The sequence below is a fragment of the Pieris rapae genome, chromosome 19 (genome assembly GCF_905147795.1).
Source record: "Pieris rapae chromosome 19, ilPieRapa1.1, whole genome shotgun sequence".
Lineage (NCBI taxonomy): Eukaryota > Metazoa > Arthropoda > Insecta > Lepidoptera > Pieridae > Pieris > Pieris rapae.
This window is the reverse complement of record NC_059527.1, coordinates 3,580,881-3,652,969: the sequence shown is the minus strand read 5'-3', so window position 1 is coordinate 3,652,969 and position 72,089 is coordinate 3,580,881. Positions and strand designations below refer to the sequence as shown.

Genomic DNA, 72,089 nt, shown 5'->3' with positions numbered 1-72,089 from the left:
GAAAATAAATAAATAAACAATAATTAATTAATTAATTAAAATATTTAAGCATCGATCATGATTTTCGCCGCACAAAATTCTTTAGGCTCACTGCTACGAATCCTGGTCTAGTCGTTAAAAAATTCAGACTAAATAATCGCTGACGTGTAAATGTAAACAAAACAATGACTCGCTAATACTCGCCTCCACCCCAATGAGGTCATTGAGGTGCGGTATCCAGAATAATCTGACAGCCATTGTCTTACGTCAAATTAGCATTTCCTTGGCAAGACTGTACAGGTTATAACTAAACAGGTTCTTTTTTTTGCTTATTTATTCATATTTTAAGTGTTTTGAGTCAAAGAATTACATAATATAATATGACGTTAACGTGTCAACCGAAAATATCTTAGAAATAAAAGCTTGAGGAAGTTTGAGGAAGACGCAAAACTATTCCTTGATTTTCGATAATGAACTGTATTGTATTTGAAAATGAAAATATGATTTGGTGTAAATAGATTTCGTTCTGTTGTAGTATAAATGAATGTTACGAAGTAAATTTAATGAAATCTGAAGCCAAATACAATACATAATTCATTGTAAACTAAAGTATGGTCAAATAAATATTTTTTTGTTTTATGTGTTATCTACTTTTTAATTAGTATATTTTATGACGTGATCAAAATGGTTTACATTATCAGAAATTCCTTCTGTAATTTTAATGCTTCGAAAATTTGAAATTCTGCTCACATATCCGTACAAGTAATTCAGTTGGTACGGAGTCCAATTAAAATTTCGCGTCGCCCAATTAATGTTACAATATGAAAATAAATTGCATGACTGAAATTACTGAAACGAAGCTACTGAAACGCTGCGCCACTTTGCCAATTATATGCAAAATAACTTTATTAAATGCTAATTCCTACCACTATTCATAAGTCACGTAAAAAGTTACTCCGACATCGTACTTGAATATTAAATCAAACTTAGTTCATAGGAATAGAATCGCTAATTGGTGAGAATCTCAGTGATATTCTTCTTGTCGTCGGAGGAAATAATACAGAGTATTTACCACATGTTACACTACTTACAGAGGAAACGTAATATGTAATGTTAATGTCCTATACCCCTAGGTGGGGCAGAGGGCGTCCACACCGACACCGCGTCTCCATCGCGTTCGGTCTTGAGCCTCGTATTTCACCTCGCTTTATGCTCTCTTCCGCTACTGTACGGCGCCAGGTTTGCTTGGGACGGCCACGCTTTCGCTTTCCTTAAGGGTTCCAATCAAGCGTCTGCTTGGGAATATGATTAGAATCCCTTCGAAGTCTATACCCTGAAGATCGGGGTTTCTTGACAGCTCTCCCAAAGTTGCTCTTTAGAGATTTTTCTGGCCAGTAGATGCTCAGAATACGGCGAAGACAGCGATTGACGAGGACTTGAAATCGGTGCGAGATGTCTTTGGTGACCTTCCACGTTTCACACCCATTGATCAGCACATACTTGACGTTGGATCCGAATATTTTAATCTTGATTCGACGCGTTAACATCCGTGACTGCCATACAGGCCGAAGTTATCCTCTTCTGTACCTCCAGTTTCAGACACGACGCTTCCGAATTAATTTTTATTAGTTATTTAGATAAAATATTTAAAATCATTTTATCTTCAGTCATAATTTATGCTGTCGCACCATGACAGGCATGTGCTGCGCGTATTATTATCGCGTAAACAATGGTTTCATTTGCAAAGTAGAACACAAACTGATTGCTCTTTTTAAAACTTGTAAGGATTTTATCATAATGAAAATAGTATAGATTCGGTAGTTAATGTTTTAAGAACTTTATTATTATAACCATTACAAAAAAAATATTATAAAAAATTAAATTATAATAATTTACATGAGAAACTTAATATTAATATGTATATATACGAGCGAGATACACGTCGCCAATCGCCATTAGCCGTCTCAATTTTAGTCGACTATGTTCACTCTAACATGCATCTTCACTGCCTTTTGAATTTACAAACACACCTATATTGCAAATTTCAGATGGTAATTGATTAAATAATTGCACACCCTCATACCTAATAGAATTCTTCAAATAATTAGTACAGCTTCGGAAAGATAAGCAAACTCGCTTACGACTCGCTCGTTAAGTAGTCATAAGTAGATAAGTTGATAGTAGTTTTAGAAGAAAAGTATCTTATTGTAAGAAATTTACACAAACGTATGTAAACTTAATATAGTTATGTTAGTTAGCTAAAAACATACTTTAAAAGAGACATAAATAAAATACGATATATTTTTATATATATTATAATCATAGTATTTCAATTTATTCAAAATCAAAAATCATTTATTCATATAGGTAACATAATGTACGATGTATCAACGTCTGAAAAAATAAATATACATAAAATGCTTCTAATTTTACATTTACTGCCAGTTCTCAAATCAAGGGCGTAGAACGGAAGAGAAGAACTGGCAATAAACTCGCCGCCACTATTTTTAATATCCAAGTTTTTTTCTTTTACACAACGTTTGTAAGGAGTTGCAACCATTACACCATGTTCCATATGACATCTTGAGTAATAAAGAATAGTAAAATAAATTAAAAACAAATATTTGTGCTCTATTTATGTATCTCTATATAGTATAGCAATAAACCGTAATTTGGAAACGCAAATCACACATACGTGCAACACCGCAGTTGTATAATATAAATGAACAATAAATTTAGACATTTGTTAACCCCCCACCTGCGGTGGTCACAGAGACCGGCTCGTAATTTAACGGAATTGCACCCGGAGGCAGAACAGTAAAAACCTTACGAAATTCATTATTTTCGTTTTATGTATGTTGTTAACGTGACGGCAGTTATTGGTAACGCATATGTTTTTTTAATTATTTGGTCATATTCGATTTCGATTCGTACATAAAATATAAAAGTATATATGAATTTTTCTGAAAGAAAAGAAATGAGTTGAGTTTATTGGGAAACCAATTAGATTAACAACATAAACATAACATAACATAAACATAACATTCATTAGTTACGTAACACATAAAATAATAATAATCCAATAAGAAAATAAACAATAAAATATGGAAAGAAAATATATAAGTAATAAGGTATATTATATAGTGTGTAGTGTGTGTGTGTTATGGTTGTTTCAGACGTGTTCGACAATTTTGCTCATTCTGCCGGAGGCCACAACTGTTAGTTTGTGGCTCAGACACAATAATGGAAAAATAATGTTATAATCATTGTAAAAACTAACAGTTTAAGACGTTTTGGAAGATTTGTGTAATTAAGGTTATATCATTGAATAAAATATATATAAAATATTTTACTTATTTTAGTGCCAACTATAATACAAGCTAATGTAATGGCTCTGCTATTTTTCATAAATTTTCATACAAATTTTTGTACACAACTGAAAATGCTGAATTTATCTTGTCTCAAGGACCTTGTATTCAGCGTGCATAATTAAAAGCTTTACCTCTGACTGATTTTCAAAAGAAAGCTTAATACAGTCTTCATTTAAAGGCTAAAGAATAAAAGATTGAATCCCAATTACAAATACACAAGCAAATCCCCTGTGTATGCCGTCTGTTTGGCCTCATATCAAATACCACATTTTAATTAATTAAATATACGTTAATGGAAAATACTCAGAAAGGTTGAAATGTTAGACTCACGTCGGCACTTGGGGTGTTAAATGTACTCGTTATACGATGCCATATCGTTTTCAATCGATATGGCTATTGCCTCGAAGAATTAATATCAATTTATTGTAAATACTGGAGCAAAGTCTATTTACGAACGTGACTATTTCTATTTTTTATGAATAATTAAAATAATAATAATAATTTTAAATATAGAATAACTGTTTGACGTCGTTCTGTAGTATTATTAAAAAATATAGAACTTATGTTTCTTTTTGAATTTCGAATTATGTTTAGTTTGGTAGACTTGATACGATATCCCTCTCACAAATACAAAGGAATTGTAGATTTTTGTTTATAAAAATAAGTTAATCAGGTTTCAAGTGTTCGAAACTTAACTTGTAATTGCGGTAGGTACTCCAATTTTGACAACTGTTATAAGTTTCACACATAAAAACCGACTATTGGAGAGTACCTTATATCGTTGATACGCACTAAAAATATACATACAATATTGTACGGTATTTTCTATAAGATTTTGATGTATGTGGCAACAAAAATATAGGACACTAAGAAAAGAAGAAAACACACGTCACTCAGAACAGACTTTTAAGACGAGTGAACATATATATTTTTCCCTTGAGCATTTCTATAAGAATATAAATTAATAACTGTTGTTTGTGAAGAATAAACCAATGAACAAAGATAAAAATGGGTTGTGATTTATAACAAGATAGAACCTAATATAACATCGCACCTTGTGTCTGAATAGCTGTACTTATACCATAAACTATAAAAAATATTGTAGTACAGATATATTATATTACTGTCTTTAATTTTTTTTAAATTTTAAATAAAATTTATTACTAAAAACCTCACAAGAATCGTTGATTGGTTCATATCAAATATTAACTGGCACTTAACAATTTAATCCTTAATTAGTAAGTTATAAAAATAAACTTTCGACACCTTAGGCTACTGGCCCATGTGATAGGTAATATTTATGGTGGGGAGATAAAGACGAAAACTTGTTCGGTTCTACATTATCCTTAATAAGTATGGATTAGTTAGGGCGAGGTTCCAACTCGGGTCATAAATTAGTTGTGGACTACCTTTTATAATGGGTCGTATCTCGTTTATGAACGAGGTTGCTTGTGTGCTCTCTGATAAGTATACTTTACAGATCCATATATTAACGAGCGTAATTGGAACTCCTTACTATAAACTTTTATTACGCAGTTTTAAGGGTCATGGTAATCATATTGACTACTCGTTTCTCGCGTTTTTAAACACTGGATACTTTGTAATTCCAGAATAAATAATTTGCAGTTCATTTGTTAGAACGTATGTTGTAACTTGAAGCTAGGTAAGTGATTTTTTTTTAAACGGGACAAACGCGCATCAGGTCCACTTATCTACTTGAGAATGAGAGGGCTCGGGAGTGCGTTACTGGCCTTTTAATAAACTTCTTTTCTTGAAGCATGTGAAGTCGAATTGGCTCGACAGACGACGAAATGATACGGTAGGTATGTGATAATGGACTTATTATTAAATTTGAGGATTCGTATTAAAGGGTAAGTAATTTTATTTCTCGGAGATTAAAAAAAAAACAAACGGAAATAATTATTATATTATTATTAAGTAAGACTATAGATATATAAATTTAAATTAAGAATAAAGATGTTCAAACTGGCTTAAAAATTTAAATTAACAGTCGGGATAAGATGCGATAATAAGATTTATTTATTGGTATCTAATGCCTTATAGGAAGTAAGTATTAATACTTTTTATTCTACAAAATAAGCATAACTAGCTTTGTAAAGCACCGGTGTAATCGCCTTGAAAATATCAGTTAATTAATCATAACGTTTCCTGTGTGAATAAAATTATACACATCAACTAGATAATTAAGCTTTTCTATGTTAGACTGGATTTCTTATTATATAGTCCAGTTTTATTACTAGGGTGATTAATTATGTTGTTTATCAATCGATTCTGTTATAGGAACATTATTAGACTTTAGTTCAGTATGATGGAATTCAAATGCATTTAGTTGTTTTGTTTAATAAAAATGACTGATTTATTCAATATAACTCCAAGCTGGTGTGAGATAAAGGTTGATGATGAACCGATACTACGAAGCATTAAAAGTCTCAAAAGACACAATAACTATCGAGTCATAGGAAGAAGCAAGTAAAATGTATAGGAGATTTTCACAGGCAATTTTACATACACCTCGTAAAAGCTAACATTCTAGAACGAATTCCTCTAATCAATATTTAAATTAGTGCCGTAACAGCGTTCTAATTTCCTTATTAGATAAGAATATGCATTGACTTCATTAACAAAGTCATGGTATTCATAGAAATTGGAAAGGAATCGATACGCGTGACTCGCCCCCTGATGTGATTGTCAGGTCTGATTAAGCGTATAAAAATAAATGGTACGCCCAAAAGGGGAAGTTACAAGGAAGGAAAATTCTCCTCATTTTCGTAATTGGCTTCTTACTCATAATAACTTCTCTGCTTTCACCCCTGACAAAAATTTTAAAAGAAGGTTTTATTAAACCGCTTTGACGTGGAAAAGAATCGCTGAAAGAACGCTAAGTTTTTCATAGGTCTTAGGACCAATTTGAAAAATACATACTAAACTGTTACTATATATATAATATTTATTAGTAGTTTGTCTCACATTCAATCAAGTTATTATTTCATTTTATGAGATTAAGGTTTGATAAACATCCGAACTGATATAATAAACCCACTGAACCGATGAAAGTAATTGAAATAATAATTAATCCTTGTTATTAATTGTTCCGTTTTAAGCTGAATAAAAGTAATTCTCCTAATAGAAAAACCATTTGATCGCATATCTTAATTTCTTGTGTGCGTGTGTATGTGACTGAACTCCTCCTAAACGACTGGACCGATTTAGACGAAATTTTTTGTGTGTGTTCAAGGGGATCTGGGAATGGTTTAGATTCACAATTTTGTCCGCTGGACAATGTTTTTTTAATTAATTTTCAATTTATTAGTTGTTGTTGATTTTGGAATGTTTTACATTGGATCCGACAGACGGCACTACCATCGCAGTGTCAAATTTTAAATAATATTCGAATTTTAATTTTAGTCTGTCCCGAAATTTAAAAAAAATTTTGTTATCATTGTGTTATATCGTGTGTGACCATGTGCTGGATCGTTAGATATTGTCATAACATTTGAATAATAATTTTCATCAAAATGGCTTATTAAAAATTGAAATTTTGAAATTAAAGACGTGTAGACAGGACAACGTCTGTCGGATCCGCTAGTAGCATTATATATATAGATTAAAATATATCAAATAGCTTTTTAATTATTTTAAAAACTGGTGTAAGTTAAAATCTTAAGATAGGCACAGTTGAACTGTCATTTTCATACAAAGTTGGCAAAGACAGATGGCTATTACGATCCGTTGATTGGTTATTGCCTCACTTTTATCAGTATTGGATTAAGATGTCTATCTCAGATGGTAAAAAATGGATAGATAGGTTATTGGGTTTGGGCGTAACACCACTTACATCAGATGAGCCAAAGGACTTTGTTCTATAAAAAACCATTCCCGGATATGGTATAAGTGATTGATGCATCTTACACTATCTATTTCAAATTCGTTATCAGCCTACAAACTAAAATGGATTAACAATACATGGTAAAGTTTAGAATTTATGGCCCCTGTGTGTCTGATATCAAACAATATGTCATACAGAACCGTGGATGTCTGATATTTGTCAAACGCGAACGCTAAGGGAAAACGACCCTTATATATAAAGCTTTAGGTTAGAAAGATGATTATGCCTAAAACTATTGTGTTAAAATGGTGTCGGAAACGTTGAAATTTATTGCCAAACTTATGTTTGCATATATTGAGCTTAGAAATTTTTTGAGTAAATGGGCGAGTATGATTGACGAGATATCCGAAGCATTGAACTATCACATTTTTTTGCGACAGATAGAATTTGGATTTTGTTAATTCCAATGAATTTAACTTTAACTTACATGACATAAAATAAAAAATATATAAATACAGACAGTTGTGAAAATTACATTTAAAAAAATCAGTGGCGCTACAACCTCTTTAGCCTCAAATATCTGAATCTGTTTCATGATCATTTTTAAATCTAATAGTCAAGTAGGTGATCAGCCTCCAGTGCCTGACACACGCCGTCGACTTTTTGGGTCTAATACATGTCGGTTTCCTTACGATGTTTTCCTTCACCGTTCGAGCAAATGTTAAATGCGCACATAGAAAGAAACTCCATTGGTGCACAGCCGGAAATCGAACCTACGACCTCAGGATGAGAGTCGCACGCTGAAGCCACTACTGCTCAAATTTCATTAAGCTAAATATAATGACTACTTTTTAAGTTATATAAAGAAATTAATAACAAAACATTATGATATTCCTTTACCTAGACAATATAAGTTATAAAAGTATCTAATGTATTACGATGATTAAAATACAATGAAATGTATTTATGAAGTCAATAAAAGGGTATATTCAATGTCAAACTTGCAAAAAACAAACTTACTTTCATCACATGGAAATAAGATGTAGCACTGAGCCAAGTGTCACCCGAAACCAATGACTTCGACTTACAAATAAATCGAATGCACCTTCAATCGCAATTGGATCACGTAGTCCGTTCATTTCCCGGTATCCTCATACCGTTTCAAAGTATCGGGAGTCTACCTGCGCCCCCTAGGGTGTCAGCATAATTTACGACCCTAGATAACGAGGCAGTGGTCTTATCGACTTCCCTACCATTTTTTCACCGCGTCTAGTGCCTTTTCTAGCGAATCGACTGTTACGAAGACAATCACACTCGAATGAAGTGCCTTGAAACTTTTTACATTTGCACAAGTGGTAACAGATGCGTCTCATGTGTACTTCATGTGCTCATTGAATACTTTGTTTAAATGTAAAATTTCAAGATATTCATGGTCATTGAAGACACCTGCCGAAGTTTTATAGCTACTTTTACTTTGGATGCTCGAATCGCGTAATTTTGACTCGCCCCAACGGTGGATCCCGTAATGTCGTAAAATTTCACGTCGGGCTTGGAAAGATTTTCTAGATTAACTACGAAAGCAAATCGTAAAACTTGTACTTTACTTGCTGATGCTAACGAAATTTTATGGACAGTGATTCCCCCATACTTTTAAATGATGACTGAATAAAAGCTTCATCGTATTGGGGTATTTCTAAACAAGTGGAGATGTGAATAAATGAAATGGGAGGCAATGAACGATCTACAAAAGCGACTCGAAAAATCTCTCTCAATGCATTATTTTTTAAATAACAATTTTTTTTCTCTTATAACGGGGGCAAACGGGCAGGAAGCTCATGCTCTTTTTTTGAAGAACCCTACGTCGAATTGGTGGGTATATGTATAATACTTCAGTGGGTAGATGATTCCACATAGTGGATGTGCGTGGCAAAAACTGCCCATTTGCGCCGTACTCAGTTGCAAGCGGTGGCCCTGAAGCACCGTCTTGCCATGCTTTTGGGAGACTAATTATATATAGGATTATGAATGTAATGTAAGCAATAATCAATTTATTTACACAGATTACTAATTGTCAGAAAATGGTCAAGTCCAATCGGACAAGTCATATTTGCTGTAGATCCAGATGAGTCTAAAGATGGTACATTCGTAAAAATACACAAAAAAATATTACAAGTACAATTTTTAAATTTTCCTCCGGTTATTAGGTCGGAAAATAAAAAAAAGCATGTAAGTATTGTTTATACTTCACAAAATAGGCAACAGAAGATAGAAATAATAAGTAAACATTTTTTATTTCACCTAGGTTATAAAAGGAATATGCTTTTGGTTAAACTTGAAACGATATTTATTCGCACACTAGTGAAGCGTACGAAATCGTAAAAGTTGCTTAAATTTCCAACCCCTGGAAAATGTTACCAGTTAACACGTCAGAAAAATCGCACTCATTTCCTCAACCATTTCCACGGTTCCGAACTAACTTTATTAGAATACACTACCATTATTTACCAAGAACTTTCAACGTTTATTTTACTCTTTTGGAAACTTCTTAAGACGCGGAAATAATATTAATTTTCCCCGCATATACTATCGCTATAGACCGTTTTATAATCGTAACAATATTATTTTTGTGTTAAATTCTTAATATTGGTAAAATGACGGTATATATTATAAAATGCGTCAGCACATACATTTCAGTAGCGAAAGCATTTTATCTTTTATGAATATCATTGTTTTATTAGGCTGTGGCTTATAGGAGACTTCTAGGCTTCTAGAAAGAGCTAGGCTGGATAAAGTCCGGGCTTTACTCAAAACGGACCAAATTTGAGTGTAGTTGCGGATAATAATAATAATAATTCATTGTTTTATTTCATACCCCGTAATCAGACATCTATCCGAAGTATTATTTGTTTGTAAGGTGATGAAAAAAAATCTTTATACTATATGTAAAGTTTCGGTGGGCGTGTTTGTAATTTAATACCTACTAAACAGTTGGACTAATTTTAATAATAGTTTTGTGTGTTTCAAGTGGATTCAAAAATGATTATAGTTTTTTTTGTTTTTAGCAGTTATGTGTAAATATAATAATTCGGTTTTCGTTCTAGCTTTCAGATAAGGTAAACAATTAATATAAAGTAATTAAGTTTAAAAGAAATAATAAATTAATTTAATGAGTCATAAAATTTGCCATATCGTCCTCAGAGCACACTTAACATTTTACACTTATTGATATTCAGGTGGGTTAAGCTGGGATTTATGCCCTGAGGATATAATTTAGACTTTATACACTTCGCTCGATCGAATTAATTTTTATACTTTTTAAAGTATGAATATATAATAACTGTAAATTTTTTAATGGGTTTTATTGGATTTTACCGTGTTGAAAAGTAATGTAATCTCGTATGGAATGACGTCGCATTTTGATTTTAATAGATATTAGAGAGATAGCGCTGTGTGCTATAGGTACTAAATTAAAAGCTTACATATAGCATGGCTAAAGTGACCATTCTTTGTCTCAAAATGGGACATTGGTTTAATTTAAGTCAAGCAATAAGTAGTCAAAGAAAAAGTTATTTATTTAGAAAAAGTTAGTTGACTTTTTTGTTATACAAATTTGCGTACCTATATTTTATATAGGTACGCAAAATGTCTTGTTTTATATATATTTATCAGAAGCCCAAATTTGTTTTCAAAAGCTGGTGACGATGTCAAATAAGAATTTGGCACGTTTTTTTATATTCAATTTCGCGCGGTTTCTGAAACGGGACAATTTTGCGTCCCACAGTTCATTCCGGGGACAACGGAACTGGTAATTGGAAAACGGGACAGTCACGTTCAAACGAGACGTCTGTCACGTTAGGCATGGTCTAAGTTTGACAGTCATAAGAGAAGGTTGTCCCCTTTGATGACGGTTTGGAGTAGTTCTATTTCTTTATTTCATACAATTTAGCCAGATATATGAAAGAATGAAATACATATTATATACAAAAAGGTTCAAACGGAAGAAATCAATAAAAAATATTAAATACGTAATTACCTCACTTTTATATACTTAGAGATTTTATTTTTACGTCATTATGTCTAAATCGAAAATAAATTCATTACCAGTAATTATTTACATGTATAATTAATAATCATACACTACCCCTTCAAAAGAATACTTTATGCTTAATATATTCCGCCGGTTCAAGTTGTACGAGAGTTTTAAATTATAGCCAAGTGCTGTGAACACTTTGAGTTCTAAATTATAAACATTAGGTATTCAGCAGATGTTGTGCTAAGTTTAAGTGATAAATAACTGAATAGTTCCTTGTTACTGTTAAAGTTTAGTTTATCTATGATAATAAGTTACATTTAGAGATAATATTTATAACTTAAAATTTAGGAATACTATTTATATCGGTATAATTTTTTTAATATGTAGACACTCCTTAAAAAAATCATCAGAGATGTTAGCTTTATAATGCCTACATGTAAACGGAAGTTCTCGGTCCGCGTCATGCTGTTTATAAGACCGCGATTAAATTATTGAACAGGTTTTATTCGGTATTAATAGATAGTGTGAATCCTGATAGAATTTTATGCACAATTTAATATTTCTGATTTTTTAAAGTCATCATCATTAGGCGCATGAAGGTAACAGTTTTAACGGAACTTCACGAGGACTTGTATTAATGCATATAATTGTAATATTTACACCTACTGTGCATTTATAGGAATATTCCGAGAATTACAATTACTTTAAAATTTCTTAAGAATTTTCACTCAGCACATTCATTGTTGGCGCCAACCTTTGTTCCTACGTATTAGTTGCCATATGTTCAGATTACATTTATGATATTACTTTACTGAAGGCGACTTCGCTAGTGAAATGTTTGTATTTGATATCCGTATAACTGAATTTATCTTTTTGTGAAAGTTTGGGAATGTTGTACTCTAAAGAGACAAAGATAGTTGATGCAAGTAGACATAATCATTATAGGAGAATAAATGGGGTAATCTGGAAGATGACTGTGAATAATGGCTATGACTTTGGCTTTGGCTTGTTCCTTCATATTAAATATATATTATAATCTATCAATTAATAAATCTTAGAACTGCGCTTTGTAAAACTGTGCTTTATGTTTCTGTTTCAATGTGTATTCCGTTTTGGTTTTTGTGTGTTATGTAATTGTTTGAATATTGTTTTGCAATTAGCTGTAGGAATACTTAAATAAAATAAATAAATAAAATAGCACGAAATTCATGCAATCAAAAAAAAAATTATCCCATCTGACTTTTATTTAGATAATTTTATTTTTAAAATTTCTCAAAGTGTATTAAGTGTAACGGTACATAACTTTAGTCAGAAAAGACGTGAGTCAATGAATAAACTCTGATTATGAATGTAACAAACTGCACGCGTGTATAAAACAAAATCCTCTTGTCTTGTTTGTCCGATAATTCAAAATCCAATTTACAGCAAATGAAATTACCGCCAAATAATCGGATAACACGTTTTGGGGTGGCTGTATTTGATAAAATAATTCTCGAACAAATAGTCGACTGGTTTAATGTATTTCGTTCCATTTAAATACAACCACTTGTACCGGAAATGTGTGATAAAGGTTTACAAAAGTAGATACCTATAGTTGTACAATGTGTTTGAATAATAATTTCTTCTCTAAAAACTTTAGATTTCGTGTTACACCTTAATACCTTGTGTACAACACATATTAGACATAGACGTATTTTAAATATTTTATCAAAACTTCTATTTAAGTGTGTTTAGAACCTCACTGTTTTAAAATCCATATAAATAAAAGTGAATCGCAAATATATGTGTATGCTAAACGTAAACCTATATTATGGCTGGATCAATTCGAGTCATTTCTTTATTTAGTCCTTTAACTCTGAGGAAGACAATTCAAAAAATAATAATTACAGAAAAACGAGCGTTTTCAAAAATTCAAAGTTTCAATGGAGTAACATAGCAAAATGTTCCTCCTTCCTAGCTAGTAAAAAGGTAGGCTACGTAAAAATATTAAGGCGAAAAGAATTTCGCGCGGGCATCTAATTTAAAATTATAAATATAACAATCGTAAATTTCTTTACTTATTTGATTGTTCTAAGTCGAAATTTGATGACGAATGATACCTGTTCTATGAAATATAAAAAGACAGAAGAGATTTTTTTAAGATTAACAATAAATAATAATATCAGTAGGTCCTATGTACAAATCGTTATATCACTGTTCGCATCAATCTAGCGCATTGATCAAACAAAATAAAATCGTGGGGTATGTGAAATCACTATCAATTCAAACCATATCATTAATACTATTTACATATTAACACAGGTTATTCAAGCAATCTTAGGCTTGAGTTGAATTGCTGGATTATTATAATACTTTTCAAAATTCATCAGCCGCAAGGATCAGTTAAACGTTTTTATTACAAGCATATTTCGACCGACTTAGCGAAATCGGGTTTCCGTCAAGGGTCGGCCATTTATCAATCATTCGCTCAGCTTTTATAAAATAATAAATTGCCAGAAATTCACGCCTCGTATGTTAATTCAATGCCATAAAGATGCGTATATGTTGCTAGACTAATTTCGTGTGGGCGCGTAAATGTGTTTTGAACTTAACTGACTTTTTATATCTTTTTTACAATTGGCAGTCGAGACTATGTTTATCGTAAAGTGTCTTTATGGTATGTAGGAAATGATATGATTAAATTGTATGACCTAAAAATTTATACCATACGCTTCACCAACACGTGATTGTCGATACAACTTCTTAATTAGCTTCGACATTCGACCACCACGACTAGTGAGAAGATTGAAAAGGATGAAACCATCTGAATTAGTGTTAGTGTAAGTGCAAGTTAGTGTTAAGTGTGAAAAAAGTTGAACACAAGAACAGAGTGTCTTCCCTTAAATAGAGACTGTAAGTAGTGCTAATGATCACTTTTTTATGTTAAATATCATTATTAGTTTAGACTTAGATTACCTATTAGTATTAGGTTAGGCTTACGCCCGAACCCAATAATTAAACCAAAATCTCAGATCAAAAACAATCTGAGATCAGACCGTGACAGAGGATCGAACTCCTATCTGCATCCCAATAACCAAACCCTACAAAGACAATCCATTTTTGGCGACGGATAAAATGCAGTCTCTTGGCTCTTAACACTCATATTTAACAATCAATTTGAAGTAAATAAAACCGAAATGTCTATGTTTAAAACATTTCAAATAGCTTTTTAAGTAATATGAATGTTACATAATTTTATGGAAACGAAAAACACGATTACTGTGAAAGTAAGTTATTGTTTTCGTAAGTCAGTAGACGTATTGGGACAGAAACAATTTTGAAACTGCATTCTTGATATTTACCGAAATCGAACCTTAACCGATTATATGTCATATATTACAATGATTAATAAACTATGTAAATGTTAATACAATACCTATTGTTACCAATGGAATTGGTAAGTATAAATAACAATGTTTTATGAAATTCAATTAGTCAGTATTTAGGTCGAAAATTGCTTTTGCGAGAGATATATTACGTAAATTATAGTCTACCGGGCTCTATAAATATGGATTCGATGCCTCCGGGAAGAATCATGTTCCTTTTCCAGCAAATTAATTTAACCTGAGGGAATATTGTGGAAGCTGTTTATCTCTATAGATTTGTAATGTTGAACAGTAGTCTTTGACAGGTTGAAATGTTTACTAAGTTTAATTATGATAATATTTTAACACTTGCTTGAAAACCTTTATAGATATACAAATAAATCGCTTTTCATTCGTTTGTACAACGAAAAAACAATCGAATCTAATTTTTAAATAAAAACTGTTTCTCACTGGGAAATATTGGATTTCTTGTTTGTTTTTAGAATAAAAATGTCACTTGGTGATATATTTATAGACGCTTTCAGAAATTTGTTTTTTATATGTATAATATGAGGTCCGATCTCTATGGTTCGTTTTAAAACATTTGGTGTTAAGTTTTGACAAAAATATATATAGGTGACAGGAAGTTCATTTGGTCGAGATACAATGGTTTGAAAATTTGTTAGTACAACATCTCAATTATTCTTAAAACTAACGATAGACAGTAAAATGTTTAGGCGACACTTGAACGAAAAACTAAAAGAAAAATTCATTTCGGCGCCAATGTAACCTTCTAGACTTTGTTAGAATAGCGAACTAAAAAAGAAAGAAAAGTATTGTATTAAAATATTTTAATTTCAACAATGACAGTCCCATAATAAATCGAATAAAAAAATATTTAAATTTTAATAATCAAATTAGGTAGAAACAAACAGTAATAATACAGATAGATGATACAAAGGATTTTGATGAAATACAAATATAAAAAATTAGAGATCACGAAAATATCCCATTATTTTAGAGGTATGAAGATAACAAATATATAATAGTTTAAAAAATTGGTACACAGAAACAAGCACAGTATTTAGAATGAATAGGCACATCGTTACACAGTGTTGATCTTCTTAATAATGAAAGAAAGCGGTGGCAGTTCAAAAATTGCTTTAAGAATATTTTTTACACAGTTATTATAAGATATGTCTATTTTCTTAACTAGTAAAAAAATAAGTTTTTCTATGCAATAGGAGGCAAACGAGCAGAAGGCTCATCTGATGTTAAGTGATACCGTCGCCCATGGACACTCACATTGCCAATAGACTCGCAAGTGCGGGGACCGTATGTAGTAATAGGTTCGGGAATACTTTGGGCTGGTTCTACATAGTGGTTGTTCGCGGCAAAAAATGTCTTCTTTTAAAAAGTATTATATAGGCATAATACTGTTTTTCCAAAAACGTTGCCGCTTCGTTCCTACAACCTATTCAAGCCACCCAACTAACGAATTTGTTATTTAGTAACCTACATTTTATGTACACAATATACAAGATTTAGAGCTACTTCTTACACTAATGCAAAACACGAAATATTCAAGGAAAAAGGAAAAGCGAAGGTAAAATTGCCGACACGAGTATTCTTCGGAGGCAATAAAGTTCTTACAGTCATCTAACTAATGTTCAACAGGATTTGAACGGTACAATATATTGTATGCCATTAATCGCGGCACATTGCAACAGCCGAAGAGGTCCCTCGAGAAGAATCAACCCGACTCACATATTTCGACGATTTTTCTTAGTCTCATTTGTTACCAACTTCTGAGCGTATGAAAAATTCCCGTTTTCATTGGATTCTTGTGAAATATGACAAATTTGGCACGTGGCAAGTCAGGTATATTAGATTCTTCCATGCTATAAATCAGATTTCAACATTTGAAATTTTATTGAAGGTGTTTTCAGACCGTCGCATCGAGAGATGCACACCTCACAGCCATATTAGGTATTACTTAGTTTAATTGTAAAAAATATTTTTTAATTTTTCAATAGTTTTTTTCCTTATGAACTATTTTATTTATCCTATAGTAAGAAATTAACAAATAAAATTACTAAAAATAACCAAATTAAATTACACGAAATTAACCACAAATTCAACAACAATAGTAACGTCCTATATCTAGTGCGAGCGTCGAAGAAGTGCGCCCGACCATACAGCGCGCCGTGCTTATATAGCCTGAAAACCAGTTTAGTCCAGTATACCCCACTGCTACACGTCACTTGACTTTTTACAGCTTATTCGGCCTCTCCTGACGACGGTGCGTCCTCGCCCGTGTGATGATAGGCAGGTTGGCATGTTGAAACTTGACCTGCTGATGACTCTTGTATCACGTGCGGTGGTTGTGGTGAAGGACTATCGTCATCATCAGCGCCACCTAAAAATTACATGATTTTTGTTATTATAACGTTAAATTAACATAACTTCATCGAAAGTAAGAGCGCATCCATTACTCTCGACACAACATTAGTTCATTTTTTTTTTTTTTTTTACATAGCAAGAGCGTCTCCATTGCTATCAACAGTAAGAGTGACTCCATTACTGTACATCACACTAAGCAAGAGCGACTCCATTGCTTTAACAGTAAGAGCGACTCCATTACTGTACATCACACTAAGCAAGAGCGAATCCATTGCCATTGATAGTAAGAGCGACTCCATTACTATCACACAAGACTCCCGCAGGTCTTTACCAAAATAGGTACTACCTATATGATAAGCAGTCCTAATAAAATTACAGTTCTCACAAACATTTATCAACATACATAAGTTTTGAAAAGGCAAGTAAAAATTACTTACTCTCAAAGAATGCGGCACACACATCAGGGGTCCATTCCCCGCGCCAGGGCAACATGTATTCCGCGGCAGCTTTACCATAAGAACCAGCGACTAATTTTAGTTCATATCTGTCCTGCGACAACGTCGCTAAAACCACATATGGTCCGCGCATACAGGAGTCTAGCTTACCAACAGCTTGGCATAAAATACAAAATCGCCGCCATTGAAATGCACACCCTTGCGAGTCAACCTCGCAATGCACGATGTCTTCATATCTTGACCATTGCTAATGACTCGGCATAGATACTCGATCTCCGTAGTCTGAAAGTTACATTTTTTTTTAAATTAATGGAAAAGCCTGTCTGGGTCCCTTACCCTTACCCCCATCTCTGACACATCATGTAATGTACCTAAACCCTCTTCTATTGTTTTACTAGGTAATAATACGTCATATACACAATTACAACACACAAGGGCTCTGCCTGAATCTATGTAAAATCGTAACGTATTTGATATAATTCGTTGATATACAACCTGTGTATTGCCTAATTCTTATGGCATCTTTATGTACTCATAGTGACCCTCAGGTGTTACGAATCTCGGAGTGGTGTCGATGTTTTTTATTTATTTTATCTGGTGAAAGCCAGTAGCCATATCAAGGTAAATATAATAGGTAGCTTTACCTAGCCAAACAATATGGTCCTCAATTAACGGAAGCGGGTATTTTAAGTGTCTTTGAGTTTTAAGTTTAAAGTCGACACAAAGCCTATCTGAATCGCTTTTTTTCTTTACAAATCTCTATCTCTAATTATTTATTGATTTAACACATCTTTTATGATATCTCTAACGCGTAATTTTTCATCATACGACATTTTATAAGGGCGGTAAATTATAACTAATTTAGCCTACCGCTCGACTCGGAACGCTGTCGAACAAAACAGTCCTCCGTTTTATGTCCTACCTTCTTACAAAATGTGCAAATAATTTTGATATTAGAAAACTGCCTTTTTTCTAAACTTGAATTGTTTGTAGATTGGGTCTCTGGTGCGGTTCCATACTTAGTTTTTTTTTAGGACACAAAATTTGTATATGACCAATTTCCCCAGATGAAAAACAGTTAATATTAGACTGAAAATTATCTCGTTTTCGGGAATTATTTCGCAAATTTTAGTTACATAAATTACAAAAATTCGCCACATATGAATAGGCATGCAAATGTCATCTTATATTTTATTTATTTGATCTATTGAATAATAAGACTAGTTATCAAATCCCACATTTAGAAAAACACATTTAGAAAAATGACAGCGTAGAGCTAGTTAGACACCAATATTTGTAAAAATTCCTATCCAAAAAATACAACGATTTAAACGTTAGGCTTATTTTTCTTGTATTTAATAACATCTGAAGTGATGTTCCCCGCGTTAATTTCAAATCTATGATCTAGGTAGTCGCCTACGCTATAAAAACACCTTGTGTTTAAGAACCCAATCACCTTCCTCTTGAAAACATTTGTCCTTTTAACGTGATTTTGTATTATAGAGCGCGGTTCTAGGGGCTTGGTATATAATGAAAGGAATTTATCTAAGCCTACCGATGATAAATTAGCACTAGTCGCGGCGGCGCGAACTTGTGGGTCCTTAATACCCCAAATAACTACTGCGACAATTAACTCTTCACTCATTCCTCGTACAACACGCAATACGTGAGATAACTATCAGAGTCTGTTGTCATTACGTCGAATAAAATATTTGCTAAGTCTACTCGCTACGGAAAAAGCTATTTAAATTCTCTCAACTATGATCATTACTAAGCCACTCATTTAGCCACACTTTAGCATTCCCTTTCAAACAATATCCAATCAGAGATACACACTCACGGTCATCCCAATAATTAGACAACCGCGCAGTCTTCCTCCTCAAATCATATATCGAAATATTTGAAAGACGGGTCAAAATTAGAAATATAAATGGAGTTAGATCTTACCAGAATTGTGCTCAACGCACTTACTAGTTTGTCGGTCACCTGATTAAGTACCAGATCAGTGTTTGACTCGCATGCGCTGCTTGAACTTGGCACCGGAGCGTTTGCAGTACCATTGTACGAACCGTCAGTACCAGGTGGTAACGAGTGTCGCTTAAGGAAGAAAGCAGCAAATCCGATGGTGTTGCGCATGTCGGTGCAAAGGGCCGACCCCCTCGCGGTGGTGTTGCTGAGCACAGTTGTGGTGACACCACTGGTGGACATAGCTCAGTCGCTTGCGTCGGTTGACGGTTTAATATCGACTGTAACGTTTCTTCAAGCCCAGAGACGGGCACACCGTCTTTTTTTTACGAGTTCACCGCCTACCCTCCATTATTTTTATTAAACGTATATCACTCGCGTTTCAAACTGACTAAAATAAAACCACGTGGGCGTTAATTTAAACTAATCAGAAATGAGAACGAATCCCACTACTGAAGTAAGAAATTAACAAATAAAATTACTAAAAATAACCAAATTAAATTACACGAAATTAACCACAAATTCAACAACAATAGTAACGTCCTATATCTAGTGCGAGCGTCGAAGAAGTGCGCCCGACCATACAGCGCGCCGTGCTTATATAGCCTGAAAACCAGTTTAGTCCAGTATACCCCACTGCTACACGTCACTTGACTTTTTACAGCTTATTCTATTATATCTTTGGCTAAATCTGTGGTATAATGTTTTTTTTATTAAATACAATAAATGTAGCTGCAGGATTGCGAAATAAAGTAATCTATAAATGTATGTAGTAAGCTGTTCTAATAATGATAGTGGATAGTGGAAAAAGCTTGATGTTAGGTATCACGAAGGCCCTAGTGATAGAGTATTTTTACATGACTGAGACAGAAACTATCGTTGTTGACGCTTGTAATTTCCCGTAGTCCCTAAAAGATAGTCTAGAAGACCTTCAGTTGTGGTTCATGCTTACCGCATAAATTATTAACGAGATTTTAGACTAAGTCTAGACGCCATGAGGACCTACACCTACGCCCTAAATGAAGTAATTTTCATATACTTTGGCTTACGCTATTCAAGTTCATACATCAACGAATGGTATGTTCGTATATACGAGAAATTTGTAATTGGTCGTTTCAGTTTGTATGTTCTAAACTTATTGATGTACGAGTGTTAAATTTTTAACGTTTGTTCGTGTACGTTGTAGAAAATTAGAAAATGTCTGGACCAATTCGACCAATTGGTATTTTTAAATTTTTCCCTTGAACTCTGAGGAAGGGTTCGTAGCAAAACAAATAGAAAAATAATTTGCTCTTTCTTAGATTATTACGGTATTTATTTTTAGGCAAACATCCTCTATGGGGTAGCACAGCAATATGTTCCATGTTTTGGACATGTAGCTTTTTAGGTAAAAATACTCATTAAGGCTAAGTAAAAAAAACATATTACGGGGAAACGAAGATGTGGGGCAGCAAGTAAATAAATAAAGAAGCATCACGTAGCATTACTGATAATCGGCATTATAACGTTTGTTACATTAGTATTGTTAAATGAAACGAGTATTTTATTTAATCACTGTGTTAATTATATTTTAATGTTAACCAGACAATGGCGAAAAAGGAAGTAAGCTTAATTATATTACACAGAGCAAATCATAGATACCAGATATAACATAGACAATAAGTAATGTATTCTATAATAATTGCTGAAGGCACCAAATTTACATTCCATAGACTAACACTCCTACTAAATTTGAGCCTTCTATTAAAGCTTACAAATGAAAACCAAACATTAAATAGCTTAGTTATAAAACTTTATATAAACATACTTGAGCAACACAGTAATATGATAGCTTTACATTTTTTTTTTTTGGCACAGCAGGATGCCATAAACTCTGCCTCAGTGGTAGACAGAGCGACGGTTGATTGTCGTTGAGTGCTCCACGTCACTGCTGCTCCATTTTTCATGAAGATGTAACCAGTGATAGACCTTCTGGTGTCAGGATCATTGGCATAGTCGGCATCAGAGTAACATTCAAGTATGTTACTTTGAGTTGATCTGACAGTTGGTGCAAATGTCTCAGTATAGTCAATACCGCTTTTCTGTGTGAATCCTTTAGCGCATAGCCTTGCTTTGTACCTTAGTCCTTCAGTTTCATCCTTTATACGAAACACCCATTTACATCCTATAACTCTAGCTTCAGGTGGCTGTTCTACTAACTGCCATGTACCATTATCACTATGTGCTTTCAGCTCTTCTTCAATCGACTTCATCCACAAGTTAGAGTCTTTTGATGACAATGCTTCTGCATATGTTTGTGGTGTGACAGAGAGTGGTACATTACTTGAGCATAGGTATGTCTTAGGTTCTGTGTTCTTTTTAATTTTATTTCGAGGACGAAGTGTAATATTAGAACTCTGAGGATACTTCACTGACATCTCCGGTACATACTCAGGGTCATCAAAACCATCGCTGTGATCCACAGGTGTATGAGACGACAAATCTGTGGTGTTATCTTCACGGTTTGAAAAACTTTCAATTACATGATCTGATTCTTTATTTTCTGATTCTGACAATGAGAGAGGAACCACATTTCTTGTTATACTATTCTCTAGGAAAATTACATTTCTACTTTTTATGATATTTTTTGTTTTGGAATCTAATAATCTATATCCTTTACTATTTTCACAATAACCAACAAAAATAAGTTTCTGTGATTTAGAGTCCCATTTCTTAATTTTCTCCTTAGGTATTTAAGCCATTGCATAACAACCAAATATTTTCATGTGACTTACATCAGGTTTCCTTCCACTCCACATCTCCTCAGGTGTTTTATAATTTAGTGCTCGTGTAGGTGAACGGTTCACTATGTATGCTGCTGTCATTATTGCTTCAGCCCACAAGTTTTTCTTGCATTTCCAAGTGACTTCACTTCCATGGGCCCGCATACGTCGGAGTGAACAAGTTCTAGCAATTTTGTTGCTCGGAAACCTTCACTTTTGAATGGCAAGCTTGTTTGTTTACCTTCTATACAGGAAATACAGGTCACATTACTGCTCAGGGACATTTGCACACCTTCAGCACAGGTGTCCAGCTTCTTCAGGTCAATGTAGTTCAAATGACCCATACGCTGATGCCATAAGTAGAAATCATCATTTTCTGTTGAAGCAGATATGTATGCTGGAATACTATGTGTATTTAGCCTGTACATATTATTTATCATTTTAACAGCTGCAACTTGCTTGTTTGTTTTATTCAAAATTTTACAACCTTGTTTGTCAAATTGTACTTGACAGCCACTATTTATTATCTGACTGACAGAGAGAAGATTCGTAGCCAACTCAGGAATATAGAGAACATTCTGTACCTTGATAGTTTCCAACTTACCTTGTGTATTGACAACATTAATATTTACCTTTCCACAGGCCTTCACAACTAGCTTCTTGTCATTAGCTACTCTTATTGTGGAAATTGGAGGTGTAATTTCATCGTAAATCAAGTTACGATTCATTGTCATATGCATTGAAGCTCCAGAATCAATATACCAATTATTGTCGTTGTTTATTGTTGCAGATAGCACAGCAACATACCCAGAATCTGTGTTCTCCTTAGACTTCTGTTCCTTTTTCTTACTTCGGCAATATTTGCTTATATGCCCATATTGATTGCACACATAGCACCTTGGACCTTTACTTGTTTTGTTTTTATCTTGAGCTTGTTTGACAAACTGATTTCCCTTACTTTTGACATACAATGCACTAGACTCAGAGCTTTTCACTTCTTGCAGAAGCTTAGTCTTCACAGAATCAGCTGTAATTGTCACACCAGAGCTTTCAAGTGCCATGATCATTGGTTGATACATTTCTGGTAAACCGGCAAGTAATAAAGTCCCAAGCCATTCATCATCGACTTCAAAACCAATGTTTCTTAACTTGTGAGCAGTGGTCATGATCTTGTTAACATAATCTTCAATGTTCAGACAATTTTCAAGTGTTGTATTGATCAGATCTCTCAACAGACCAACTCGGCGTGTCAAACCTTTGTCATCGAAAGCTTTGGCTAAATTATTCCAAACTTCTTTAGCTGTTTTGGCTTCTTGTATATGTACATAGTTGATGGGATGTACTAATAAGATAATTTTCGACTTCGCTTTTGTGTTAAGTTTGGGATCAATTGCTTCATTGTCTTTCGCGGTGACACAACTCCATAATTCCTCATGTTCGAGGTAGGTTTGCACTGCAAATCTCCACGTAGGATAGTTTTCTCTTCCAGTCAGCTTTTCAATCAGTGCCATCGTATTATTTGAAGACATTTTTTGCTGATGAAGAAAATTGAAAAACGCGTGGCGAGTTTTGAGGTTATACTGAACTCAATTTCGTACTTTTCACTTTAACTATTTTGTTTTTAAATAAAATCAGGTGGTCTGGGCCCATAACCTGTTAAATGAAACGAGTATTTTATTTAATCACTGTGTTAATTATATTTTAATGTTAACCAGACAATGGCGAAAAAGGAAGTAAGCTTAATTATATTACACAGAGCAAATCATAGATACCAGATATAACATAGACAATAAGTAATGTATTCTATAATAATTGCTGAAGGCACCAAATTTACATTCCATAGACTAACAAGTATTATATTTTTATAATTTAAAAACCTTTTTGGAATGTAACTCTCAATTTTTTCGTAATATATTCTAAATATAGAAAGGCGTGCTTACATACATGATACATTGTTAACGTTTCGTCTAATTACCGATACCTATCATATTTCACAATCAGTAATGAAATATGTGTGCTATAAACTTTGATTAGAAGTATATATATAAATACAATCCTCCCATATCCACGTTTGTATCGGCCATTACAGACAACCCAACATATTATGTCCAGAGCCCATTGTCTCAGCTGCCTTTCACGATTATTATTGTTATGTGATTCGAATCGAAATACAATACGATTGAATTCCCTGTAAAATCGAGTTTCCTTAAAATTATACCACGTATTTATACGCATACAGATCTAGTTATAACTTATATATGGGCATCACTTTGCTATGGACATTTAGAGAATTGTTAATGAAGTAACGTTTTTCGCTTAGAATCCAATGGAACCTCTGATAACTTGTGAACTTGCTTGTTTAAATTGCTGAATATCACACAGCAATAATCTCATTGAATAGGTTTAAAGCCTTTATTTCTCCAAAATAAATGTCATTTATATGTAAATAATACTTTAGGGAAACAATACATTGTAGTCGTTCCCAAATTCACAATATAACGATAGCCGTACATGCAATAAACTTAACAGTAAAAGTAACCAAAGACGTATGAATAAAAATTAATAACAAGAAATGAAAATATAAATATTTTTGTTTTGAATTCGTTTTGAAGACTGATTTATAATTAGCTCTTTTAGAAACAATGCTTGAGAATATTTTTTATGACAAAAAGTATTGAGTTTTTTACAAATTCATACCACATCCGTGGCTTCGTGGTTGGCGTGCTAGAAGGTACAAGTTCAATTGACGAATCCAAAATTATTATTTCTCGCTTATCATTTACAGTTATGAAATTTATTAAAGTTCTTCTTCAGTCGCACACTTCATTTCTGAATGTCGTGTACATATACATACAATGCACGCCTCCACTCTCCCCTGTCTTCAGCAACCCTCTTCGCCTGGGTGATAGTAAGACCTGTAAGGTTTTTAGAGGATCAGCCTCAGTCTGCCAGTCCCGATGATTTTAAACTGTGTAGATCTGTGTTTTATTAAAGTAACACCTGTAGAAATACGAACATGAAATACAATTAAGAGAACCAGCCTGTTATGAGCGATTCCTAGTAAGGCCGTGCTCTGTATGTTTACGAACAAGCCCGTATACGTATAAAATATTTTAATTAAAAAGAAAGTCCACGAAGTTGCAAATCCGGCTAAGCTTAGCCGCCGTATTACGGATAAAACTTTTCCATATTAAAATCATTTTTCATCTCAAGGATTTGAACTTGTGCTGTAAGGAATTTTAAAGTAATGAGTGTCTGTTTTTCAATTACGAAACATTTTTTTCATTTCAGTTAATTAGAATTACATATATTGACATTGACATGCTAAATATTACAGTTAAATGATTATTGGCATAGATTTGTCGACGACCTTTTTACTGATCTTATACAGTGTATCCTTCTCACCTTCTTTGAAATGGTGATATCGCTTCGTCAAAGTCCTATATAATAATTTTATACTAAACTTAATCTTGAGATAATAGTCTAACAATTATGAACATACGCCATTTTGCTAAATTACTTCAATACAATTTGGTAATAAAATATATGACTATTGCAAACTATCATCTTTATTTATTTATTTATTTATCCTTTATTACCTTATACAAAAACATACACATAACAAAAATAAAAAGAATAATTTACAAAAGATATAGGCAAAGGGCGGCCTTATCGTTTACAAGCGATTTCTTCCTGGGAATCCTAATGAGAAACAACGAAAACACCTACATAATTGTCAAAAAAACTCAAAACAAACGTTACTATAACTAATATATAATAAAATAAAATCTATTTCATGAAGTAAATTAAAGTGAATAATATCTTTATGTCAGCAGTAACTGTATTGACGTTTAAGCGCCAGTTACTCTTTCATAACAGCGTTTTTTAGAAAAACAAAAGGAAGATCTTCCACAAATATATGGGACTGGTGCCTATTGAAGTGTTTCCGAACCAATACGGCTTACGATTCTTCAAGAAACGAGTGTATAGATTCTTAGAAGGCCGGTATGCACTTGGGAGCCCGCTGGTAATCTGGTGGGCCTCTTGTTTGTGAGTACTGCCCCTTGCTTCCTGTTATAAAAAAACAGATCTTCAACAGAATTTGATAAACTTTAAAATGTACTGCAATGTCAATTTTAATTTACGTAACAACAACTCCAGTTTTACGTATTGATTTTTAGATTTATCGGAGATAATAATAAAAGAGAGATTTTGTATTCCCAAAGACATTTTACGATTGCAGTTAGATGAGATAATAAAACAGAGCGCATTGTAAACAATGAAACGCGTTAAATTTATAATTGAAACAGATTTCTGTCTTTATTTTTAAAGTTATTTTAAATATGTACGTCCATTTACTAGTTAACTAGTCTAGGTCATAGGTTCTTAATAGTAATAAATAACGTTGAAACGTAATAATGAAAGTCCACCCAAGATCTACCACCACCACCACCACCACGTAATTGTTTCTTACGTAAATCCACGTAAATATTTAGCATATACGTGTTCTCATGTAACTATTGTCTATTATGAGAATAGATATCTTTAAATCTAAGAACGTTGTATTATTATTTATTACTAATCATTACAATCAAATATACAGTTATTTAAAATTTTCTTAACCTACATAGTAAGAATTTTTTTAAATTAATGAAAAGCAAAAGAAAACAAATGCAGCATTTCCTCGCTGTATTGCGATAGGTACTTATTCATTGACCGAGGAGCACCAGCTCTGGGGTATTCGGTACCGACCAGGCGCCTTCCCAAATCTTTTATTAGATTTATTATTGAAGTGAAACTTCTTTATCGACGTATGGGAGAAATTTTGTAAGAAAACGTCACGTTTTTCGGTTACGCGCCATGTTGCTTTTTTTATCGAAGTTTAGTATAGTGGCGTAAAGAATATAATGTAATATATGATAATAATAACAACAATATATTAGTTTTGAAGTTTGGTTTGAAATAAGAATAACAATATATTAATTTGAAAGTGATAAAATAAAAAGACTTGTTCAAATTTAAGTGAATTTACAAGAAAAGTGAGAGTGATTATACATTTCGTTTTTATAAATTCAAGACGTATGAGCATGATTTTAATATTTATCTGAGGTTAACCTCACTTTTTGATTGTAAGTATCAGTGAATTTATTTAAATCTGTTAAAATTATCAAGTATTAATAAATATGACTGAAAAAATTGTTTTAAGTCTTAAGCCTTATCTGCCCCATTTTCGTGAAGTTGCAAATAGTAGAAAAATTATATGTCGTAAAGAAGTTTCACTTCTTACCTGTGTACTCTGGTACACACACATATTTTTTTTATTTATCTTAAATAACACCGTTCCTAACATAAATGGGTCATAATAATTGGCTTGGTGGGCTTTGCAAATTTCTACTGGTCTTAAATTTTTAAGGTACACCAATTCAACATATTATGCTAATTAAAATCTATGACTATTTCAACATTCATTTTAAGAACATAGATACTTTAATACCTCCCCATGTTTTATAGCGACATAATCTTAAATAAGTAATAGCATATATTTAAATTAGGAGACCTGAGCAAGCGTTTTTTGTTATATTACATAGTAGTAAACTATTCAAAGGAAACGGTAGGAGAACTTATGTGAAAGGTAGATAGCTTATGTAAAACGTTGGTACTTTTAATACAGCGCCATCTGTTAGAATTGTATCAAATAATAAACAAATATTTACAATTATATAATAATATTAGGGTATAAATTGAGATTTCATTAAAAAAATATATATTTTATTTCTATCTTCTAAAAATACACTGTAATCTGTGTAGCAAATAAATTATACTCTATTAAAACCTTTATTATGCCTGTGGCCAAGCAAAAAACAATTTTCTGTGTCCTTCAACACACTGCAGACTAAATATATATAATTGTTTTATTTCATAAATATATAACATATATTTAAAAATAAATGTTATCTCAAATAACGTAACCTAAAAAAATTTTTATATTAATAAAATATATCCGTGAACTGATGACGTATAGATGGGATATTAAAAGAAATATTGCAAAAATTAACAAACTAAATTAGAAATCAGCACTTTAAAGTTTCAACTGTAATTCCGACACGTGACATTTTAAGTTGAGAAAAATTAAAAAAAGGTTCGTCTATACAAGTTACTGTATTCGAGACGTCGCTGAAACTACTTGAGACTCACAAAAACAGTTTGCAGTGCACAGACGTTTTTATTCCAATTTTCATAGAATGAGAGGAAAGCATTTGTTTCATAGTACTTTAATAAAGTATTGTGGAACAATGTATACTTTTGAATGAATAACGCTTTTGTATGAAGTTCTAAAGCATGCTTAAAATTGTATTTTTGTAGATTTTTATGATGTGATGCATGTGGCAAATATAAACAGTGGTGGTACAATATTTTAAGTCTAGGCCTCAGATTTGTTGATCAGTTTCAGGACTACATGCTTTACTTAATAAGCAAACGGGTAATCTGTCTCCTCTCTATTTCCCTTTCCGATACTTTTTTTGGCTCTAAGGCATGCCAGTTTTTTCAGAATGTTTTTACCTCAATGTAGTACGTCTCCGAGTTTCGAAACTATTACATGTTATAATATCTGTCTCTTCTTAACCCTTTTTAAATAAGTATCTTCAACAGGTATAAACGCGACTTTCATATTGATATTACTCGTCGTTTCGAGAGACCGCTACATAAAGTAACCATCAAAAACTTATCAATGATGGCAAGAAGTTTCAAGATCTTTCCTAAATACGTGATTGTTCAAATTGAACATAATTTAAATCAACAAAACACAAGACATAAAACCCTCAAAAAAGTTCTACGAAAGCAACAAAAAATGGGTTCAATGAACTACAATAAAAATAGACGCTCATAACCGCAGAACTAATATGGTTTATTGGTGAAGGCAAATTACTTTTTTATAACCCTCGCATGCTGTGTAATAAATCTTGAAGACTGTGCGTCATTTCTCGCACCTCAGTGGGCAGAAGGGCCGGCATTAAACACTTCGACCTACGCCCTTCACTTTAATTCTCACTCGAATATCTGTAATTCATAATTATAGGATGTATACGTTCTATCAGATGTAAGAGCAGATATCCGCCACATCAGTTCAAACGCATTTATATATATAAATACATGAATGGGAATCTTGTATAATAAGCAACCACATACGATGTAAATTAAATAATTTAAGATCAATGGGGCAATGACACAAGGTCTACGTATCCAACAATATCTGTTGCCAATTGGAGCATTAATTGTACATAGTCTGCGTTTATCTAGATTTAAGTAAATATCAGGCTATAGTAAAAAAGCCTTTACTTGACATGACATCAGAAGGAGTGACGTATACATATAGTCCTATCTTTACCGCTTTGTCTTTGATTCATTTTCCTAGATTATTGGTGAGCGACATCTCGTTTTTCTACACACAGAGGTATATTTTCTTTCTGTATATAAAGGATCAAATACGACGTTTGAAAATATAAACGTGAAAGAGGTCCAGAAAAAAGAACTTTATTATCAAACTATTCTTTCGTCTATTAAATCTGTCCGTACACTAATCTTCCAAACTCCAGAATTTTTTCAGGCGTCTTTCACCAATCCATAAAGTTCCATTCGGAGCGTTGATTCCGTAGAATACGTTTAGAAAAAAAATATGAAAGAAATACCGTAATGAATTTTGTTAACATTAGAGATTGTCGGATTATTCACGAAGGTATCTAGGTAATAATTAACATACATATCTTGTATCTTAGACCAGAGAGAACAAGTAACTGGCTAGTTATTAACAGGTTGCAAATTATTGGTACGGTCATGCTGTGTAGGCGCCGGCGCCGACCTACGCGGCATACTTGATGATTCGACTTGAAATATTGTAAGCCAATTATATAGACTGCAAAATTTACCGCTCAAGACATAATAGATTATGACAGCGGAACATATTTAAGATAATATAATCTCAATTCCATATTATTTTCAACAATTAATGGTAATCATAAAATATTTTATGTAAAATTACTACGATAATTAGAATACTACTAAGCAAAAAACAATTTAATAAAATATAATTTAATACAGAAATAACATAATACATAAAAATATATCTAATAACTAACCTTAAAATTTAATAATTAAAAAATATTATTAAAAGGGACTCCTTTAGGCAAGGTTCCGAAGATACTAGCAGCGTTCCCCCTTTGAATAGCTAGACTAATTCTTTGTGCGAGGTAGCTGCCAGCTCTCCGTGGGGTCCTAGCGCATTAAGGCTTTTTAAGGAATTATCAAAAAGGTTAGTCGACATCACAGGAGACATAATTACTTATTGGTAACACATTGATCAAAGTGTTAATGCATGTAGAAAGTATGTAAGTTATTCTGTGATGAGAATGGCAGACAAACTCTGCTACTAATACCCAATAGAAATTCTAATAAAACTAACCAGTATCGCCAAAAACCATGGTCTTGGTATCAGATTACGCTTTCTATTTCTTTATAAGTATTGAGGCTTTTATACACACGCTGTTGATTTTTTGATTCTAAGTCTCACCTTACGAAGGAAATCCTTTACCGTACGAGCGAGTTTACAATGCGCACATGTCACAGCGCAATAGTGGTCCTAATACAAGTCATCTTACGCCTAAAATATAAATTATTATTAAGATATCCTAGTGTATACTTATCAGTAGTTGAAGTCGAATTTTAACGCGACATTATACAATAAAATCGCAGCTACATTATAGGGATAAATTTATAAATTAAATTTTATCATACATATAATTAAATCAAACATTCAATATCTTCAGCTATTCCAAAAATCATAACACCAAATTGAAGCATTCTGCTGATAACAAAAACTTAATATTCATAATATGTTTACCGTTACCGTCAGTCTTTATAGGAAATAAAAAAAATATAATTTATTTAATATATAAAATAAATAACACATATTAATCATGAGTTTGTACAATGTACCTACTTATGATTAAAACATGGCTTAAAATAAATTAACTGTTGGAAAGCTGTTTGTAAAGTAGGTATAACGTAGGTAGGTAAAGATACTTTAAAAATAATGATACCTTACGATTATTAATTAAAGTATCTTTCCCATTAGTCTAAATAATTCATAAATGATTTTTTAGGGGATATTAAGATATATATATACTGATAAATAAAAACTCAATAATGCCAAACTTTACTTGAAATTGACACAAAATACACACATGTGTTAAGCACAATCGTGGGGAGCGGACTGTGTGCCCCATTAATATCAATGTGCATTAAACATTATACATAATAAATTGCCGCATCAGCGGCGTACCTACTAATTTGTATGATATGTGATATAAAAAAATTACCTATTGAAATCCTTTGCATACAGAGCTGTTGTCATACATTAGATTTTGCCGCTGATCTTGCTTTTGATTTATTTCCATGTAACATTGTATACACCTCCAGTAGAAAGCGAGACGAGACACTAGTTGCACTATAGAAGATTAATGACAATTTCAGTGATTCCTTACTAACAGATGTTCCACATTTAAAATAAAACTCGGAGACAAATCGTTTAATCTATTAGCCTTAACACGCCTTGACTTTGACATCCACGCTTCCTTTCCACCATCGAAGCGTACATCCAGCTCTTCAGCGCTTGATGGGTGGCGCATTAATCACTTGATGGCAGACGGGTTAAGCGGCGGAAGTACCCGTAAATAACTGCAAAACATGCCAGTTGTCCACTCATTAATCAATAGCTGCTCAGGCAAACGAGCATTTGCGTGGTCGCGATGTCCTAGGGAATAAGCTTGTTAATGCGGGTGTGACGGTAGGATCACGTTTTTCCTAATGTCAATATAATAGGAGTTTTACAATAATAAACAAGTGCTGCTTTTTGTAATTTAATTAAGTCCAAGCAGGTCTTCTGTGCTTGACACATATCGAGTATTAGTATAGCAAGCTATGGGCATAAAAGTAACGGAGACGAATTTAAAGGAACTAATTTTCAACATTAAATTAAGAGACATCTTTTTGGGATTTGCTGTAATGGTTAAACAAAAAGTTGTTAAAAGAAATAGGTTGTAGTGTTTTATCATCGGAGTCACCAATATCACTTATGTAAGCTATTTAATACCTCCAACGACTACACAGTCGGGAAATTATCTAGAAAATAATTATAATAAATAAAAATACATCAAGTATTAGGTCTAAGACATTTCAGTTTACTTACGATAGACTATAGTGGAATATTATAGAATGTAGAAATTTCAATTGTGCAATAAAAACCCCTATTTTAAAAATATTAGTCCCTGTTAATATTGTCAATATTGTTTATTAAAAATCCTATTTTTTCATGCCTTGACGAATAATTGTGAATATTGCTTTGGATAGACAAAGCAATATTCACAATTATTCGTACTTGTACAGTAAAAAAATTGAATTCAACATTTTTATGCAATAAAAATTAATGGGTAATTGTAATTCTAGAATTAGTTACAAATAAATTCATAAGTCTTTCTTTCTTTTTCTTAGTCATGTTAGGTATTTCTTTAGTGATTAATGCTTTTTTTGCATGCCATACTCTCCGTAGAGAATCATATACAGGGATGGTTGAAACAAGGAAAACGTAACGGAACCGTCTCAAGGAAACTTGGCGACTTATAGTTGGAGATGAGGCAAAGTGAGCCGGAAAGACCTGGATCATTTCAACTCGCTCCAGACCAAAGCTCATGACTGAATGCGATGGAGGCCCATTGTGGAAGACTTGTCATGTGCCTCAAAGACATCAAAGAGGGCACAATGTCCTCTAGTCGGCATAATAAAAGTGGGGATGGAAATGATTTTACGATAAACTAAGACACTTTTCAATCAACATAAGAAGGTTCTCACTACACCGGTCACGAAATATTCTAGAACTAAAACTTGTTTCTAAACAAGGATACATATTTTACTAGCGTTTGTTTGAACGCTCAAGCAAACATACGTCTCGTTCTGAGAAAGTGACGCCTATTTGTATAATGCTTGTTAATATGTTTCTTATTGAAGACCTTAATGCGATATTAATGTGGGTATACGCTGTAAGTCCGACTATACTGTTTCACTAAACAACTAAACAGGTAAAAGTACCAAACAAGACCCAATAGCGACGATCTCGAATAATATAGAGTTTTTGTGCAACATAGTTATAAGTTTACGACATCAGCGGAATGTTAAAATATAATTGTTGAGAGATTTTGCCGTGAGATGACGTCGTTTGTTAGGGTGTGAATACCAGTAAATAATTTACTAATAAGTGAGTTTCTTCTTCGTTCTTCAAACAACTAAGATTTAATAATACGAAAAGTGTGGCTACATAAGTCCATTATGTAACATGTAGATTGTAATAAAATATACAGTTTATGTATGTAACATAAAATATGTCTTAACCCATTGTTAAGTATTCAACGCCCGCCTCGTTTTATGTTTAGGGACAAGGAAATTGTCACAGTATTTTGGATTTGATAAAATCATAGAAGAACAGACGAGTTTTTATGTGTTTTGTATTTAAAATCTCTAGGGTAGTCGAAGCGTACACTATAAAAGATAAGCTGTGGTGGTCTAAATTTAAATTTCATTAATTACATATACGGAATAAAGAAACGGCTACCAGAAACCTGGGAAGAAAGAATAAAAGAGATACTGGGGAAGGATTGAAAAATGGAGATGAGTAGAGTCAAGTGGAAGAAAAGAAGGCCTTTACACCGTCGAAGATCGTGTACTATTGTGAATCATACTGACACAGACGGATATCTAGTACTTGAATACAGACTATTTTTATTATTATGGTAAACAACTCATTGTAAGTCAATATTCTCAATTGCATATATTGCCTAATTATCTACGTAGTTTTACGATTACTTATTACGTCATATTTTTACAAACCTACTTCGTTTACGTAATATGCCACGCGTTTTTGTTTTCTTAATAAAATTTTGTAAATCACCTCATCTGCGATATCTTACAGTTGGTGAATGTCATGAAAGTGGATGAAGCATGATGGGGGAGCCGAGATTAGTGGTTTCTGCCTGAATCAAAGTCAAATTTAAATCAAACATCATTTATTCACATAGGTAACAATGTACACTTGTGAACGTCAAAAAAAGAAATATACATTAAATGCTTATAATTTTACAATTACTGTTCTCAAATCAAGGGCGTAGAACGAAAAAGAAGAAGTGGCAATAAACTCTCCGCTACTCTTTTTATCGCCGATATAGTATACATAAATAAAATAAATATTTTCTTAGATGAATCACTGATTCAGAAATGTATTTATTACAAACAACTCTCTACTTTTTATAATATTTTTCTCGCACAACCCTAGAGTTCAAAGACAAAATTGATAAACCACATGAACTCGGGGCGATATAATATTCAAAGGCCTAAGATAATTCTCGCTTGCACTGTTTATTTTGTGCCTATTGGCATTTCGAGCACGTACACTTGGCATTCGTGTGTGGCTTCTGTTTTTCTTCTCTGATTACGAGTTTGTATTTACGCCACATTTTCACCGCCTCTGTTACGTCATATTTGTGTATACGAAATTACTTAGCAAGAACCACGACTTTGCTAAATATTCGATTGCGTAAAAAATATTTCCTAAAATATTAAATTATTTTATGCACATATCATGCCATGTACTTCTTAAAAAAAAAAAAAGAGGAATGTACATATGCATATGACATATTATAATATAAAATTATTAAAATTAAAGCACTAGGATAAAAAGAATAAAGTACTTTGATATTGAATCCCTCAAATGTAGACGTAAACAATACGACTTAATGTTTTTACATGTATAATGAAATAAAAACGAACATAATTCAGTGCATATGTATAGATATTAATTTTTTTTTGTTTCCTCAAATAAATTTTATTATGACAAAAATATTGTAGTTGATCCAGTCTTTTTACCAGTTTAGCAGGGAGTGCAAAGAGAGATGAGCAATTTAAAATTAATAATATAAAAACAATTAATATATAAATTAATAATGTAGTAATTTTATGTGTGTGAGACACACACACACAAATGTAGTATTTTTTTCACAACCTTAAATTATAAACTCAATTTCTTTTTATTTGTCAATTATACATACCAAATACCAGTTGCACTATGCAGATGATAATGAAGCGCCGTCTCTATCAGAGCAACGGTTTCTTAATTAGCAGTTTGCATATCAAATGACATGAGAAAATAAGACATAACCAGATAAAATTCTTCCGTCAAATATCTGTGGGATATAATATAAACTTTATTGTCGAATGCTTAAGTCATTACCCTAGATATCGAGATTAGAAAATCTAAATTATTTTGTTAAAATGCAAATTTAGTTTTGTTAAGATTATGAATGTGACTGTTTTTTTTTTGGTGTTGCTGTATCTGGAGAATATTATCAATGAAAATAAACGAATTCAATATTGAATTAAAAATTATTTACCCGACTTGTTTTTTTTGATATGTTTACAATAAAATAACTGTCTTAGAATCCTCTGACTTCTTCTCGTCTTGAAAATACTCGTGTAAAATACAAATTGACTTGCTTTTGCGTATAATTAAATGGTTAATTCCACGTTATCATTTAGTCCATTTTGTTCAATGCTAATAATATATTCAAGATAATAAGAATTTTATTTCAAGTAAGTTTTATATTCGATTTTTAAAGTAGGATCACACAATGAACTCGTGATTTAAATTTAAAAAAAGAATACCAAAACACAGCTCTCGAGACAAAGTGAACTAAAAAAAGGGTTAGGTGCAAGCCTCACCTATTAGCGGCTCGTAGTTGTATGGGTGCTATTGTGCGAACTGTGAATGACCTCTTCAGCATAATAATGGATGAAGGGATGCGCAGGAGCGCGTGCGGGAGGGGCGACCGGTTTGAAATTAGAACGTTTTTTTATGAAATGCCTTTGTCGGCGCCCGCCCGGTGTGCATGCGCTAACTCGACAAATACATCTAATGAAATAAGGCGTATTTTGTTTCGTTTCCTTTTTTGAATTGCCTTTTGAGTTAGGGAATATCTTGAGGGGTTAAATCTCAGGTGATTTCAGCTGAGGCTGTAGTGAAATTTGAGTATGAAAGCGTACAGCTGCAAGCAATTTACCATTGAAAAAGTATATTGTTAAAATTAAAGAGAGAATTACAGAATGTCTACGTAATTTAATGAAAATAAACAATTATGTATGAGTAAAAAAATAATTAAGTATGCTTCTAATATGATATAATAATAATATCATAAAATAATAATTATGATAATAAATCAGATTTAATGTTCTGGAACTAAAGACCACATGCTATGGTTAAATCTTATACTCTGAAATAATAGCGTAATAGAATTTATTAAAATTAATATTGTGTCATGAGCAATATCTTATTTTATTTCGTATTTCGTACTAAGCATATATGAGACAAATATAATAGCAACGTCGCAATATATATAGCAAATAGTTTACTATTTACTATGCTTTCTATTTCTATTTTATCTATTCCAAAATCTTTATGCCTCAATTCCGTACCTATAGTTAATAGAGATTACTTACTGTCTGAAAACACGTAACAATTAAGCGATTAAATACCATATCATCGCATGCTCACAGGGCTGAATGTTTATTTACATTAGGTCAAACGCCAGTTGTAATATCACGTAAGATCAACGATACGGCGCCGTCGATTCCCCCCATTAAGAGTAAACAACTAAACAGATGTGGGAGGGAGGCGATAGTACGAGACACGACTCGGCGCTGCTTGGTTGTGTTCGAAATTCGAACGCACGCTATGTTCGCGCGGGAAAAAGTTTTAACAGTGCAATAAATGAAACGTTTTTTTATGCTGCCAGTATTGTGTTGTGTAAAAATGTAAATTGTCAAATAGGAACTACATGGTGTGATAAGTGATTTATCTGTGGCAGTATGGTGGATTTCGGTGGGAATTGTGATAATGTCGTAAATGGAAAGAGTCAATTTGTTTATCTCGTTTTTGTGCATTTGTTGCTGATCTGTTTGGATGGAACTAATGGTAAATATTTCTATGAATAATTGTACATTAAATCGGTGATGAATGACTAAAATTATAAAGCTTTATATTCTGAGTAAGTTTCTTACGATGAATAAAAATAAAACGACAATAGAAAAAGAAAACTTATGTTAAATTTAACATCCCGATGGATACCCCAATTTTTTTGAAAAACCAACTCAATTTTTTTTTAACCGACAATTTAGGTATAATTATTTAGTTAGCGGTAAAATGGGCATATTTTTTAAAACTCAAATCAATTGATCAATACATTTCTTTTTTATTATAAGTACTTAAAAAAATATGCTGTAATTTTGTTGCAAATACGTACCTACCTATTATTAAACATAAAAGAAAATTGGATTGGTATGTTGGAATCCACGAATTTGTGCCTAAAGTAAAGGATTCTCTCGATTTTTTTAAAATAATATTTTTTAAACATCGTTTCGTTTTTGTTTCGCCCAAAGAAAAATGTCCTTCTCTACCCAAATTCACGTTATAACATTGCACAAAACCGATTGGGTTGTTAGTCAGAAAGCCGTCGCACCTATAATCTTTTACTTTCATGTAATGAACTTCTGTCTTTATTATTATACGCTTACGTTTAAAGCTTTATTCAAATATAATCTACTATTATTGTTATAAATTTGAGTATGGAACTCAAATGTATAACTTCCTATGTCTAACGGCCAGTGTCTTAGGCTTGGCTTGCGAGCGATATGATAACATTCACATTGCGCAATATTGGTATCTCAATGTTTGTATATAACGTCCGTCATGTCAATGGCTTCAAAAATTTAAAATCAAGAAAAAAATGCTTCGGTTAATATTAATAGTAATAATGCAGTAACGCCACAACTCTTTTTCTTGTACTTTAATTATTTTTATTTAGTAGTCTTTTTATTTAAGATCTGCAGTTTCTACGAGTTTTTACCGTAAGAGCGAGTGGTGTACAACCGAGAATCTAACCTACGACCTTAGGGATGATTTATGTAAATATAAATTCTTACCTATTGTCTGCGTGTTCACTTTAAAAATAAATTTAAAATGATTCGTTTTTAGAATTAGGAGTTATGAGGCATAAAAAGAATTATTACATATCGTAGTTAGGTTGGATTGATTACATTATTGTCAAGATGGTAAAAAAGACCCATGTATAAGGTCGTCTTTCTTAACGTGTATCTAAAATACGCTTTTGATAATTACTCAATAGCAGTAGGCAACAGTGACAGGAGACGTTTAATTTTAATTTTTTAAAGTATATCCGATGTGAAATGCTGCTATAGGTATATATAGATATCCAACTATACTCTAAGTAGATATTTATCTCAAAGTATGTTTTTTTATACTGGTATATAAGAAATAGTAAGAAAATCCAAAAAAGTAGCCAGTATTGCCATGTTTCAAAACATCACATGTCATAGAGAATAAACACTCAAAAAATGATAGATAAAAGAATACACATTTATTTAAATAATCCCATATGTATTCCGCCATAATATAACATCCTGCCGTTATTGTAATCTCAGTATTGATGTCGTGTACCAAAGGAGCAATAGAACTGGATTTTAATTCCAAACGTGACATACATGTATCGAATTACATTCTCAATGGCTGTCTGAACGATGCTTGAACGCATATTAATTGGTCATATTTATAGTCAACCCTGAATTAAGTGAAAAGAAATCCCATTCTAAAATAGATTTCAAATCCCATTGAGTATTTGATTTGAGTTTCTATACGCTAGTGTTAGTCATTATACTAATTCTGTAAAAGTAATATTTTATTAATTTATACCGCCGCACCTGTGGACGAAATTCATTAAAAAGATTTTTTACGTTTTCAATACATTTTGTTTATGAAAGGGTGGCAAATAATCCTATAATGATTATTCGTATTTAGAATTTGTGCGTTACTCACAACAAATCCTTAATTGACACTGTCATCTGCATAATATTTTAGTTAATAACTTTACAACACAAAATATTATGAATGACTGGTGTTCTTGTGATATGGAAAATGATTATAAAATACAACTATGTATTAAAAACTCACTCTTTGTATGGCATATAAATAAGTAGAATTGGTTATAAATACCAAATAAAAAAAAATTGACGTAAACTTTTGTTAATAAAATATTTCTAAGCAACGTATGAGACTCGCCCACGCATAGCCAGAAATAATTCTATTGTTAGGATAATATTATCGGTGTAATATGTATTATGAATGGAAAGACGAATTCGTTTGTTAGACCACGCTTAAAGATTAATAAATTTTCGTATCTAAAATCTTAGTCAAATGCTACGTAGGTGAGTTAGTAAAAGTGAATTATAATAATAGTTAGTGTAATAAATTTGTTAGAGAAGTTTTATTTAAATTGACCAGAAGTGTAAAAATATTATTATAGAGTAATCTCAATATTATTCAACAAATTTTTGTTCTTTAGATTTCCAATCATGCAAGAACTATAGACCTCTATTGAATTTGTCATAGACTAGATAGCATAGACACAAGTTATACATGTATGTATGTGTGTTTATATACATACTACGCGGGCAACACTTCGTAATAAAACAACCTGTCAATATAATAATTGCTCTATGGGTGGTACTTGTTCATTGAATAATTAAAAGTAGCTTGAGGCCAATTAACGAAATGTTCGGTAAAAGCGATGTTAACGAAACAAAGGAGTTTTTACTTCGGTTTAATTAGTTCACTGGTGGCGAGCAACAGATAACTACTTTTTGTGTTAAGCCACTTTTTGTTATGAACATTGTATGTACGTTAATTTTGCGGGGTTATTGAAATAAGAATCTAACTTTAATAAGTGGAGTTTGAATCTTTAATTCTGGTGAACAATTCTGATTTAATTTAGAATCGAATGTTAAATTATTATTGTCTCAATACTAACAATAATAACTTACTTTTTTAACATTACAATTACACTAAACATGCGAAAATAAATAAAACAAAAGAAGACGTAAAAACGTGACTAGATAAGCTATATGTAGCTAACTTCAGGGTGTCGGTTTTAGATGTGCGCGCGCATCGTATAGAAATTACTCTCATCCTTTTTCCCTAACGCGCCAAAAAAAGTATAACTTCAAAAATCTAATCTATCTGGATATTTGAAATATATTAAGAAGCCCTTTGAAATTAAAAATCGATAGTAATGGCGTAATGTGGATGCATGTGGAAATATGATTGACATATTTGTATTTGCAACCCTCTCCTTTATGGTAAAATTCGGAAAAGAGAGTGGTTGTGCATTTTACTCTAATCAATAGATATTTAAGATTAAAGTGACTTTTAATAAAATAACAATTTACATCGAGCATTGCCCCTACAGACAATGCGGACAAACGTCATAGATAATGTATATTGTACGGGTTATCGTGACATGACAAGTTTGAATAAATGACAGCTAGTGCGGTTGACCGCCGGGGATTAATTTAAAAATATCTTATTTTAAGTTTAGTTACGTAGCCGACTGAATCATTCGATGTATGGCTTAAAAAATAAATTAGTTACATCTGTGATATTGGATATTGTATAATATATTGTTTGTTATATGTGCATTTGAGTAGTTTATTTATTTATTGTTCATATAGATACTTAGGAACAGTAAATAAATAAGTCCACAATGTATTTTTTTACATATTTACGGCCTATTATTGACTATTAATGAAATTGTATAAAATAACACTTTATTATAATTACACCAATAGATTTGCATGTGAGCAGTGTTGGCCTTATGGCTTGAGCGTGGGACTCTCATCCCTGATGTCGTAGAATCGTACCCAGGCTTTGTGCCAATTGTCCACGGCGTTGTAGGTACAGAAGTTTGATCACGTCTTCTGTCTCTATTTATGTATTTGACAGAGAAACAAAACAACGAAACAGATACAATTGCAGCGCTACTTGTATTATTAAATCTGCAATACATACATTAAGTACAATACAAATCAATTTCTTAAAAAAAATATATTTATACTCAATAAATGTTTCTTGTTAAAGCACAAAATCGAGCACCACGGATCAAAGAACACCCATCCAATACAGTATCAGGCCGGAGCGAACCGGCCACTCTAAGATGTGTGGTTGAGGGTCGGCCGAAACCAGCAGTGCACTGGTTCAAGGATGGGTTTCCATTGCCACCAGCTGACGATGGACACAGGGTCATGTTAGAAGATGGGTTGTTATTTCTTAGGTAAGTTTTTTTAATACTATGCGTATCTAAAAACAAACATGTGTGGGTGTACTCGTGTACAAGTGAAAATTCTGTATGACCTTATATTTCGATAAATGATTTATTATATGCAACTTTACAGAAATTGGTTAAATTAGATAAAGTTTAACAAAAGGCTTTTATTACCATAGACATGAATACAAATAATACATTTTTTTTATTAATTTATTTAATTTTATTAATTTTACCTTATTACTACTAAGATTATTAATTGATAATTACTATCATTATTATCGTTACTATATATATTTGTTATTAAAGTTAATTGCTTCGAATCTGTCATGGTAGGGACAAGAAAAACATGGCGCTTAAAGGTAATATGTGACGATAATTTTTTTTCCAACGCCGATAAAGAAGTTTCATTTCAAGAACTATTTTAAAATTTAACTATTTTAGAAAAACATTCAGCCGTAATTTCTTTAAAATAAAGTTCTCCTTTCTCGGTTTATCGCTATCGCTTCATGGATACCGAAAATGGCGTATAACCGGGAGAGCGTGGAATCGATTTTCTAAATAAATATTGTTTAGCAGATTGAATTATTTGCATAAAATAATAAAAACAAAAAAGGTATAATGTATGTGCCTCCATATTTCAATGTAGAGTTAAATTCTATATTCAATGATATTTAGGCCCGGTTTTTAATTAAAATTCATATTGATGATAAGAGTTATTGATTCTGTTGCAGAAACCCATTTTTGTTTTAAGCTATTGATTTGTTTTGACGGCTATAGATAAAAGAATTTAAATGTTTTTTTTTATATTCATGTACCAATAAGTTTTTAAATAATTTTCATGTAGAAGATCGATCGTATCGTTAAGAGCTTCGTGATTAAACACGAACGCAACAGAAGCATACATCGTTTGATATTATGCGTGTTGTATAAAATGAAAAACCTATATGTTCTCAAAAATTAACGCAAGATGATATGCTGAATGTATTTAGTGAATAAATCATTTCTTAACTTACGCAGTTGTGGTCACTGGAAATTAATATTTTGGAATAAATTAATTCCGTTATTTTATTAGGGTTAATCGAGGGAAGAAGGAAAGCGACGAAGGTGTTTATTGGTGTGTAGCACGAAACATTGCCGGAGAGGCCGTCAGTCAAAATGCCACTTTAAATGTTGCCAGTAAGTATATTTGCCAAAAATCGCAAAAACTATTTTTTTACAAAGCCTATTACAATTTTAAATTTCGTGTGGTTGAAGAACGTAATTCACTATTTGCTATTCTTGAATCTGTAAGATTAGCTTTTTAGTTTTAGTTAGTTATTAATATTGTTTTTTTTTTATTTTCTCTAGATTAAGGTTCTATAGATTAATATATTTTGTTTTTTATATAACTTCTGGTTATGCACTTATTGCACTCATAATTTTTTATTTATTGTTTTCTTTTCTTACTAGGGTTGCCTGGAAGAGATCGCTTGTTAGCGATAAGGCCGCCCGTTGCATCCCTTGTAATTTACATATATTTTGTTATTTGTGTTTCTTTCTAGCAACGAAGTGTGAATAAATAAAAATAAATAAAAACGTTAGGTGCATACATACATATATATACATATATAAGCTAATATAAAAAAAAAATCAATTTGCTTAATTAACTTATTCACCAGACACTATTATGCTATGAGACTTCATCTACCTATTTATAATTTGATAATCAATACATATATAAAAATGGATGTCGAATATCCTTGCCTAAACCAAAGCGAAGTTAGAATGTCTCGTTTGTATTTTGTGACATCCATCATACATAAAAAACTGCCACCAATCCTTTTTTTTGTTTACTCACTGTCCATTGCAACCACGACTAGTGTTATTTTTATCTGTGTTACACAATGTTCCAATGCCCAATAATACTCACAATATTCTTCAGTACTTAGGATGTGCTTCAATTTATTTTATATCTTTTAAGTAACTTTAGCTCAGATTCGGTACTTACATGAACACACCAAGTGCAGTTTTTTATGGACTATTGTCTTTTAAGACTTTGCAGGTGAATCTTGCTGTATTTAATAATAACTATTTTTATGATTACCCTTTCAACCAGGCTAAATAGATTTATACCTTAGATCGTGGTTGAAGTTCTCATTAATTTGGGACATTTGTTTTATAGTATTCTTTGATGATTTTCTTTTTTAAAAGAGTACCGAGAGTTTCTTACGCCGACTTTTTCTCTCGGCCTACGCCCTCTGTCTTCTTTGCCGATGAGTAGGGATGCCTACAGGTTACTATTTAATGACGTGGAATAAGTGACTGAATAATCTTATGTTCCATAATAAACATATTTCATTTTATATAAGAATACTCTGTGGATATATTTTAATCTTCTTCTCTTAATTCGATTTTTAAATTTTAGTGTTACGCGATGAATTCAGAGCAGAGCCAAGAGATGTTCAGGTCGCGGCAGGAGAGCCTGCTATATTAGAATGTGTACCACCCAGAGGAGTGCCTGATGCATCAGTACACTGGATGAAGGATGGACAACGTTATGAAGTTGAAGTTAATGGAAGGTAGAGGATGTCCTCTAATATATAGTTCTTATTCGAATTAAAGATTTAATACGTAAAATACTTATGAATTCCTAATATACATTGTGTTTGCTTAGTTAGTTAGTTAGCAATGTTAAATATTTACTTAATTAAATTCTTAACATTTTTATATTCTTAAGAATCTTGCTACAAGTGCGCATGTGCAAATTTGTTCAAATTTGAAGTTATAGACTTTAAATCAATCTAGTACAATCAAGTCATCATTGGAGTGTTTAATGTCTCACCCTATGTACTAGATCAATTTCAAAATCAGCTTTTGTGTGTGTAAACTAGAATATATATTATAGTATTTGTTTAGTGTATATTCTCTAAATTTTGTTTCATGTTCCAACTCTGCTAAAATGCATATAATTGTAATGCGTGCAAGCATTTAAAAATCCATTTCAATATTAAAATATTAACACTTTCTAGGCTATTGACCTTTGAATTGCCAGACGACGCCTTTTTATTTTCCCTTATTGCACATTACCTTGAATATATTATTATAGCAAACTATTTTCAAAGATTAAAGTGTGTATAACGAACTACTCTGACCTATTTGGCTTCCGAAAACGCATTTCTACACGTTATAAATGATGATAAACAAAAGTTTTAGTAATGATACACTTATTTTTAAATCAGAAAACCATTAGGTACTACTTACAGCTCCAATAATGTCATAATGATTTATAAAAATAAATCAGTGGCGCTACAACCTCTTTAGGTCTTGGCCTCAGATTTCTGAATCTGATTCATGATCATTTTTAAATCTAATAGGCAAGTAGGTGATCAGCCTCCAGTGCCTAACACACGCCGTCGACTTTTTGGGTCTAAAACATGTCAGTTTCCTCACGATGTTTTCCTTCACCGTTCGAGCAAATGTTAAATGCGCACATTGAAAGGAAAGTCCATTGGTGCACAGCCGGGGATCGAACCTACGACCTCAGGTATGAGAGTCGCACTCTGAAGCCACTAGGCCAACACTGCTCCCTTACTTAATGAATTTATAGGATTATTTGTACGTAGAATTATATAAAAACAGTCCACTGTAGATATAAAATTTGTGACACTGATTATGTAAGTATTTGTACATTAAGCTTGCATAATAAGCACTTGTTCAATAAATGTATGGAGTTGATGTAGTTTAAAATTTTAGGGTAACAATAACGGAGACTGGGAGTTTAAAAATATTAGAAACATTACCGAATGATAGTGGAGTGTTCAGATGTGTGGCGTCAAATATCGCTGGAGAAAGACAGTCAAGGGCAGCTGCACTAATCGTATTAAGACGTCCGCACTTCGTCACAAAACCCACCAACATCACGGCGTTAGTTGGACAAAACGTTGAATTTAATTGTCAGGTAAATACCACGTGTGAAACCAACCGAAATTGGCTTAAATAGAATTAATGTTAATCACCCTTACAAATTGGGTATATAAAATTTGCGTTCATGCTTCATTGGTTTTGTTAATTTGCATTTAATACATCTGTGGAATTGGTTTACAAATTACATTGATCTGATTAAATTGAACAAATGAATCTTTTATATAATTGCATTTTATGAAGTTCATTTTATTACATATCTCGCGGTCAATTTCCTAAACGCTTTCCCTTTGCAGCAAGCAAAGGAAATATTTATTCGACTTACGAGAGGGCGATTGACTTGATCTTAAATAGCATAGATCTTCATTTGTTATTTCAGAGTTACGATACAAGCGTAAAAATAACATGGGTTAAGGAAGATGGGGTTTTGCCGTCTCACGCATCTATAATCCGGGGACTATTACGGTTAGAACAGGTGTCCGCATCCGACGCGGGCGTCTATTCCTGCCGTGCCGATAGCCACACTGGAACTAGCACTGCAAGCGCCACACTAACCGTATACTGTGAGCATTCTCCGCTTTATTGCTCTATATCTGATATCTGTAAGGGCTATTTTAATACGGCCATCTGTTCCAGCATTGCCGCACTTCACACAGATACCATCCAATCTAACCGCATGGGAGGGTGACGTTGTGTCCATTCCCTGTGAGGCAAAAGGGTTACCGACTCCTACGACGTTCTGGATTTTAGAGGGAATTGAGGACAATCTACTGTTTCCGGAATGTACAAAGAGCAATTCGAGTTTACTGTATTTAGATGGGGTGAACGTTGAGCACAGCGGTAGAGTTATTTGCGTCGCGGTCAATTCGGCTGGGAGCGTGATGCAAGAGGCTCATTTGAACGTCCTAAGAAAAGGCTTAAAGAGCGATGATGATTTTGGTATAACTTACGAACACAAAATCCGTATGACGGAGTACGAGTTCGTTCAAGCGCGGAAGTACCTGCAACAGAATGTTCTGGTGTTAAAGAGGGTGGAAACTTTGTCGTCGACTTCGCTGAAAGTCGTGTGGGATGTGAGTGTATTTTATTTTTTTATTATAATGTTTAAAGAACTTTATTTTTTATTTTTTTATTTATTTATTTATATTAAAACACACATAACAAAAATAAAAAAACAGTTACAAAGTTATAAGGCAAAGGGCGGCCTTATCGCTTACAAGCGATTTCTTCCAGGCAACCCTAAATTTCTCTATTATTTCTCATCACAAAAAATATTTTATTTACATGAGAAACTTAATATTAATATGTATAGATACGAGCGAGATACACGTCGCCATAAACCGTCTTAATTTTAGTCAACTGTGTTCATTCTAACATGCATCTTTACTTCCTTTTTGAATTTGTCAAACACTGCAATATTGCGAATTTGAGATTGTAATTGATTAAATAATTGCACACCCTAATAGATTACTTCAAATATTTTGTACGCGGCTTCGGCAAGATAAGCAAACTCATGCTATTATTATTATTAACTTGAGTCTCAAAGTTATCTTGTTTCAGGTGTTAACGGATTATAATGAGTATTTAGAAGGGGTTAAGATTTGGTATAACGGAACGAGTTTGAACTGGCGGAATAGTTCTGAAGATGTTATCCCTCAAGTGGAGACGTGTTCGAATGGATCTCTCCTTCATGTGGACAATAGTGGATCCTCGTCTTACATACTGTCTGGCTTGAAGGCGTATATGCAGTATGACGTATTCTTGATGCCGTTTTACAAGATGCTGTTGGGGAAGCCATCGAACTCCATGACGGGTGTCACCAATGAAGATGGTAAGTTCTATCTAGTTCATGACCAAATGCAAATCCTTCAACATTATAGAGATTAGTGCATTCAATAATTGATATGATTGTAAACTTTAAAAAAAAAGTATTAAAATCCTAGGTATTTTTATAATCAAATTTTTATTTATTTATTTATTCACTACACATAGAACGCCAAAATAATACTCACACCAATTATCCTACATAAAAAAATATTAATAAATTATATGTATGTGCCTAAATCTTATAACTAACAATATTCCAAGCGACTCTTTTGAACTCAGCGAGTGTACACACAAAACACTACCTCAACAAATATTATTGTTATCTTATTCACGTATTTCTTACTAGCAGAATAAAAATGAGTGTGTCATTATTGGAAAATAAACATCTTTTTTATCTATGACAAATTTATAACAATTAACAACCAATTAGGAAGATTTTGATAAATTGTTTATAAAACAAAAAGGTTTTAAATAAATTAATGGGCGTAAATAATTGTTTTAGTGCCATCGTTCCCTCCCCTTAGTGTGACAGCGGGGGTCATAAATGCTACGTCGGCATGGATACGATGGGAACCACCACCTGCGAACACGTGGAACGGAGAACTGACGGGTTATATGGTGAGCTTTTTTTTTAATAATTGCTTTTTTATGACTATGCAAATTGTTGATTACTGTTTATCACGATATGTTTGTTTTCTTTATAGAGAAGAGTTATGCGCTAATATTCTTTTTTTATGACGCGTCATTTATCTAAAAAATACTTTTAATTGTTTTAAATATTACTGTAGAACTAAAATTAATATAAGTTTTTATCTACTGTGAAACTTAACCAACTATGGAATCCCTTTATTGTCGACAATAAGGATCGTCTCTTAAACTCGCATGCCCCCTTATTCTATAAAAAATCCGTCTTAGAACAATATACTTCATTATGAGGCTTTTGATTTGTTAGAATGGTCGTGAAATTAGTTAGATATCATAAATGAATCAAGTACAGCATAAAGCATTTAATTGCATACTTGAGCAATAAAATCTATCCATTGTAAGATCAGTGTTGTTGAATTTTTGTATGACGCGAACATTTTTAATGTTGTATGAAACTTTGAAAAAGCTACATTCGTTATTCGCAGTTACAAAATTAATGTTTTTTTAAGATGAAAAAACTGAGAAATCTATTCGTATTTGGAGTTAAATTAACTATCTCCTTACGATACCACACTTACAATATAGAATTGTAATTATATTATTAACTAACACTTTCTTCATCTAAATATAATATTGTTACGAGCTAGGGGATCGGATAGAAAACGCCGTCGAATTATTCAAGGGTTTATTTCAATAAAATCTATGAGGAATTCGTGTACACTAATATCTGGAAATTACGCACAGAAAAGCACTAATAACACACACAAGGAAACACTGTCACTAATCACTTAAATCACTCAGTACTTTATCACTGGTATCGCACTTGTTCGCACTTTTTCTCTTCGCTGTTTATCGCTTGGAATCGCATTCAAAACTGAACTGAGTGATCGCGTTTTGGCTCGCTTATATATCCCTGGGAAGAATCTCGAACGATGTTTCCGATGTTTACGAGAACTTTCTAGGCGGGAGCGCTACTGAGTAGCGATCGCCTAATTCTAGAACGCGCGTACTTGCTATCTCTTTCGCACATTGCTACGTGCTTGTCGTACGACGTTCTAGAGTTCTCGGTCTAGCTTCGAGAAGGTTCTTATCTTTTCTCTCTTTCGCGTATCAAACAGTGCTTGTCCCACACCTAGAAAATTCGTTCTAGAATATTCCTTCATCAAAGGGTTATAACCAGGCCTGAAAACGCCTGAAAACGGGTCTGCTGAAAAGTGTACCATTCATCTATACGTGTTCTGAAACCGACTGAAAAAATGTTTCAGCCTCCTGAAAACTACGGCAACATTATGTAAATTTCGATTTTCTAATATGTGATTGACCCTCTCCTGAAACGGTCATAAATCATATTTCAGCCTGCTGAAAAGTTCTCTAAGTAGTGGAAAAATCTAAAAACATTGCAGTTGACCCGTCTTCGTAACACTACCCTCTCCTTAGACATGCTCGTCCCGAGCATCATCACTTCCTTTCATCATTATCCTTTTCCCTCGCGACCGAGTCTGCGAATCCTTATCGCCTGCACAAGCTTTACATTTCTTGATCCAGTCTTCTACATCTTCACGATAATTAATCCAGTAAAATATTTCTTTAACCTTCCTAAGAGTCTCTTTTACTCCTAAATGTCCACTAGATAACTCAATATGACACATTTCTAGTATGTCGCGAACCTTGGATCTTGGCACCACTAACTGCAAATGATCGCCTTGAGCATTTTTCAATTTGCGACATAACACTCCATTATGTAGAACTAAACTGTCCCATTCAGCCCAGTAACTCTTAGTAGTGTTACTTGTAGATGCAACTTCACTCCATTGTGGCTTGACAGCTGAAGATTTCATCCAGTCCAGAATTGGTTTAATGTCACAATCCTCTTGCTGTTCTATCTGCATCAACCTACCACCGAAATCTGAACGAATGGTATCTGTTCTAAGCATCCTAGCGTGACCATCCCTTCCGTCCTGTTTGGTGACTTTTTCACCTGGCCTTTGAGACGCATCATCTGAACTCCTTATTAGCCCTCTTTCATGGATCGATAACATATCAGAAAATTTCTTTAATTGTTCCTCTGCCTTTGATAGGTGTATTGACAAGGCTTCCTCATAGTTATCCAGAAATGTTCGAACTGCGTTCAACTCTTGTTGTTTACTGGCCTGTCCATCCACATCGATTACTCTACAGATGTCATAACCACAATTTGAAGAATTGCCTTTTAAGGAGACTTCCTGTCCTCCACACTTGAAGATCCCTTTTTCCAGATCTATTTTACATTTGTAAAACTTCATAAAGTCTAACCCGATTATACAGTCATCTACTATGTCAGCAAGAACTACCTTGTGTCTGTAAAAACGTTCACCAATCTTGAAGGTCGCGATACCTTCTCCCCGATCGGCTATGCGTTGACCCGTAGCTGTAACAAGCTGTGCAATTCCTCTAGAAGGGTTTCCAGAAAATGTCTTCAGAAGTTGATGTCTGATTACTGTTCGTGAAGCTCCAGTATCAAGTGTCACATTACACTTAGTTCCATTGACTTCTCCGTCGATGACTAAGGTATTTCCACGTCTAACCTTTACATCACCTCGGAAGTCTTTCTTAGGGCACGAAAACCTCATGTGCCCTACTTCCCCACAGATGTAACAGGTTGGCCCATGTTGACCAGTAGCTCTTTCCGTGACAGCCCTAATGCGGTAAGGTCGAGGATCTTTCTGAATCGCCTCTACCTCCAACGCATGGGCTAGAGCGTCCTTTAGGTTCTTGTGGTGACCAAGGTTCACTCTCAGCCTCACTTCACGATCTCTTATTCCATCTATGAAGGTTTGCACTAATATCTTGTCTGCTACATCTGGTAAGGATGCGTAAGCTTTCCTTACCAGCTTCTCTATTTCCAAACCCCATTCTTGCAAGCTCTCACTTGGTCGCTGCATTCTCTCCCGTAATTGAGCCCTGTAAACTGGCTCTAAATGTGAGTCTCCATAACGTGATTCCAGGGCATCCAGCAGTCGCGTTAGCGTCACATCTCCTGTCATAACTTCCAACACGTCCAGGGCTTCACCTCGCAATCCCAACATAAGGGCAGCCGCAGCCTGATTATCTTTCCAACCGTTTATCTTGCATAAAGCCTCAAACTGTACCTTGTAGGCGTCCCAAGAAGAAGAACCATTAAAAGTAGGTGCTTCCAGCGTTCCAGATGATTCCACAAATCCAGACATCTTAAGGCACTGAACCTCCTTTTCTAACTCAAGCAATCGTTTCTCCTGTTCAGAGAACCTACGGTCCAGGTTCTCAAACTTTGAATTTAACGTCTCCGTTTTCTTTGCCTGCATCTCCGCATCTGCTGCAGACACTGTCACGAACTCCTCTTGATTCTCCCTTGGAGTAACTGGCATTTTTCTATCCCACTTCTGACACCAAAATGTTACGAGCTAGGGGATCGGATAGAAAACGCCGTCGAATTATTCAAGGGTTTATTTCAATAAAATCTATGAGGAATTCGTGTACACTAATATCTGGAAATTACGCACAGAAAAGCACTAATAACACACACAAGGAAACACTGTCACTAATCACTTAAATCACTCAGTACTTTATCACTGGTATCGCACTTGTTCGCACTTTTTCTCTTCGCTGTTTATCGCTTGGAATCGCATTCAAAACTGAACTGAGTGATCGCGTTTTGGCTCGCTTATATATCCCTGGGAAGAATCTCGAACGATGTTTCCGATGTTTACGAGAACTTTCTAGGCGGGAGCGCTACTGAGTAGCGATCGCCTAATTCTAGAACGCGCGTACTTGCTATCTCTTTCGCACATTGCTACGTGCTTGTCGTACGACGTTCTAGAGTTCTCGGTCTAGCTTCGAGAAGGTTCTTATCTTTTCTCTCTTTCGCGTATCAAACAGTGCTTGTCCCACACCTAGAAAATTCGTTCTAGAATATTCCTTCATCAAAGGGTTATAACCAGGCCTGAAAACGCCTGAAAACGGGTCTGCTGAAAAGTGTACCATTCATCTATACGTGTTCTGAAACCGACTGAAAAAATGTTTCAGCCTCCTGAAAACTACGGCAACATTATGTAAATTTCGATTTTCTAATATGTGATTGACCCTCTCCTGAAACGGTCATAAATCATATTTCAGCCTGCTGAAAAGTTCTCTAAGTAGTGGAAAAATCTAAAAACATTGCAGTTGACCCGTCTTCGTAACAATATATTTAAGTACTATTACTATAAGGTATCTATCTCTAAATATCTCCCAACTTAAAAATAACTTAGGTATGAGAAAAACACTTTTTTACGGATTATAGTTATGTGGTCACCGTGACCACGCACGCTGTAAAGCACGCGAAACGTCGGTTTAAATTTAAAATTATGTCCAAATAATTATAAGTTTAAATACAATAATACATAACTATAATCCGTAAAAAAGTGTTTTTCTTTAAATGTGTAAAAGTTATGTTAATAAAAGACAACTTAGGTATGACTCAAGGTTCAAGATCACTAAAGATCACATATCCCCCAGATCGAAATCCGCGTCGGTGGAGGTACAAACGGTCGTGTCGTGGGTCAAATGTCTTTAGGCGCCCGAACGCGGGCCGCTGCGGCGAGCTCGTTACGTACGGGAGGGCGGTACATTGCGCGCGCGGCGGCTGTCACTAAACTCGGCCGAGGGCCGTTTAGTGCGCCCGCGCAGATACATATGTTGCCCACACAGTCGCAGAGGCATTATGTTCAGTAAGTAAAGTCTATTTGTGATATATGTATAAAGAAAATAACGACTCTCATTTATATGAGACGTAATCATCTTTATGTATGAATTTGCCGCGTTTCGCACAGAGTGATAGACTCGGGTTATCGATGGTAAAACATGAATACTCGATGGTCGTAATTCTAACCTTAAAATATCGAACATTGAAGATTTATATTATTGGTTTAAAGGTTATTAATTTTAATAAGGAATAATAAGTAAATCACCTGAAGTAAAAACTTTTAATGTTGGTCAAAAAGTTAAGTTAAAAGTTGGTCGTAAAAATGCGTACGTGGCATGGAAATCGATAATTATATTCAAGTTGTATATTCTAGTATTTTTATATTTAGAACACGTGTTTCGTAACAGTACAATTAAACAGTGTGAATAAATAAATATCAGTTTGGTGTTTTTAAATCAATTTCATATATGAAATTGATTTAAAAACATTTTATATGATTATTATGATTTACAAATAATTTTTTTTGATTAATTTCAATATTTATCGTTAATCACTGCTGCATTTTGGTTATTTTTTTTCCATAAGCCAAAGAAGTATAAGTTTTAACGCATGTACATAAGTACACACACTTTTTTTTATTAGATTTAGAGTTTTGTATCTCTTTGTTTTTAGAAATATAATTTGTTTTTAAAAAAATTATTTGTGATATAACCGATGTTATTTGAACTTTCGTTCATATCGCTATTTAGCTCGCTGTCACCAAATGAGTCTTGGCTATTGGGAGTTAATTCTTTACATAAATAGCTAAGATTTGAGATTATTTATATACGTATATCATATATTTAATTCAAGCCAAATTCTCAAAACCAATTCTAAGTTGAAGGGCTGAATTAGCTCCTATATACTTAAAATTATTAAAGAATACATAACATTGGTAATGTAGCAATCAAATAATAATAATTAAAAAAAAAGTTTCTTTATTTGACCCAAAACAAATACCACATTACACATATTACAACATTCATTGTGGTCAACCTTATATATAATATACATCTATGAGCACTAGCGTTTAAACTAGGCCTAGCCTGTACCTTAATAAATGCTTACTAAAAATTGAAACTTGCTTGTTTCATTGGCGTCTCAAAGAATTGTGTACCCGAATGAAGCAATAAATTTATTTTAGGACCGAACCACCTCACGATTCTTCGATTCCTCACATATTTCACGAAACGTGGTTGTTGGCGCTCGGCCTAACATTATTCTCTGTGATTGTTATCGGACTTGTCAGCATTTACTACATCAGACGGCGAAATGGCATACAAAGGAAGAAGGCTACTGGTAAGCAAATAAATTTTACAAAGAAAAATAAATATTTTATTGACATTCAACAGTGTAACTTTTAGGGTCTGTTTCACAATGTCCGGATAAGTTCCAAATAAGCTATTTATTACTTATTGGTAGGATAAACAGTATTTTTGCGTTTCACGACTGTCAAATAGCGCTATACGTCATGAAATGCGAAGTATCTTATTCGGAACTTTTATCTTTCGAATAATTTATGTGTTGCATAGCTATTTGGTACTTTATCCATACATTGTGAAACAGGCCCTTAATGTTTTACGCGTACATAACGCGTTAGGTTAAATTTTGACTTGACTACCATTTTCACACCTTAGCTTGAAGTTTAAATTGTTTGATTACTCGAATAGATTTATTTATAGTTAAAGCAAATTTGGAAGTCTTACCTTTTTATCTTAGAGATCTGTTCCGTAATATACGAGCTAATATATTATTTATTAAATTATTATTTCACTTCATTCTAGAGTTTTGTATGATTGTAAGAAGGTTGTAACAGGTTGGCTGAGAACTTTAACATATGAGGAAACTGAGCATATTTTGGTGCGAATCTGCTAGTTTGAGACAAGCCTAATTGTATACTTGACAGCCTGCACACTCGCTCAGACACAAAGAAACACAGCACGCACATACACACACAAACACGCATGCATAGAATAAGTTCATATCTATTCTTTTTAGAATTTGTATAGATAAGGGAAGTAGCGAGTCAACCCCAACACAAGTGTCTCTTGACTACTTACGGGGGTTGTCTCATACTCATTTATTTAATGTAAGAATTTGAAAAACAAAAAAAAAAAATTAATATTTAATCATAAAACACTATCGACTCGTTATCAGCAATTAACGAAACGATAAATTCAAATGTAAATATTATATTGATATGTTTGTATAACAAATAGTTTATAATAGATGTTATTTGAGGTCACGATCTCAACCTTAGCATAACATTTCAATCAGTTAGTTAACTCTGAACTTCGAGTGAACTAAACTTCAACTGACTAGCTGACATATTATAGAGTCATTGCTCCCTGGGTCAGCGATAGTGAGCACTTAATAAAGCTATGATCTAATAAGTCACAAGTACCGAAATGATTGTTTCAAGTTCTATTCAAGGCTCAATATTTTATAGTCTTTAGGTAATCTGTGGATATGCTTTTCGTTCATAATTCAAATTATCATTTCATTTATTCAAAAAGTGCTAATAATAACATAACAGGACACTTTTAAATTTAAAATTGGAATTCTTTAATGACCTTGACATAACGTGATAATAATATATCTAAATAAATTTGAAGAAGTCGGAAAAAAATTAATCTTTTTTTTACACACAAATCAACACATTAGGGATGCAACAGGTTATCGCTAACAAGTGATTTCTCATGGAATATTATTTTAATTTGTAAAACTGTTTTAGCTTTAAGGCAATATTAGGTTTGTATTGTTTATAATTGAGTAATTTTATTAAAAAAAAAACTTTTGTCCATGCCGAAATCTGTTCCATGATAATTTTTCTTTCTAGGGAAAATGGTCAGCTTTTCACCTGAAGCTTTTTAATTTTTGTGTCTAAAACAGTTTTTTTTGTTTCCTTACAATCTTTATCTCCAGTCACCCGCTTACTATTACGCCTTATACCAAAGCAAGTGTGTGTTTGTCTTCCGTCCGCGGGTTCATATTTATTGTATGGCATTAGCATTGAATCATTGCCCACAGGCCAACCGATAGTAACAGCACAACAGTGTTTATTGAATAAGGACACGATCTGGCTGAGAGATCGTCCTGTATTCCCTGACCCCTCGCTTGACGTCAACAGCTGTCATCAGACCCTGCTTCAGTGTGAGTTATAATGACTCTTTGTTTTACATAACTCATTTGTTCATTAATAAGATATTACAGTTTTAGATGTTTATTTCATTGGGTTATTATTACCTTTAAGCTTATGTTCATGGGACGGACCAGTTAATTACAGAGCTAAATATGTGTATTGAAATAAATATAGTAGTTTGAACAAAAAAAAACTTGGCGATTAAACAGAGTGGCGGAGAGTTTATTGCCAGTTCTTCTCTTCCGGTCTACGCCCTTGATTTGACAACTGGCAGTTAATGTATAGAAGGATTTATTGTATAATTCTTTTTTTGACGTTCATAAGTGTACATTATTTTACATTTATGAATAAATTATTTTTGACTTTGACTATGAATACGTGTGGAATTAAAAGGTAAAATGGCCGAATTTACTAGTGACCATTTTCCAATTTTTATTATTAAATCAAATTTATATTTTTTTTTAGAAAATACCCGCAACCTTCTAACTCAGCGATTATACATGTGTTCTATAAGTGCGAAAATAAAGTATATATCTTACTAAGAGCATTGATGATCTCTTAAATTAAATACTCTTAAAAAAACTCATGCAGTAAATATTTATCTTTGCCTAATTATTTCCATTTTCCTAATAAAACATACATTAAACGGCAATCATGTGTATAAGGACATTAATTGAAATTTCAATGGAAAAGAAGTCTTGATAAATAATCTCATTAAATATTTACATAAGATTAAATTGTATATCAACATTGAGCATTATTTATACTTCAGCGTGTTATTGTCGATAATTTTTTATGAATAAACATGAGGCAAATGATCCCATTTGTCTGTTTTAATCGCAGCTATTAATTGAACTCAAAGAAACCATAGATACGTGAACTATAAAGTCGTAATAACTATGTGTGAAGCCGTATATTTCTTATTAAATTTTAAATTTAAAAGAAAAAAATTCAAACATTTTATATTTTTGGACGTTCTATATTTAAAATTATAATACTTGCTAGTCCCACGTAGTTTTTATTGTGACAAATGACAATTAATTTTAATATCTCGACTTCTTATTACAAAACTTAAATGAATCCGTTCTCAAATACTAGGAGCGCTCCGCTACTTATTTTATGACACAAATTAATATTAGTTTTACTTCAAGACTAAGCTTCCTTTCGCTAGGACCTACATCAGTCTTACAAGGATGTTTCATGTTATTGCTTTTATATAAAAAATTATCAATCATAATCAATCATATCAGTACATACTATCGTAGTTTCTCAACATTATAGAGCAAGGAGTTTTAATGAACATTACCTTAATTTAAGTTTTCACTGGTATTGTAAAAAAAATCAACATAATTCTATCAGCCATAATTAGTGTACCGACTAGATTCTAATTCATGTAGTCGCATTCTCTTTTGTGAATTCATAGGTAACAAAAAATGTATTTAAATAATATAAAATATTTAATACTGTTAACAAGAACTGTCAAATATTTCTACTGTGCAATAAATATAGGGCTAATTGTCTATTCCCTTATAGCTGGCCAATCAAGCATCTTAAACGCAGAACCGGAATACTGTCTGCCACAGAACTCTATTCAAGGACTAGATACATCGAGTGTGGACAGAATCAAACGCCCGGAGCCCTACGCCTCGAGTGCTATTTACACAGAACTCAATTTCAAGGTTTGTGAGATAAGCTTGGGAATACATTTGTTGATCTTAGATAAGACCCATTCGCGTGTAACTCAAGTATTTTCACATAGGATTTGTGATGTTATTCGACTGTGATTTCACATAACGGATTAACAACTAATAACTAAGTTAATATAGGTATAAAGTGTATACCTACTGATTGTAAATGATGAGGATAAAACTTGCTGAGTTTCTTGCCCGTTCATCTCAGTACACGGCCTCCTGGTAGTTTTGCAAACGGATGGCGTAGTTTTGCTCTTTTGCGAATTTTGGAAACGTTTTTGACATTCATAATCGTGCCCTAAGACGCATCTAAATTGAATAAATTAATTTTGTTTTTTTTTTATTTATTCACTCGTATTTTCCCGCGTCCATATGACTTTTATATACATTATATACATTTGGTCTTCCGTCTTTTTTGACTCAATGTCTTATTACCCCTAGATGGGGTAGAGGGCGTCCACAGTCTTCCTTGCCTTGTATTTTACCTCGCTCCAAGTCTTTCCAACTCTCTTTGCCTCACCTGCAACTGTACGGTGCCAGGTTTGCCTGAGACAGCCACGTTTCCACTTTCCTTGCGGGTTCAATCAAGCGTAAGTCCTCCGTAATGTCCGCTAAATATATAATTTAGAAAGGTCTTTACAGTATAAATTATATTATAAAGTATCAAGTTACACTTCCAGATTCTGTATTGAACCAGGCACAATTAGTCCGGATAAGGATAAGTGTACGTAAATAGGTATTAATTGGCTTGATACATACGTGATTATATTTTAACTACTTTAATTGGGTTTTGACTTTTATCTTTTATATACTATTTCTATCGCCGAGGTCTCTCAGATGTTTCATAATGTATAAACATTTGTATTTTTGTTATCTGTTATTATAATATAATATCTGAAATATATTTAAGTTGTTGAAGTAATTACGAAATCACATACATTGCGTTTCTTTTATTCGTTCCGTTAGATCGTTTTTTTATTTTCCAAATGTTTCAATATCTTCACCAGGACAGTAACGACAGCGGAGATGCCAACTGTCCAGAAAGACGATCACACAATAGCATAGTTCGTTCGTGCAACGGAAGTATTCAGTACTCCAACGAATGTTCCACATGCCACAGCTCATCCAGCCGCTCCACAAACTATAGAGACTTTAGAGAATACAAGGAATTCAATAAGGAAGAAGAGGATACAAACAGATCGGGCTCCCGAAGCCGCCAGGACAAAAGCAAAGTTTGCCCGAATGATTTAGAGTATGACTACCCGCAGTGGCATTGGCTCGGACGAGAGAATAGTTTCAAAATTCCCATACAGAGGCACTCAACCGGCCGCTCTGAACAGGGCTGTCAAATAAATCTGTGTGATATACTGCCGCCGCCCCCGTATGAGGTAAACAATGATTTTGTGATGTCTCTGTTGTACCATTAATCTCTGTCCAAGGAATTATTTGCATTTATTAAAATAATTTTTATGGCGATTTTACTAAATAATAATTCAGTAGCATTGTCCTGATACCTAAGATAGCTGTATCTATTTTCTGATGAGTTTTTTATGCCCGATATGCGCCGTCAAAATCTTTTTTAAAAAAAAATTTAATCTTGCCGAAATAAGCCGAAAATGATGATTTCCTTCGCGGTTTGCGAATGCATTCAATGCGCATAAGGTGAACAGGAATATTCAGTGTATAACCAAGGTTCGAACGCAGGACCTCTGGGTTAAGTCACGCTATTAGGGAACAGGGTTCATTTTATAATAATTGGTAAAACATTAAACCGCTGTAGTATTTCTGATGAACTTTTACATAGTTGGTAGGGTATTTAGAGTTTTCCAAATGTTAGGTTATATATATTTGAAAATAAAGTAAATATCTATTATTGTAGAGCTTATAATGAACTTATATATATTCTTTACAGAGTCCAGAAAATAAAGGACAGCTGAAATTGCCATAAACGTTGTGAGGTAGACTAGGTGAAACGAAGCAATAATTTATATCATTTTGAATTTGTAGATACTAGTTATAAGTGTACATTTTAATAGACCATGGAATTTCCTTGGAATCGCCTTCGCATTTTTAGAAATATACAAACTTGTTAAATTCTTCTTTTTAACTTAATTTTATTTTCCATAATGTATCCATTGATTATCTTTTAGTCGTAGCAAAACAATATTCATGTTTTTTGCAGTTTTTTATCACACGCGTTTCAAACGATTGTTTTGTTTCTATTGTTTTTTTCATTTTTCCTATCTGTAAATATACGTATTATGTTTCTGATACACTATGTAGATCATAGACAATTCATCACTTTTATAATTTTTAAACGTACATTACAATGTTATAACATTTACGTTTAAAAATTAAAAGCAGGGGTCGTTCACCTCTCAAAGGACATGGGCGTATATGACCCAACAGCTGTTTATTAGAAATATAATTGACACAACTATGAAAGGAAGTAGAAATCCTTTATTAATCGGCCTTCTAGAAGTTTTAGTGAATACCCATGCTATACACACTATAGTAATCGTAACGGTAGATGCTTGTAGAAAATCATATATTATAAATAATTCCTAATTCTAGTCATCCTGTATAGACTAGTTATAAACGGAAATTGCGCTCTCATAAATTCACAATACGTTAAAATTCCTATTACGCCTTTGTTCATAAAAAAGACAGTCTTTTAACCTAAAACTGGTCTGTCTCGTTTCATCGCAGTGGAAACAGAATTTGACAGAAAGAGACAGGCGTCTGCCTTTATCAAATGAGCTGATTTTGTTTTTATGAATAAGGGGGTAAGATTGTAGATAACGTCCGCAAGTCGCATCATTAGTAATATTAAACAGTAACTAGCGCTGGTTCTAGGAAATATTTAGGTGACCTGAATTTCGCTTGACATTTATGGAACGCGCCGTCAACCTAAAATGCAAACAAAAGTGTGCATTCGGAAAATGCTGCAAATAACATTTCTGTAATTTTATTTATAAACATATTAAATACATATCTTCATATGTATTAATGACGTAATGAAAACAATCATTTGGTTCTTCGATTCAATTATTGAGTCTGCGAGCCTGTTTTGGAATTGAACTGATTTGGAGATTCCAGATTCCCTTAGTTTTCGCATTCTACAAATAATCTGGCCATTAGCATAACACTTGCGCGTGTACTTTTAGCGAAAATTCTCAGAACTTCCTGGCATACTCTTGCCAACCTATTTGCCGGGAACTATACTGCTAATAACTTGTTAGCGAATCCATTTTCAATGTATCGTATTACGTAATTGTAAGAGTTTTATTAAGACTACCTTTTCATGTAAAATCAAACTTGATATCATTGTCTGGTTATAGCAATCTTGATTCTGTGGTATAGTTCACTATACATGGTAAGCCTGCTGACAGCGCAAGTTACAAGTAGGAGGTAATATCCTGGTTGTAATCACTGCCATTTTATTAGTATTTTAGTTGTAAAATTTTTGACTGTGATATTTATGTATATTAATTGGTGTTAGTCTAAGATTAGATTATTGTAGAACTTTTGAACATGTATTCGAGTAAATTGTTTATAATTCGTTTGCTACCCCAAGTATTTTGAGATCCAGTTGTTTTATTCAAAATCGAAATAAAGCTTTTTAAACACTTCTGAATTTTTATTCACTTTCGTTAACCTAAATTTTACGAATTGTTGTATTGAATCGTTTCGATTTATAACGCGATACCAATTTTAACTGAAATTGTAATATAAGTATGAAGTATATAAAATAAATAAAAGAAAATACAGCCTTTAATTTCCAGTAGTTAGTGCAATAAACTGACTTTAATAAAATATAGTATATTTGTTTTTATTTATATTATTTTCGAAAAACTGAAAATCTTAAAAGAGAATTTGCATTTGTGCTCTTTATCTAGTAATATAAAATATAATACATTTTTTAAATTAATAAGAGTTTAATAAATAAGTAAAAAAAATAAAGCTTTATTAATTATACAAACAGACACTAGGTTAAAGAAAAAAAATATTCACTTTATTCTAAATAATCTAAATATATGAAAAACACGTAATAGATATTAGAATTAACAATGAGTTAGTTTTAATTCTAATCGTAACTAGTGACAGTTTACAGGACCAAGGTCGCCAAGTATTTATAATTGCAAGAATGCTGATCATGTAAAAACAACTATTGTGTGTAAAATTGTATAAATAATTCAATAAATCTAGTAGACCTTAATAATTTGCTTGATAAAATGAACCATACACAAATAGCAAAACAAATAATTCAATTATAAAATTGTCGAACAATATATAATCAAAAAATAAACATCTAGAATATTCTATGAGTGACAGACACTGGACACAATACTGCATAATTTAAGTTACAAAGGTGGAAGTGAAGTTCACAATACCTTCACGCTTTGCGGGTATAACACGAATAAAAACGTTTCTATCTTTGATTAGATTAGACTTGACCTGAAAATATAATGATTTCGGTGCTGTTTCTCACAAGTTTTACAAAACGATAAACATGTTTAAAATAAAAACTTCGGCTTGAGATACTCGTAGATACTGTATCTGTAGATATTGATCTCAACGCATAACTTCCCCGGAACTCACATTTCTTAAGACGAGGTAACATTGTTTATCCTTAAAAAACATTAATTAAAATCTGCATTTTGAATTTCGAACCAGTTACGGTATCGTATAATTAATAACAAGAAGCTATTAATAACTGTCAGTAAGAAATCTAAGAAATAGAGATTTCGAGTTAAAAGCATTTGGCAATAAATTTCGAAGTTAAATCGAGGATTTACCTTGGAATAAGAAACTTTTGTCGAAGGGTTGAAAGACAAAGAGAACCATTGCTTTGATTCAAATGTATTTTCCTTTACGTTCTAGTTTTATTCACCGTATCATATATATTGTCACTCGATGTTTGAGAACATAAACAAGTGTTCCAAATACAAAATCGGCTGGCCAATATAATTTTTTTCCCATTATAGATACTTAAGACAAAGGTAATCGGACACAAGAATTCGGTTTCTGGAGAACAATGGTAACATATATACCAGTATCTTATTTCTTACAAACGACTCGCACCACTAAAATTCCTTAGAAGAATGGCTATTCAATTGTCTCCATGGGAAAAATTCTATCTTTTATCTGTAGGTATTTAAACCTAGACTACATTTGTATCTAAACACTATTGTGTATAAACTAAAAGCGATGTATTAAGGGAGTTTTAAATAATAATTATTTAAATTATATTTATATAATATATAATAATTTGGGATTTTAATTTTTTATAATTCGCGGAAATGTTTGTTCCCATAATTGATGCAGAAATATCGCTATCGCACAAAAGAAGATAAAAATAGAGACTTTATTAATCACTAAATATGCTGATTTATTATTGAGAATTGATTTCTGCATATTGGAAAAGTAGGTTCTTATCTCATAACTACCATTTACAGGTTAACTAGTTAATTATAAATAGCAATATTAAATATTATTAACGCAATAAAATGATAATTAATTGCAAGTTTTTTTGCCTTGTTCTGTTGAATTCTCATTTGCAATGTAAGCACTTGTTACATTCAACAGGACAAAGAAAATTTGGCACAGATTGTGCAACGTTGTGGTAACTAGCAACATTCGGAACATACAGCTTTATCAGCGGAAAATTAATTACACTGTATGTGTTGCCAGATACATTTCATTATTTATCGCATTTAAAGCACGTATAATTTAATTATGACGACACATTTTGTATCGCTTTAGACTCCTTTAAATACTATACTAGCCACCGAGCAGCGATGTCATTTAAATTAATCTATTTGCCACCATTTTGTTTAATAGCCTGAAATTTATTAATCCCATTAAAAAAACCTTTTGTATGGGACCTATAGAATTTGATCGACACAAAAATACACAGATCATAAATGTGACGACCTCGAGATGATTAAAATCATCATAAAAATTAAAATCGTTGAAACTAAGCATATCTTCACATATTTATTATAAATTTTAATGAGTAGGTACAATTTGTTTGCCCCATATTCAACTATGTCCACGATAAGCAAACATTGAGAAGTCGCCCATACAAGCGGTCCACCGCTTGTTTTTCAAGGCTTTTGGTAGCTACGTATTATAAACGTATAGTTAGTGTGGAATTTGCCTTTGTAAAGCTTTATACAAAGTAAAGATCAAAATCAAAACAAAATTATTCTGGTTTCATACATTTACAACAGAAATCATTATAGAATCAGTTCCTGCGTATAATCTACGTACATAGGTACCTTAAGATTAAATCTGTGAGTAAAATTTATGCAAATATCGACTCCTGGTTTATTTCCATACACAAAACGTTTATCATAACATTGAATTTCGAGATACGAGTGTAAAACCGAATACTTAGTGGGAACAAAGCTACCTTATTATTAAGTATTTCTTCAATATATCATCTTATAAATTCTCTTATTAAAAACCATATGAAATTGCGGTCTGGTGGTATATAATATAGAAAAATCCGACAATGTTAAATGTTAAAGAAAAAATTAAAAAGAGTGGCGGAGAGTTTATGCCCAGTTCTTCTCTGCCGTTCTACGACCTTGATTTGAGAACTGGTAGTAAATGTAAAATTAGAAGCATTTAATGTTTATTTTTGACGTTAATAAGTGTACATTATGTTACCTATATGAACAAATGATTTTGAATTTGTCAAACGAAGAACCTACCTACCTTTTATCATTAACATTTATACTGACATTTATAAGTATACTTGTTTATTTATATGAATAAAGTTACTTTACCCCTAAAGTTACTTTTAAGAGTAATGTCGAAAAAAATTAAAAAGCCTTTTTGACCTTCGAGTTAAAGATACATTGCTTAATAAGGATTGCTAAACTCAGACCATAACAGCTTTGAAAATTTGGAGAATAATGACACTATTTAAGTCACGATAACACAAAACGTGAACAAAGAACAATGAATTAGTTCTGCCTCAATATGGTATACATCTTATAAGGTCGGAATTCTTTGCCGAAGAAAGGTGCTGGCATAAATTAACCAGAAGAAATATGCATGGCACTTAAATCAGAAGTTTCTTTTAACTGTTTTAGAGCGCGTTCAAGGTCTCTTAAACATTCTCAGAGTATTTGGTACTGTCTAACATTTGCTTTCTTAGCATTGATCATGAGAAAAAGAAATAATTATTATTTGTTTATTTCAAATCAAATCAAAATATTTTTATTCATATAGGTAAACATGTACACTTATGAACGTCAAGAAAAACTAACTAAATTAATCGTTAATTTACATTTACAACCAGTTCGCAGGTCAAGGCCGTAGAGCGGGTAAGACGAACTGGGAAGAAACTTTCCGCCACTCTTTTCAATCGCCAAGGTTTTAATACAAATTGTTTGAACTGGAGCAAATCAATCCCAAGGATGAGGATAATTTAAGAATTTATTTGCTCATCAGTATTTCTACTGCTACTCATTAAACAATTTTCAAAAGATAACATTATGATACACAAAATCCCAGAACTGAATATATCAGTCACAGAATCAATCAAAAATATAAAGCACGGTTAACAATTGATATCTATTTCATACAAAACCTATATATGTTTATTTTAAGATGCATTGATAATTATAATATATATTTAATATAAGGGAAGAATAAGAGAGTCATTATTAAGAAAGATTATTTTATATTAATTTTTAAACTTTTTATTATTAAATATACCTATTTGCTAGTAATTTGTGTTATATGAAGGTACATGAATAAATGACTTAAATAATCTGTATTAGTCGACGGAATTTGAAATTTTTGAGTTCGCCTTGTTTTGTATGAAGAAGGGATGTGAAATCGTACCAGCGACAATAAGTCAGGGCAGTCAATTAAACCGTTTCAAAAAGTGTGTTTAACATTAGGTTTATACGTCTACATACCAGGGATTCAACACCAAAGTAATTGTAGGAGTAGCTACTATACTTTCAAAAATCCTTAAAACTTAAAAACTTAAGAAACTTTTACTATTACTCAGTAGTAAGAAAGAAATATATTAAAACAGTCTTCAATATATTTCTTTCATATAGAGTTCTATTCTATACAGAATTCATATAAAGCTTACATATGCGTTATCAATGTCTTTTGTTGACGAGAATTCTACACTTTCAACGCGATCGTATTTCCTCATTTACAAGGAAGGTAAGTTCATTACACCATTAAACTGTTTTTCTGTGCTTAAAAGGTTACAAGCATATGTCATTGGTATTCCTTTTAATTGATAAGTCGTCGAGCGACAATGAAAAGATAAAAGGCTTTTAATTCAAACCAAGCTACTGTCAGATAAAAATCAATACCTTTTGCGCAAGAGACGCTCGAATTATCGATAAAGCGCAAAATGTTTAAGCCGAAGACTCGTTTTAATGGTCTCAAACTCATTTAAAATATTCCGTTTGGGAATATTGTATGATATAGATGGTATGATAATGGAATAATCGCTTGCTTGAAACTTGAAATTGTAACACGGTTGGCGTTATAGTGTATACTGCGCGTTTGGGGCTAATGTGCATTTTGGGAATGTAATACAATTATGTACTTAGAGAAAGCTCCAGAAGTTATTATAAAAGTGGTATTTATTATTTGTATAACTGAATCATATGTAGGTTCTACCCACAGCATTATTATTAATTTCGAATATTTTTACAAGAGTGAAGGAATAATAATACATATTATTTATTTATTTAACAGTACAAAAATCTATTTCCATTATTTAAAATACCTATTAATATACATAATTATGTCACCATACACGTAGTATGGTATTTAATTCCTAGGACAGAAGTATGGTTACATTAATAAAAGTATATAAGTGTATATATGCCCTTGGAGAGGTAGATGAGCTCTGCTCCATCAACACTGAATGGCCATAATGACGCACCCTAGGCACAACATTGAAAGCGAAACAAAATAAATATACATACTTTACGAGTACATAATACGCACACTTTTATATTTCTAAGGGTCTGTTTCACAATGTATCCATAAAGTACCAAATAGTTATGCAACACATAAATTATTCGGAAGATAAAAGTTCCTAAGAAATTTCGCGCTACCTGACAGTCGTGAAACGCAACAATAATGTTTATCCTACCAGTAAGTAATAAATAGCTTATTTGTAACTTATCCGGACATTGTGAAACAGACCCTAAGAATATAATTGTAATATTTGAACAGAGAACGTATATAAGTGTCTAATATTTAATTCGGGACCTTCAACATAACATCCAACTCGACAGACAGTCCAAAAATAGATCTCTCTAAAAGTTAGAATCCACGTCAGTCAAACCGCATGCAAGCTGATATTTTATTGAAACTTTTTGCCCATATTCCCTCCAGGCCTAGACTACATGACTACTTTAATCCATTAGCCTTACATGAAAAGTTAATATAAAGCAATAAAATAGCTACAGGAGGGTGCAGCCCTGCACATTGAAATATTCGGAAGAATTTTTGGCTTTTACTACTGTATTGGTTAGTTGGTGGCTCGTGATAGGATTTATAAATAGCATGGTATAATGTATAATTTCATTACTGAATAAGAAAATATAGAAATATAATTGTTCAACAGTATGTGATAGATGCTTACAGACGGTACAAGACCAGTTTTTTAGATCAAGGATCTTGGTCACAACAATAAGGAACAGTTACAATATAATAAAACCAATTGAATGAAACATAGACTGCATTTTTATAGACTTGAGTGATTTTAAATTTAGAATAATTTCAAATTTGGAATTTAATACCGAAATTATTTGTAGTCTCGAATCAAAGTGTAACGAAGTGTAAGGGAGTGGTTGGCGAAGGCCGCAATTAGACGAAGCGTTTAATTACTGAAATTCGAGGTATCAACGAGGCTTCACTTCCCCTCTGACTTCATGGGATTTCTAAGCTTAAGGTTTTATGTCATAAGCGGATGCGGGTACAGTAAATTATTATAGTACAGTAAAATATTTAAAGCGAGTAAATATTCTAGCGTATAACTATAGTTGTGACAGATAAAAATTATAAATTTTACTGTTTACAGCCTACGCGCGAACGAACTGAGTAATATGTTTTCAATAGTGTAACTTTTTTAATTAGGGAAAATCCTGTAGAATGGTTATTATAAATAATTTGAAGACTGAAATTGTATTTTTATTCATTTTTATGTTCACAAATGTAACTTCGCTGTGATTCATTTTAACAGCGTAGCATATTATCCTTATTCAATGAATACCTATAAAGAGTTATTTTTTAATGAGGTGAAAATGCACTCTCCGTTAGACTGCATTTCAGTTAACATTAGGTTGGATTGTGGCCATACATCTGTCCAGTTCTGTATAAAAAATATATGTTCAGTTAGAACCAATACTTTCAAAGTGCCAACTCAATGGAATAGTATTATATCTTATTAAACAAAAATCGCTCCGCTTTTGACATTCTTCAGTGTACCTAGCAACATCTAGGGCTGTCTGTAACTCGATATAAGTATTACCATCAGAGTAAATTGTCTCGAGGATAGGTTAAGCTTTAACAGCCAGGGTTGAACATTAAGTTGAATTATTCGCTCTCCGCCTCCATGACCCGGCCATTACAATTGCGTAGGTCAATATAAATGAACTGTGTTTTGGATATTATAATTTACCTCTATCTTGTATGTACATTGGAGATTGCTGCTTATTTTTATGTTGTGAATACGTAAATTGTATATAATGTAATTTAAAAGGCAGTTAGCGCTAGAATCTTTCTAAGTGTGGACCTCAGATTTCTGTATCGGTTTCTTGATCATTTGTCAATCTAAAAGGCAAGTAGGTAAACTACCTTCTGTACCTAACGCACGCCTAACCACTACGGTCTAGGCTAGCTTTCCTCACGATGTTTTCCTTCAGTAGTCGAATGTTAAATGCGTACATAGAAACTTCATTACTGAACCTACGACCTCAAGGAGAGCTTAATAAAAGTCACACGCACTAGAACATATAGAATTTAATTACTTTACAGTTTACAAATTAATAAAATAAACATGCTCTTAAAAATCTTAAAGATCATAGTTGCCCATTTGACTCATCATTTGCTTATCCGCTTGAAGTCTTCAGTCGGAATAGGGTATATAATATAAAACTAGCGGTAGCCGGTAGCACATGCACATAAAAATACTTCAGCTTTAAAGTGATACAGTTTTTGTAAAATCACTGATTTCGTACTATCGTCAATCAAGTAATTAATGTTTGATTTCCAACACTTGATCAAGCATTTATTATATGATATAATAACACGGTTTTAAAGTCATGGTATACCATATAGCACCGATAATAACAGGATTTATGTGAAACTCATAATTTTGAAATAATTATTCGTAACTGGTGGAGCGTTCTAGAACTTTTGGTCAGTAGTAAAGATTACAAAAATTTCTAAAATATATAATATAATAGATGCATTTGAACGCACTAGAAGTGATTACTAATACAACGATTCATGATGATTACGTCCTACGGCCGGGTGCTATAATAAAATTGTTGCTCAATTATGTTACATATTATTTTTCATATAAGCCTTCGATTAACCTCGATAAACTTTTTAATAGTGATCGAATTTCGTTTTCATAACGCTGTAATTTTAATACAGATAGAATAAACACAAAATTGCTTTTTAATAAACGCCGATCGGTGTTGGGAACGAAACCTATTATTAGTTGATCTTTTATGACCATTTCGAGTAGACAGAATAACTACAGCATAAAATATGATTTATTTTACATAGTGGGAAGGTGCTATATATTTTATTGCAAAGATAAAATTGGTCTACAAAGTTGTTCGAAGATCCAAAATACCTTCATGGGGACATTTTATTTCTTTTTTTCGACATTAAATAACTTATGATCGCGGGTGATGTACTAATAGCCGTCGATAGAGTATCTCTATTTGCTCAAGAAATTTTAAAGTATCATAGACAATTTTATTAATTTTTTATGCCTTTAAACAGCTCGCTAGTCAGTGGACTATGAAAATATGTGTTTAAAATTCATAAGTATAGAATGTCTGCACCAAGATACCTAAGATAACAGACCTACAGGTAGTATCAAAGAATCGAGGTGGTGGGATTATCTCAAAGCTGCCCAAAAAGCTGCTCAAAGCACACTACAGACCTGCATGGCCTGGTCTGTCATGTGGACGGGTCATTAATTCTTCGTTCGTACCGTGAAATTGTTTTCCCAATTTGTTCTAGTAGACATGTAGATATAAAATTGATAGATTCGTGATACAAAATATAATTTCAATATCACTTAGTTTCCTAGCAATTTTAGGACAAACAAACATAAATGCAAGTTAGCACAGAAGCTTTCATGTTTGTCCAATTCTAACAATGACAAATAAATATCGGTCAAACAGTTTTGGAGTCAGTTAAAAATAGTACATAGTTCTGTCACAATTTCTTACACATTCACCATCGAACTATTGACCGAAGAATATTTTTGTAGTTATACTACTTGTGGCGCGCTGGAGAAAAATGAGAGTGAATTTTTACGATGCGCGCGCACACCAACACCTAAATTCGACATCGTAAAGTTAGGTCTAGGTGCCATGGAAATCGATAAATAAGTTCAAGTATATTCTAGTATTTTTATATTTAGAACACGTGTTTCGTAACAGTACAATTAAACAGGGTGAATAAATGAATATTATTTTTGGTGTTTTTAAATTAATTTCATATACGACGGTGATAGTATTTACAAATAATTTATTTATTTATATAAAATCTTTTTTATTAATTTAAATATTTATCACTAAGCACTACTGCATTTTAGTTATTTTTTTTCCATACGCCAAATATGTAAAACTTCTAACGCGTGTACATTAAGTACACACACTCTTTTTTTATTTTCATTCACTTTTAAACAAAGTTATCTATAGTCGTTGTATATCTTAAGATTCTTTCGAATGAGGCCAGTAACTCTTATTTTATCAGCTGTATTGAGATGGTACAGTAACAAATTACCGCTTTAAGAGATATAGCTGTAGCCGCCCGTTATCTAGGCGACGCCCACGAGCTTTACGACCTACTATTATCAGTTACAACGTTTTGCTGAAAATAAATTACTCAATTCTAAAGAATTTTGATAATCCAAAGGATAGTTTTTGTTTGTGTAAGGTTGGACTTATCAATATTGTATTGGATGTTTTTAAATGAAACTGGGTTATACGTGAGGTATGTTTCTAATTTATAATTTTATCTTATTTTTCAAAACTTGAATTTCTTGTTATATATGCAACCTACTTACGCAGTATTTTGTATAGAATGACTTAAATTACAAACAACCTATTTTTTAAATAAATCATATACAGTGTAAACTCTATGTAACTACACTGAAGGGACTGTGCATTTTATAGCGTTATACAGAAGTGTCGTTAAATGGAGTGATGTTACACGGAGTATATAGTGTATGTACTATTTAGAATTAGAACTATGAAAAGAATAATATATATTCATAAAGGAGTTCACTTGTGGCTTTATAAAATAACCAGTAAAAAAATACTATTTATTATTCATTAAAATAAATCAAATACTATTTATAATTAGAAGATAAAAAATATATAAAGGTGGGAAAGGAGAGTGGACCATAGATATGTATGCTAAAATCTTGAATTATATCTTGTGGTTTTATAGAATTACCAGTCTTTGTATAAATATATCAAATACTATTCATAATTGAATTAGGAAGATGAAAAAATATATAAAGGTGGGAAAGGAGAGTAGACCACACATACATATCCTAAAATCTTGAAATATCATTTGTGACTGAAAATAACCAGTCTTTGTATATCTTAATCTTGCTAAATCTCAATATAAAATAGCTATAAGAGTTGAGAGACAATACCGGAATTACGTCACAGCTGACTCAAGTGAAAAACAAAACTAAATCTAAATAAAGATATGGTTCCCGAAAATATTCCCACTTCGATTCCCGGCAAAAAGAGAAGAACATCAAAGCATTCGCAAGCCAGCGAGCGCGGCCGACGTGATATGCTTTACAAATAACCACGGCAGTCCGGAGGAGCTGTCGGCAGTGACATCCTCGCCCACAGTTTGTGTCGAATCGACTCTGAATTTAAACCGATGAGTTATACTGTATATTCTGACAGTAGTTTGTAACTGTATTTGGATCAGAACTTGCATAAAACAACTCGAACAGACTGTATTTAAAGTCTAAGTTACAACATTTATTTCAATTAAAACGGCACTTTTGAACGTTAAATAAAATATAAAGATGATTCTAGTTGTGACTACCAAAAGGTAGTTTCGTGTGAATAATGTTTAAAGAAACTACACACTTACTCTTTTAAAATAGATTTTACAATATTTGTATACATTAGTTAAATAGTTATATGTGAAAATAATGTACTCCTAGAATAAAGTTATAAAGGTAAATTATTATATTGTTAGAAACAACAAACAGTGTGATTAATATTGTTGAAAAGTATGCATTACCCATAAAACCCATAAAACAGGAGATTTTAAGTTTTTGTCAGGTCAAGCAACTCAAATATGTCGAAAAACAAATGACAGTAAACAATTTCAAACGATGCTTCTATTCCAAAAATATAATTTATTTTCAGTATGCTAAAAATAGATATTTAATCATACGTTTATACCTTGTATAATTTTATATAATTGACAAATACAG

The 72,089-nt window shown here is 32.7% G+C and overlaps 1 protein-coding gene across 1 annotated transcript; it reads left to right on the top strand.

The window, feature by feature from the left end:
• Nucleotides 1–36,946: 36,946 nt before the first annotated feature.
• Nucleotides 36,947–61,000, top strand: LOC111000402 (protein sax-3). Its single transcript, XM_022269817.2, has 15 exons — nt 36,947–37,226; nt 41,241–41,433; nt 42,500–42,603; nt 43,832–43,985; nt 45,160–45,364; nt 45,707–45,890; nt 45,964–46,400; nt 46,888–47,158; nt 47,657–47,772; nt 52,312–52,523; nt 53,682–53,836; nt 55,568–55,690; nt 57,213–57,358; nt 58,378–58,758; nt 59,283–61,000. Exons 1-15 carry the CDS (start codon nt 37,121–37,123, stop codon nt 59,316–59,318), a joined length of 2,823 nt encoding a protein of 940 aa, XP_022125509.2. The 5' UTR covers nt 36,947–37,120; the 3' UTR covers nt 59,319–61,000.
• Nucleotides 61,001–72,089: the final 11,089 nt, after the last annotated feature.

Excerpts from the sequence above, each read along its gene's own strand:
- LOC111000402 (XM_022269817.2), top strand. The coding sequence starts at position 37,121 with ATGGTGGATTTCGGTGGGAATTGTGATAATGTCGTAAATGGAAAGAGT. Across the intron at positions 46,401-46,887 it reads CGCTGAAAGTCGTGTGGGAT|GTGTTAACGGATTATAATGA; the intron begins GTGAGTGTATTT and ends ATCTTGTTTCAG. Across the intron at positions 53,837-55,567 it reads ACAAAGGAAGAAGGCTACTG|GCCAACCGATAGTAACAGCA; the intron begins GTAAGCAAATAA and ends CATTGCCCACAG.